At 36.1% G+C, this 72,089-nt stretch overlaps 3 protein-coding genes across 3 annotated transcripts; all 3 read right to left on the bottom strand.

Moving 5' to 3' along the window:
• Positions 1-18,227: 18,227 nt before the first annotated feature.
• LOC140776201 (uncharacterized) lies at positions 18,228-19,233 on the bottom strand. The gene has a single exon (XM_073119824.1). The coding sequence runs from the start codon at positions 19,137-19,139 to the stop codon at positions 18,483-18,485; it is 657 nt and encodes a 218-aa protein (XP_072975925.1). The 5' UTR covers positions 19,140-19,233; the 3' UTR covers positions 18,228-18,482.
• A 12,370-nt stretch (positions 19,234-31,603) lies between these two features.
• LOC140776792 (uncharacterized) lies at positions 31,604-34,473 on the bottom strand. The gene is made up of 6 exons (XM_073120648.1): positions 34,028-34,473; positions 33,803-33,909; positions 32,899-33,007; positions 32,663-32,824; positions 32,216-32,389; positions 31,604-31,828 (listed from the first exon to the last, which is right to left on the bottom strand). The coding sequence occupies exons 1-6, from the start codon at positions 34,340-34,342 to the stop codon at positions 31,799-31,801; spliced, it is 897 nt and encodes a 298-aa protein (XP_072976749.1). The 5' UTR covers positions 34,343-34,473; the 3' UTR covers positions 31,604-31,798.
• A 14,768-nt stretch (positions 34,474-49,241) lies between these two features.
• On the bottom strand, positions 49,242-51,897 carry LOC140776123 (two-component response regulator ORR3-like). Its single transcript, XM_073119706.1, has 5 exons — positions 51,493-51,897; positions 51,303-51,397; positions 51,127-51,204; positions 50,916-50,986; positions 49,242-49,868 (listed from the first exon to the last, which is right to left on the bottom strand). The coding sequence occupies exons 1-5, from the start codon at positions 51,593-51,595 to the stop codon at positions 49,547-49,549; spliced, it is 669 nt and encodes a 222-aa protein (XP_072975807.1). The 5' UTR covers positions 51,596-51,897; the 3' UTR covers positions 49,242-49,546.
• Between the last annotated feature and the right edge of the window lie 20,192 nt (positions 51,898-72,089).

Below are 72,089 nucleotides of genomic sequence, written 5' to 3'. Positions count from 1 at the left end.
AAGTTTAAAATTAATTAGATTCGTAGGATAAATCTAATTGTGATAATATTAATATGCTATTACCATAATTTATATCTATTTACTAAGAATCCTAATTTCCTAATTATAGAGTAAGTAATAAGTATATAGTAATTTATCTCTTTTTGTATATAACCAACAACGACCATATATATATATATGATTTAATAAAAAATATAATTATAAATATAATATTAATAATAATTATTTTGTGATACTTACTCTCATTTAATTAATCATAAATTATACGTAAAATAATCCTATTATACAAAAACAATATGCAAGCTTAGTAATCCATTTTATACAAAGTAGTAGACAATAAACTAGTTATATAAAATATAAATATAAACACAAGATTATTATCAATAAGACTATATGTATTAATCTAATAAATAATGACTAAACTATAGATAAATTTATAGGCAATATATATAATTATAATTAATAACTTTTTATACTAAAAATACTATATATATACATTCTTAAACTAATTAACTTTTTACTTACATTTAACGTAAATAAAATAAATAAATAACAAAACTTAAAAGAAAAATGAGGGAAACTCTCTCTAATACAATGTTGGGCTGAGCCCAACACTATAGCAGAGGAAGTGCTAGGCTCATCCTAGCACCGTAGATAGAAGCAGCAGAGAGAGAGAGAGGAGATCAAAGAGAAAAGGGAGGAAAGAAGAAGAGAAGAAGAACGAAGGAGAGGAGAAAAAGAAGGAGAAGAAGAAGGAGGATGCAAACTTAGGCCGGCGGGGAGGACACCGGCCACTGCTGGCCAGCTAGCGGTCGGCAACTCTGCTCCGACGAGCCCAAGTTTGTGAGTGAGAGAGAGAATAAGTGAGAGTGAGAGAGGGAGAGGAGCTCACCAACACTTGGTGAAGGTGGCGGCGGTGGGTTCCAAGGACAGCGGTGGCAAATCCATGAGAGATAGAGAGTAAGAGAGAAAGAATGAGAGAGAGAAGGCGGTGTGTTGGGGGGGAGGGGGGGGGGGGTATTTGTAGTGGCCAACGAGGCCCACCGTGCCAGCTGGCCCGGCTAGGTTGGCTGGGTGGCGGCTAGGGATGTGTGGCGCCCTCTAAGGATAGGTTGTTACATCTCCTTTCTCCCTCCGTATCTTCTCATCCTCCTCTTCTTCTTTCTTCTTCTTCTTCTTCTTCTTTTTTCTTCCTCTTCTTCTTTCCTTCATTCTCTCTTTGTTTGCCTCTCTCTTTCTATGCTGCTATCTACAGTGCTGGGCCAAGCCTAGCATATAGCAAAGATAGTGCTGGGCTTGGCCAAGCATTGTGACAAAAAGAGTGTCTTTCCTTTTCCTTTTAAATTATTATATAATTAGTAAAGTCTTTATTAAATGAATATAATTGATAGTGACAACATGTTAATGTTATAATATAAACCCAGATAATTAATAAAGTCTAATAAACTATCATATTTTACATGAACAAATTCTAATTGAATAAACGAGTAACTTCATGCTACTTAAACATTTTAGATCTCGAACCCTTTATTTGAGACCTCGTGGACTTTGCTAATAATGAGTTAACGCTTAGTCGATGGATGTGAAGGATACATGTGTTGTGATTATATGATATATTATACTTATATGTATACACATGCTACTTTGGCTTCTAGCATAATTATATGATCTTATATAAAGATAATTTCAGTCAAGCATATTTTGTCATTCATTTGATTAGACTGATCTTGGATATGAATATACTATTGATATATAGAGATGATTGGAGATGACTATACTATTATGATTTTATGTCAAGTTAATATTTAGCATGAGTATACATGTGATTAATATATAATTGGAGATTACACCGCATCTTATATTTCTTTTGATTTCCTTACCACTTAAATTCTGGATATGCATGAGTTATTATAGTACTTGATAAAATACATACGATCTACAATTTAAAATAAAAGCATGACTTCTCATGGATATGATAGTTGGTAGAAAGCATAAGGATACTTGAGTTGGCGTGAGAGTTAGGACATGCTTGGAGTTGATTGATTACTTGATATATTCACCATTCTATGACCTTACATCCAAGGTCAGTAGTCTATGTGCGCAATAAACATTCAAACACATATCGTTCGCCAGAGTATATATGGCGTATTATTCTCATGTGATTTCTATTAGCTAGTTGGGTACCCGAGTCTAGATGATGATGATACTCTTAACGGTTGGTGGGATATGATTATATAATTGAGATACCCTTAATGGTTTATAGGGTATGCTCTAAGTCTTTGAGCTAGATTATGAGACTGTGTACTGGATATTGATTATGTATAAGTGTCTAATATGATAATGTTATTCAGAGTCGATAGTAATGATTAAGATATTGAGAAATGAATATAATTTTATTATCATTTGATATATTTGATTATCAAGCAGGCATTATACATTATATGTGGTTAATATGTGATATTATAGCATGACCATAGTTAGCATGCATTATACGTATCATATTTGAGAGAGGTATAATGATGGTATGACTAAAGATTTATTTATATATTAACAAGAATTATATATCTAATCAGTTATGATATGAATCTACCATACATTTATATATTAGTGAGGATACATTTATATACTCATTCATGGCATGATACTTATTTCTGATTCATATTATTTAGTACATGATTTACTCTTTGTTTGGCATCACTAATTCGGGATAAGATCCATTCCAAAGCTTTTATCTCATGGCTCTTTATTTTTTTTCTAACTCCCTTAGATATGTGGTACGTGATAACAATTTGAGTTATCTTGAAAAGATATTTTAGAGCAAATGTGAGGTGAGTTATAGTGCTAGATTATATAGAAGATGTTTATATAGATATTGAGTTATACCAATATTGTATATTTTGTATTTCTTTATATTACTGTGTCTTGTATAATAGTAAATGTTGTACAGGTTGGATAGTATTATAGTAGTTGTATCTTGATGGTTTGTTGTAGTTGTGGGCCCTGTCATATTATGTAAGTAGTCTAGTGTATATTATTGTGGACTTGAATATTTATATATTAACATGTTTATTTAGTCGATAATATGATTTATCTCTAGGATGGATTATATTAAGTATATGTATATTTGTGTATGGTAGTCTCACCTATCTTATCGCATGTGTTGCGCGTGTCGTGTGGGCGTGTAGGCGAGCACGTGCCCATATCGGGCGGGGCGTAACACCGAAAGTATTGTTTTGTAAATTTGAACTTCTAGAGTGTGAATGAGCAACATAGAGATTTTGGGAAAACTTGCCAAGGCATTCGAATGCCCCTTTGTTTGCGTTTGAATGCCTAGGCCTTTTTTCTGATTTGTCTCCACTCCTAACAATCTCCCACTTGGAGACTAATTTGACTCCCATATGACTTGTGAACCTTGAGCTCTCAACATGTACCTAGGCTCAACCATTGGTGGGATCTCAATAACGTCCTCAACTAAAAAGACCAATAAAAGTTGAGTTCATCTTCAGCTTCTCTATGGTAATAATCTTTATTAAGTGTCAGCTGAATTATGATATATATGAATTATGATACATATCATCTCTTTGTTGGTTTCTGTAGCTGCAAAATATTATGCTTTTGTTGCTGGCAAAGCAACTAACTCCTATAATCTTGAAACCCAAAATATTATTGCACTATCTTGGGTAAACACATACCCACTGGTACTCTTCCTTTTGTCATGATATCCCGTAAAGTCCAAATTGACAAAACCTTCTAGCTTAATCTTGGATCCTCCAAAGCATAAAGAGACATATTTTGTGCCATTGAGATATCTAAGTACCCATTATACCACTTTCCAATGCTCTTTACCTAGATTTCCCATGTACTTGTAGATAACTCCCACTACGTGCGCAATGTCTCATCTTATACATACCATAGAATACATCAAGCTCTCAACCACTGAGACGTATGGAACATGCATAATTTTTGTCTTCTCTTCTTGTGTCTTTGTAGATTATTGATTTGAAAGTTTGAATGATCTGCAAGAGGTGTGCTAACTAATTTTGTGTTCTCCATATTGAACATTTTCAACACTTTTACAATGTACTCTTTCTAGGATAGCTTAGTAGTTGTCTTTTTCTATGGATTTCAATTCGCATTCTAAGGATTTCCTTAGGTGCACCCAAATCCTTCATAGAGAGAACTTGAGGCAATTGGTCCTTAAAATTCTTGATCTCATACATATTAGAACCTGCAATTAATATGTCAAAAAAGTTGCCCAACTTCTTGTACCTATGTTATATCACTAACATGATCTGAGTTGCAATGATCATACCAATGTTGTACCATGAAGTTGTCAAACTTCTTGAACCATTGCTTTGGAGCCTATTTCAGTCCAGATAAACTCTTCTTGAGTTTGTATGCAAGCCCCTCATATTCTGCTTTCATATTCTTCTAGTTGCTTTATGTAGATGTTCTCTTTTAAATCTCGAGAAATGAGATCTTCACATCATTGCTACAATGCCAAGCACAATCCTAATACTAGATAATTTTATAACAAATGAGATTTTTTTTTGTATAATCGATACGGGCCTTTCATGGGAATCCTTTCATCACCGGTCTAGCTTTGTATCTCTTAAAGTCATTAGGTTCATCTTTTAGTTTGTACACCCACTTATTCTATAGAGCCCTTTTTTCTTTTGGTAGTTGAACTAGATTTCATATTTGATTTGCCTTCAAAGAGTTCATCTCTTTGTCCATACTCCCACTCAACCTTGTGTCTACCTACAGTGCTTCATCAACACATTTTGGTTCCCCATTATCAGTCAATAACAAAATAAAAAAGAGATAGAGAAGAACGAGCTGGTGCTCTTGTAACCCCTGCTCGATCTTCTAATTAAAGAAGTGATGTTTCTGGTTTTATCATATTTTCGCTCCACTATCCTATAACATCTTTGACAGGTATTTCTTTAAGCTCAGCAAAATCTATCTTAGTGGATGTTTCCTCATGCTTCTTCCTTTCCTTATACATAACATTTTCATTCAATATTACATTCCTGCTCTTATTAACCTTATGACTGATGATCCCAAAGCAGGTATTCAAAGTCATTAGCACCATATTCAGTGAAAGTACGAATTTTTGACTTAGCATCAAGTTTGGATTTATTTCTAACATCAATACAAGCATAGGAAGTACAACCAAGAACTCTTAAGTTCGACAAGGTTACCTCCTTTTCCATTCAAACTTTTTCAGGTTGTTTGCATCTCAATGCAATTAATAGTCCTCTATTAATAAGGTAAGTCGATGTGCTTATTACATCTGTCGAGAACTATTTTGGTAACTCAGCATTCATCCTTGTGTGTCTAGCATGATCTGTAAGTATTCCGTTCATACGCTCTACAATACTATTTCGTACTCTATAGGACAATTATACTCGACTCAGCTTATGTTGAGCCAAGTGAAGTTTGAGCCGCTCCTTTATTTTAACAATCCTATCCTGTAGTATCAAAAAAGAAAGCTTTCCATATAATTTTATTTTAAAAAATTACATCCTAGTATTAAAAATTAGAATTCTTTTAGATACATTTTATCATTTTTACGTACATAGGATATTTTTACTATATATATATGTATATACACACACAAAGTAATTTTAGGTGTTTACAACGCCACTAACCAAAATTCCTGCCTCTGCCCCTTTTTATAGAGAAATAGTAATTAGTCGAGCTGCTTTACAACATTTAAAGGAGACACAAGTTTGCTGAGGATTAGGCTAGCTGATCAGCAATGCTTGGGCCTAAGTTTAATGATCCACTTGTCCAGTCGTAGCTGATCAGCAATGCATGGAGAGTGCTACGAATGATTCCTTTGAGTTAAGGCCAGAGTAATTGGAAGAACTCAGCATTCAACCTATTCGGGCCTGGTATTTTATCAAGGCGAAGGCTCTTGGGAGCATATCCAGCAGTATCCTCATATGCAGGAACCTCACAAAAAGAGTTGGTAAACTCCGTTAAGATTGTAGGCAGAGATGATTGGTTTAGCAGGCAATCTTTAATAAAAAAAAAATATGGCATGCTAAAAGAGAAAAACGAATAGATTAATTTAAAACAGGAGACAAAAGTTTCCCTGATCCTTTGAGGTTGCTGGGTCCATTTCTTCCACTCTTGCTCAAGCAAATTATGGTGTTGCGCCTTCTTCGTGTGGTAACAGTGAGGAATGGAAGAATTGATTGGTGCAATCTCTCCCAGCATGCCATTTCACCTTAGAGCGTTGGTGCCAATAGATCTCTTCTTCTAGCATTAGGTAACCATAGCAGCTTCTCAAAACTTTCTCTTGAATCCAGTCATGGTTGCCTTTAGGGATTGGTTTGGGTAGCAATAATATATTTCTCAAGAAGTCGATTCGCATGCCCAAGTTGCATGCTAGGAAAGGGAGCCAGGATATTAGCAGATGGGGAGTTGGGAGGGATGATATATAGCAGTCCTTCCATGCATATTTATAAAGGGGAAGATCGAAAAATCATTCTTGTATACCCTAATTCTCCCCTGAGAGAGGACTTCGGACGAGAGCAAAATTGAAGCTAGAGTTAGCGTCCAAAATCTCCAAACTAGTTTGGTTGCCCTAAAGTAGCCGTAGTCCACTGGCGAGGCTCAAAGAGTCCACAAAATGACAATATTGTATGTGATATTTCTCATCATGTTTTAATTTCCTATTGCTTATATATGATTTTGTAATCATGTTCTAGGTTGCAAGATATTTAGTAGTTTGCTTGACAGGCATTTGTTGTATTTCTGCATAGAGATCTACCATAGCAAATTGCATAACATTAGGGTTAAAATTTTGAATTGATATCAGAGCATGACACCCTACAATTGATTATTTAATTTGATTATAAATGGTGAGATATTTACTTTCGTTCTATTTGCAACTTGCTGGCATGCTATCTCATTTTCCTTGAGTTATTGTTTACCTTGTTGCTTGATTTTGATTACTAGATTCTTCTTTTACTAGCAAGCATCGGACGTGATGATATTTCTATTCATGTCTTGTGATGATTATGTAGCTACATTAGGTTGTATAAGTATGCATTCTTCTAGTTCTGTAGCTTTATCTTTGGTAGGTCTTATTTTTTATTGTTTTCTGACTAAATTTAGATATAAGTGGTGATGAACTAGATGATTCCTTGAAACCTCGTGGTTTTGTTACGATCTAACTACGTCGGTTAAGTTAGTTGAATTAGTTTAGTCAAATTGAGTCAAATTGAGTTAGTTAGATAGATTTATTTTATTGATATAAATTTTAAATAAAGCAGATAATTCGTATATGGATCCGCTATGACTTTACTCCCATAAATAAGAGTGGTCATGTGTTAATTATTACTGTTGAATGAATGTAAGTTTAGCTAAATTATTATTATTATCATCTTAATCTATTATTATAGGCGTTAGATTGCCTTTATCTTTGTAGGAGTAAATCTTAATCACAGAACTCTTTTGAACGTCCAACCCCTAGCCATTATAATTATAAGAAAAATTTGTATATAACACCCTACCTTTTAGCCAAATTTGCATTTACACCCTATATTTTCATTATTTGCAAATCGAGCCCTATGATTTAGGAATTATATACAAAAAACACCCTAAGTTAGATTTAGATTAACACCATGAGAATATTCCATTCATTAAAGATATTTTATTTCTAAAATACCTTAAATACCTAAAATGCCCATAGGTTGACATCAAGGTTGACCCGCGAAGAACGCGGCCACGACCCTCGCCCCTCGTCGGTGTCCTCGAGCCTCGCCGGCGTCCCCAAGGTTGACCCCGATCTCGACGGAGCTACCGCTAAGGGAGAGTGGTTGGTGGAGCCCTCGATCTTGGCGGCGTAGTTGAGGAGACCTTGCGCTCGATGGGGCATCCGGCGTCCTCGGTCCTCACCTCTCATCGGCGTCCTTGAGCCTCACTAGTGTATTCGAGTCTCGTCTGAGTTCTCAAGGTTGACCCCCGATCCCGACGGAGGGCTGCTCCCAACCATCATGGCGTAGACACGGGGTCCCGACAAGAGAGGTTGGGAGGAGGGAGATGGGAGGAGTGTTAGGTGGGGATGATGAGGGAGAAGGGTTGGGTTTAGTTGGTTTGGGTTGGGTTCGGTTGGGTTTAGTTGGTTAGTGGGTTGGGTTCGGTGTTAGTTGGTTAGTTGGTTTGGGTTGAGTTTAGTTGGTTAATGGGTTGGGTTGGGTTTAGTTGGTTAAGTTGGGTTGGGTTGAGAGTATTTTTTGTAATCTTCTTAGTATAGTTAACTTAACCCAAAGGTTGGGTTAAATTTAATTAACAGATTTAACGATAGGGTGTTTTCTGCACATATTATCCAAATTATAGGGCTCGATTTGCAAATAGTAAAAATGTAGGGTGTAAATGCAAATTTAGCTAAAAGGTAGGATGTTATATACAAATTTCCCTAATTATAATTCTCCCCATTTCGACCATCCTCCACTATATTATTATTAACTTTTCATCTTGATCTCCAATCCATGTGAAACTAGAGTTATTAGAATCCTAACTTATGAGGCCATCCTTATAAAAATATTATAATTTTGATACGTCTAGATCAATACATGTCTAGTTCACAATAGTGGTATCAGAGCCACCATTCCACAACTATTGATGAACACGCAATCCAAGACAAATTTGAGGGAGATTGCTGCCATGGAAGGCCAATAACTCATCGTCATACTAACACGGTCTTCTCTGATGCCATCACCACCAGCAGCCACCGCTAACGACGAACCACCGGTGTGGGCGGAGGCAATATTTAAAATTTATGGTCGAATTGAAGGAGAACTCGAAGGAGATCCAAACTATCCTCAATAACTTGATCAAGACCTTGATAGATGTCCTACTACCCACCCTCCACCGCCGGCCATGCTGGAACCAACCCCCACGGTGAGGCAAACCCAAGCCAATAAGGAGAGGATGAGCCAGCCCAACCCATAGCGTCTACCCCTCTTCCGACCTCGATGGAGCCGCCACCCCCCCTTCCAACAACTATAGACTATCCTAGCTGCTGCTGCCACATTGGAGTAGCTGCCGGCACAAGGGCCGATATCATCTTCTCCACTAGCGATGGAAGCTAGGGTTGAAAACTCTAGCTTTCTACTAGCGATGATCCAGCCTCCACTGGCCTCAACCTTGATGTCTAATCCCTTCCACGGGATCCCCTCACTTGAGCTAGGATGATAACAATCGATCAAAAAGTTATTGTCAATAGGCCTTCAAACTGTAGTGAAATCATGGGTCATGGCTACGAGTCTCTAGCCCTTCTATTACCATTGGTGGCCATTGCTGGACTCTCTAGCCCGACTTCCATTCGGTAGTGACCACTGAAGTCGCTGGAGATCACGGCATGGCTGAACCTAATGGCCACACTCGCGGTGATATCACTCGAGCCAAGCCACGTTGAATGGCTTTGTCAGGGGTCTTCGCCACCTTTGCTCGATTGCAATAGGGCCATGGCTACTAATCACAACCACTAGGGGTTGGGGGACTCGTCGACAATGCGGCATAGTTACCGCTATAGCAACCCGAGCTCGAGCTCAATTTTTAGCTTCGACCGCCACTTATCGCAAGGACTACCTAAAGATCAACTTCTGGCGGTCCACTACCTAACCCAGCCTCTGTCAGCATCCATACAACCCATAGCGGTGCCTTTAGGCTGAAAAGTATTTTTAGCCCTAGGGCTAGGGTTTTGGCTTTTTAGTAAGAGAGATAAAGTGTACATATCTTGAAGCATGCTAAATTTTTGCAATTCGGTTCGACCACCTCACGTGACTAGTTTGGGATTTATGTTCATGACCCCCGAGGGTGACTAATGGAACAACCCTGTGTACCTACGTTAGTTGATTAAGCCAGACCTACATATAGACCCATAGGCCCATGAGCACGACGTGAGTTAGAAGATCCAGCTCATGTATTAGTTATCTTGAGGACAAGGTGTTGGAAGCATAGCGGATTGTTATGATTCAATCACATGGTTGAGTTAGTCGAGTTAGTTAAGTCAAATCGAGTTAAATTGATTAGTTGGTTATTTATCTTATTGCTTTACATTCTAAATAAAGCAGATAATTTGCATACGTATCCGATCTGCTAGGACTTTACTTTTATAAGTATGAGTCGTCTCGTGTTGATTATTATTATTGATTGAATGAGTTTAGCAAATCACCTTTATTTTTAAAAGAGTAGATTTTAGCTTTGGAATCCTTTCGAGCATCCAAAATTTAGTTACTACCCTCAACCATGAGTCACCCTTGGCCGTCTACCACCCTTCGACCACCGTCACAATATCGAATAATTACAATTCTACCCCATTTCGACTATCCTCCACTATTTTATTCTTAACCTTTCATTGCAACCTCCGATTTATGTGAAACCAGAGGCATTAGAACTCTAGCTCATGAGGTTACTATTTATAAAAGTATAATAATTTTCTTACAGCCAGATCAATCCAGATCTAGTTTGTAACAGGTTTGGTCGGATTATCTTCCTTTTGGTTGTTGTGAAGAATGTTTAATTAGAAGTTTCCGTTATTCTAGAGAATGTTTGATTTGAAGAATAGCAGCTCACAACTTAATTTCTACACGATCTTTTAGTTGTTTTCTTCCACATGCTCTAGTATCCTCTATTTTTCTGCATTATCCTTTTTATATATATTCTTGTTAGGAAGCTATCGACAAGATTGGAGAAGATAATCTCTTATTTTAGAGGATGAGATTGGAGAGGATAATCCCTTATATTTAGAGGATGAGATCACAGAAGACAATCTCCTTGACTTAGAGGAAGAGATTTGAAAGCAATAATTGAAATTTGAAGACTCTACACGAAGAGCAATTATGTTTGCCATTTTTGTTTCCAAAAAAACTCATGGAATAACCTATACCCTCAAGACTATGGATAAGCACAACAATCAAGTGAGTGCAAAGCTTTCAACTTCAAGAGTGGAAAAGCCACAACATGTACTCTTGGTGTCCACTGGTCTAGAGGAGCACCATGAAGGAGTTTCACAAGAAGGTAAAAAGGTATATCTTCTCATTATTTAGCTTCCAAATTCTTAACATCTCTCTCTAATTGTAGGGAAATTAAGATGCTGACATTTGTAGAACGGCTGAGTGTTATTTTGCACTTAAACTTAGCTGCTAATGATACATCTCTCGGATGAGATTGATTCTTCATTGTAACCTTTTTCTAATTCCATATGTTAATGCAATTGCTACTCTTTCAAACTATTTGATTGTTGATAAGCATGGTTTCCTTAAGCTATCAAAAGAAAGGCTGTTAAAAAATTTAGGTTCCACTTAAAGACTTGAATGACAGTTTTGTTGGTCAAGTTCCTATAGCTACATAAAGGAGCTCATCCTCCCTTTTATCAATAAATTCTTACTTTGTGATAACCCGATAAGCTCACACATAGCTATAAGATTATACACTCACAATGCCATAAATCATATATCATCCTACTCACGTAGAGTTATAACAATACAGGCTGTACAGAACCAAATGCATATCGAAAAGGCAGCATACACATCTAGTAGTAATATTGCTCGTATATACCTGATGCCGCGGCCGCCACCGCATATTACTAATTATTTATGACTATTATTTTAAGAACCCTAGTTGTAAAACTCAAGCCGAGAGTAACCTTCTTAAGTTGCGCGGAGAAGTTGATAGGGATAGACAATGATTTGGCGACTCGCAGACTCAGTTGAACAATTTGAGAGATGGGAGTAGGAGCAAAGAAGAAAAGAAGGATGGTGAAAAATAGAATATAAGAGAGTGAGTGCAGGATGTCATGTTTTAAGAAAGAGAGGTGAAGACTAGCAATCAATCTGGGTGTGCCGATGATCTTGCCGAAATGATGCATGTTGTATCGAAGTCCTTAGGGTCGAAATGAAAAGGAGATGGACATGGGGTTAGGCTGGCGCATGCTCTGGGTGTTACACTATCCATCAAAGTTGAGAAGAGCCCGTAATCATACAAGCTTTCATGGCTCAAAAATGGAAATGAAGTAAAAATTACTATAAATATTTGGTTCGATTTTCTATTGATAAATACTACCAAGATGAAGTACAGTGTGATGTCATCTGGTCAAGAAAGAGTTTAAAAGTATATGTTCCTTTCGTAAAGATGGAGTTATGAATCTCAAGAGATGATACTCGTTTGCTCTCAAAATCTTATTTCTGAAAGAACTTCGAATTCGAAGAAGAGTTATCCTTTAGTTATGTTGGAAGCTAATGATAGAAAATATGAAGTTCCTATTAAAGTTACTTTGTAATTAATTTTTATTCGTATAAGTTTAAGAGTCAAATAAACAAAAGGTCTTGTAAACCCAAAGGTCATGTATGAAGTCAAAAGGAGAAAACTGAAAGAGTTATGAATCTCAAGAGTCACTAAGAACAATAAGAGTCATCTATATATCTATAAATAGGGTGGATAATAAGATATGTGAGATCAAGTCTTTGGTAGCATTTTCTACTTTTCTTAAACATCTTCTAAATAATTTCCTTCTTTTATCCCTTGTCTCTAACAAATATGGTATGAAAGCAAAAGCAATGTTTTTCTCAAATATTATGCATACTCAGATTCTATTTGTGAAGGGGAATATTATGACTATTGGAGTAGTCAAATGAAGACCATCTTTATTTTCCAAGATCTTGGGAGGTGGTTGAGAACACCTATCCTGAGCCACCTTAGGAAAGGGCTTCATCAAATTGGACAGATACATAACAACTTCAATATAAGGTTTCTATCAAAAGAGATGCAAGTGCACTTCGTTTCATCCTGCAAGGGGTAAGTAAATCTACCTACCTTTGGATATTTAGTGCCAATAAAGCAAAACAACCTTGGGATATCTTAAAAAATGAGTTTCAAGGAGATGAAATGGTGATATCCATATAACGTCAATCTTTTGGAGAGATTTTGATAATATCTCTATGAAGGATAATGAAAGTATTCAAGAGTTCTTAACAAAGGTAGCAAAACTTATAAATCAAATTTATTGCAGACAAAAATATAGTGCGAAAGGTACTTCGTAGTCTTCCTCCTAAATTTGATCATGTTGTTGCTGCTATTGAAGAATCAAAAGATCTTTCATTTTATACAATGCATGAACTAATGAGTTCTCTCTAAGCACATGAGCAAAGAATTAACAGGTCATCTGTTCAGCTAATTGAGCAAGCTTTTCAATCATATGCTTCTATATTAGATAAAGGGGCAACAAAATCGGAGCAAGGAAAAAAAGAAGGAAGATCTCAAAAGAAGGGAAAATTACAGCGTAATCAAACTGTTGGATCTTTAGAGCAAAAACCTGGCAAAAACTTGGTAACTCTAACTCTACATGTCATATATGCAGAAAGTCTAATCATGAAATAAAAGATTGGTACTTCAGATGCAAAAATAAAAAAATGAAAAAGAAAAATCTAAATCGTTCTTAAAGAGATTGATATTAATAAGATAAAAAGAAGGCTGAAGTAAACTTTACTAAGGGCAAACTTTACTAAAGAAGAAACTAACCAATTATATTCATGCATGAATGCTCAAGATGAATATGAAAATATATGGTATTTGGATAGTGGATGCACTAACCATATGATAGAAAATTGTGATATATTTGTGGAGCTAAACCCTAACATCACATTATAAGTGAAGCTTGGAGATAGAAAGGTGTAAAAAGCAACATGGAAGGGAATGATTGCTATCCAAACAAAGAGAGGTAAAATAAAGTTTATTAGTGATGTTCTTTATATTTCAAATTTGACATAAAATCTCTTAAATGTTAGGCAATTCTTGCACAAAGGTTATTCCGTAATTTTTATTTTTGAAGATGAAAAATGTAGAATTAATTATAAGAAAAATAATCAAACTACAGTAAATGAAATGAGCAGAAACAAGGTATTTCCTCTTACAATGCTATTAATTGAAAATGTTATATTCAGTATTGAAAATTTTAATAGAACAAATTTATGGCATTTAAGATATGGTCATTTAAATTACAAAGGACTACTTTTGCTAAAGCAAAAGAATATGGTGATTAAACTTCCTTCACTTAAAAGGAAAAATCAAGTATGCCAAGGTTGCATATATGGAAAGATGCATGGGCTTCTATTTTCTAAAACCTCTTGGAGAGCTAAATCCTCACTAGAGCTAGTATATGATGATGTTTGTGGTCCAACAAAGACTCTCTCTCTTAATCACAAAAGATATTTTATTATTCTTGTTGATGATTATACTAGGATGATATGGGCATATTTTCTTGAACAAAAGTCTAAAGCATTTTCAGCTTTTCTCCAATTCAAAGCTCTTGTAGGAAATCGAAGTGGCCATAAAATCAAGGCTTTATAGATTGATCGTGGAGGAGAGTTAATCTACACTTTCTTCATGGAGTATACCAAGGAAAATGGAATTGAAAGACAACTTACCGGAAGAAGTCTTCAACAAAATAGTGTGGTAGAACGAAAAAATTACGCTATTGTCGAGATGGCTCAAAGCATATTAAAAGGTAAAAGCTTGCCTAATAAATTTTGGGTAGAAGCTGTTAACATAGCAATATATATACTTAATCATTCTTCTACCAAAGTAGTACTAAATATAACACCATTTGAAGTATGGAAGCAAAAAAAGCTCGTAGTTGATCACTTAAAAAATTTTGGATGTATTGCTTATGCTTTAAATTCTTTACCAAGCAAAAATAAATTTGATGAAAAAAGTGAAAAGAATATCTTTCTTAGCTATAGTAATGAGTCAAAATGATATCGATTATACGATTTTAAAATTAACTAGTTGCTTATGAGTTCTTGAACCGAGCTAGTCAAGAAGAACATCAAGAAATTGCAACTACAAGTCCAAGCTCTACTACAACAAGATTACAAACATCAAGTTTTTTAAACCAAGAAGATTATGAAATACTACCAAGAAAGGTGCGTTCTTTAATAGATAATTATGAATCTTGTGATGTTGCTTTCTTTTCTAGTGAACTAGAGAATTTCAATAAAATAGCAAAAGAAGAATTATGGACAAATGCAATGAATAAAGAAATATTCTACAATAGAAAAGAACAAGACATGAGAACTTGTAGACTTGCCAAAAGGAAAAAAAGTGATCAGGTTAAAGTGGATATACAAGACAAAGTTTACAGAAGATGGATCTATTTAAAAATATAAAGCAAGAATGGTAGCAAAGGGTTATTCTCAACAATCTAGAGTAGACTTCACTGAAACTTTTGCCCCAGTTGCCCTAATGGAGACAATTTAAATAATTCTTGCCTTAGTAGCTCAATAGGAGTTGAATGCTTATCAATTTGATGTAAAATCCGTATTTTTCAATGGAGAACTATTACTAACCAGATTTGGAATGTTCTAGATAGATTTGAAATGTTCTAGATGTAAAAAAATTGTGAAAATTTATATGGAGGTAGCCTCGGAAGTTAGAGTTCTAATGGATCTAGTTTCACAATAATTCAACATCTGGATGAATAGTAATAAATGAAACAGTGAAGAAAGGTTGAAATAGGGTGGTGGTGGACAGCCGTAAGGTAGGGTGGCTACTGGTGGAGGCAGATGGCTAGGGTTTGAAAGATCGAAATGTTTCTATGGCTATGATATACTCTTAGAAAAATAAGGACAATCTAACGACTATGGTAAAGATAAAAACGAGATAATGAAATAACTTAACTTAATCTTCATTCCACGACTCGCCTAATCAATAGATGACTACTATTTATAGGAGTAGAGTCCTAGCAGATCGAATCCATATGCGGATTATATGATTTATTTGAAATTCAAAATAATAAGATAACACTAGCTAACTTGACTTGACTCAATTTGACTCGACTTAATTCATGTGGTCGGATCATAATAAGAACTTGATGAAGTATACATTGAGCAACCATGAGATTACAAGGTGAAAGATCAAGAAGATAAAGTATACCAACTTTGAAAGGCTCTTTATGGCTTGAAACAAGCACCAAGAGAATGGAATAGCAAAATTGATAGATACTTCTATCAAAATGGATTCCAAAGAAGCCCAAGTGAACCATCACTATTGTGAAGAAGATAGGTATGAAAGATCTTCTCATAATATGTTTACATGTTGATTTGATATATTTGGGCACTAATATGAAATTGATTGAAGATTTAAAAATGAAAATGATGATGAAATTTGAGATGACTGACTTAGGTCTTATGAAATATTTTCTTGGAATCCAAGTGAAACAAACAAAAGGAGAGATTTTTATCTCTCAAGAAAAATATATTGAAGATTTATTGCAGAAATTTTAGATGTACAAATGCAAACCAATGGCAACTCCGATGGCCTTAAATAAAAAGTTGCAACAAAATGATAGTGCAAAAAAGATAGATTTAAAGGTTTTTAGGAGCTTTGTTGGTTTATTAATATATCTTAGTAGCACTCGACCTAATATTATGCAATCTCTTAGTCTTATTTCTAGATTTATGAATGGGCCAAGTAAGCTTCATTATGCAGCAGCTAAATGAGTGTTAAAATATTTTCAAGGAACGAAGAAGCATGGAATCTTATACTTGAAATAAAATAATAAGCTAGTTGGATTTGCAGATAGTGATTAGATTTATAGAAAATGATAACAAGCTATTTGGAATTACAGAAAATGATAACAAGCTACCTTACTAACACTCGATCTGATATTATGCAATGTGTTAGTCTTATTTCCAGATTTATGAACGAGCCAAGAAAGCTTTATTATGCAGCAACTAAACGAGTGTTGAAATATCTTCAAGAAATAAAGAAGCATGGAATCTTATACTTAAAAGAAAATGATAACAAGCTATTTGGATTTATAGATAGTGACTGGGCTGGTTCATTAGATGATTGAAAAAGCACATCAGGCTATTTATTTTGTCTTGGCACAAAAGTAATATCTCAGAGCTCAAAGAAGCAGAAGACTGTTGCGTTATCTTTAGCAGAAGCAAAGTATATTTTTGCAATAGAAGCAGCATGTGAAGCTAATCTGGCTAAGAAGAATACTTTCATATTAAAAGGAACTACAACAGCAGCCACCTACAATTCATTGTGACAATACGTCTGCGATTGATATGACAAAAAATCCAGTATATCATACTAGAACAAAGCATATAGAACTTCAACATAATTTTATTAGAGATTTGGTGAATGAAGGAGAAATTGTATTGAAGTTTATCAATACAAATGACCAACCAATAGATTTTCTCACAAAGGCCGTAATCATAGAGAAATTTGAGAAGTTCACGAAGTTGCTGAAAATTAGAAATTTGGAGAGGGTGTTGAAGTTAATTTGTAATTACTTTCTATTTATATAAGTCGAAGGGGCAAGTAAACAAAAGGTTTTGTAAGCCCAAAGGTCAGGCATAAAGTCATGAAAAAAATTTGAAAAAGTTACGAATCTTAAGAGTCACTAGGAACTTTAAATGTTATCTATATATCTAGAAATAGCATTTTCTACTTTTCCTAAAGATCTCCTGAATATTTTTCTTCTTTTATCCCTTGTCTCTTAACAGTTGCTTCTATTGTATTTTTCTTTTCTTTTAGAATCTTATCATTATCTCTACCAATGTATACCTCTCGAATTCTCTAATGCTCCTAATACTTTTATACAACTTAAGAATCAAAATTTTCAAACCTTACATTGGTCACTTTTTCCTTATCCATTTTCTATTTTGATATATGGCACTAATATTAAAGTTCATATGGAGAATCTAGATCATCTACTAGAGTGTGTTTCCCAACTCTTATGCCCCATGCACGAAGCTATAAATGTATCACTCTCTCATGAATGAAAAGCATCATAGCTTCAGTAAGTAGACAATTATCCTTGAGAAGAATGAGTTCTTATTTTACTCGATCCTATTTCCTTGGTGGATTCTAAGTGAAGAATAGGTGCTCGTTTTATTTATCTGATCTCATATCTATTCTCTTTCTCTAGTCTCTAAGGAGTACATAGCATATTCTGGTGAAAAGGAGAACTCTTCAGATTTTATTTTGTTGAGCCATGATGAGCTTTTCCCTGTATACTAAAATGCAGTAAGGATTATATCATAAATGAAATTCCTCTTTGATGATTCATATAAATGTAGATGCCAAAGATGACACATATCATTTAAAAAAGAAAACCAAAAAGACCCTAATTTTCTCACTGTCAAAAAAGATGCACGTATTCGAAATTCACTGAATGCTGCGTTACTTGTGCGAGATTTAAGAAGAATACAAATTCTTTAAAGAAACAATATACATAATATTTCTTTCCTTCGATATTGTGGGAGACTCCAATGTTCTCTGTACATGCCTGCAATTGTATATAGTTTCTCATAAAAGTTATACGAGCAACTAATGATGCTGAAGTAACCATGAGGATCGTAATTATGATCCAAGAATACATCATCTGTAACAAATTAATTTGTGAACAATTACTATGAAGTTAGTAACCCATAATTTCCTTTCTGCCACTCTTACGTCCTCTCCAACCCTAACAACCTCACAGGCGACAACCTTCCATGGATGCTCGTATAGTTCCTTCTCTTACTCTCCTCGATCGTCTCCAACCTCGGCGACCACGCTCTCTCTCGATACCCCACCAACTGCTCATACTGCTTCCTCAACTCCGGCGTACTACAAAGATTATTATTATTATTATTATTATTACTACTACTACTACTACTACTACTCCCCCGACCTCCTCCTGTTATCACCTCGGCTATGAACTGGGGCGAAACCCGAATCCGCATCCGGCCGTCCTCTCCCTTCAGGTACTCGAACGGGCTCTGCCCGAACCCGACAAGCGACGGGGGTGACTTCGCGGGGGACAGCAACGCGAGGGAGGCGGCCGTGAGGGCCACGTGGCAGGGGAACCGGTCGACCGGGAGGAGGAAGTAGGTGGCGCCCTTGAGGAGCGGCTCGTCCATGGACATGACCGGGACAGGGAGGCCGATGTAGAAGGCGTCGGCGCGGCACAGGACTCGGTCCGGGTGCTCGAACATGACCTCGCCGGCGAGTCGCGGCTCGTGGAGGAGCTCGGTGGCGCCGCCCCAGAAGACCAGCTTGATCGCTCTGCCGTGCGGCGTCGTGCGGAGGCACGGAATTGGAGGGAGACCAACAGTATTGCCCATGGATCGAATTGCTTATTGCTTAGTGCTTAGAAGAGGAAGAAGGAGAAGAATACTATCTCAGAAGTAAAAGATAAAAAATTGAAAAAAAAAAACAAAGAAGGGGTTGTTGATCCGGGCTTCTTTCGATCAATTGGGTTATATAGATAGATAGAAGGAGGGTGTTTGACTTTGATGTGATTGGATCAGGTCGGTGGTCAGAACCGTCGGCGTTGGTTGGGAGCTCGTCAGCTTTCTTGAAAAGTCTACGACAATACTATATGTACGTATATATGTATATATAAAACGTGACGGTGGAGTGTATAGGATACGTCGAAAATTAAAATTGGAAACTTTCTAAAGCGTAACGTATCATTTAGAAATCAATTTCCCTAGAAAGGGGTTTGCCGCACAAATGAAATCTTGGTCAACTTGTATTTTAAAATCCAAGTGGGCCTGAACTTGAGGGAGCCACGTCGATCTGTGAGACTAAGTAGTACATGGAGTACGTATAATGGAATATTTATGGAACATTTCTAGCAGATTAAATTAATAAATATATTTAGATCACTAAAATACTTTTTATTTGAAGTTTAGATTGTAAAATATTTAAAACCAAATTTCTTTCTTACAAAAGTTATATTTTTTTTCTTTTCTTGTGTGATGTTATAACGTAATATTTGGTAGTTTTAGAATCATTTTAAGCAATTTATATAAGATTAAAATTACCATTTTTTTTTCCTAATTTAAGTCCAGTTTTAATATTACTACTAGATATACTTCTGACAGGTACTACTAGATGATACAAAAGGCCTTTTTTGCAAGGTTTAGATGATAGCGAGAGCAAGTCGGCCATTTTAGATGGTCTAAGAAGACAAGGTCAGATGTGAAAAGATGCAAACAATCCCTTGAATAAGAACACCATAAGTTAAGTAAATAAAAGGTCAATAATTTGCCACCAAGCTATGAACTTTGAGTGGCCATGGTGGAATTTCCATTCCAAAGGTGGCGGCATATATGGCCATATATGAGATTAATTTTAGCATTCTTGACATGTAGAGTCGTTACCGACACCAACAATTTATACATCCATTTTACTTCCAGACATATATAGCTTAATTGTTACCGACACTAACAAGTACATAAATATTCAGTAAGAAAGAACTGTGACATGATGACCATCTTTAAAATGATAAGAAACATCATATTAAATAGAGAAGTTTATATTTATAAGATGTAATCTTAATCGTATAGATGATATGCAATAATTTGATATATATATATATATATATATATACCAATTAATCGTTAAAATCAGATTGTACCCCTATCTAAATCTATTAACGGATAAATTTGATATTTTAAATATAGACCGGTTAATTTAACCTTAATCGGCTATTTTATTCAATATCCCTTAAAAAAATCTCCAAACATGTTGAGTGATAGGAAGAGGATGATTAATATCGATTGAGAAATTCATATGAGATTTCCATCCGTTTGCTTGCTTAAGAGCACGTGCTTGATAACTTTTGACTGTTTCCTCGTACGATAGTAAGGGTTTTTTTCTTATAATAAAAACAAATTAGTGGTTGTAAGGCGGCAGCCGTCCAATGCATTAGAATAAAATAAAACAAAAAGAAAACTACAATTTTGTAATGTAAAATTATTTTAATGATACAAAATTAAAGTTTTGCATCTAGTGATGATAAAAATAATAATAATTTGAATAATCACTTGGTAAGATTTTATTTTCTGAAATATTGTGTAGCAGTTTGGTACCGATTCAGGCTGTTGTTGTGCCAGAGGAAGGATAGTTATACTGATTCGGTATACTTGAAATACACCTTTGGTACAAAATTAAATTGCTGCATTATTACCTCATTTTTTTTTCTCTAAATATCTTTCTCAATATATTTTACTTTTTAAGTGTAATAAATTATAATGGTATATTCTTTTACTAACTAAGTGTAAATTATAATGGTAAATTCGTTGACACAAAATTAACGTTCCGGTGGAATTGGTTTGAACTGATAAGGACCGAACCGTGACACTAATTCTACGGAGGAAACAAAATGAAAGTTTGATGCGAACCAGCATCAATTCGATTTGAACCAATAACGTAGAATAGCTTGTAGGAAAAGTTAGAAACCTATTCAAATTTGGTGTTTTCTTTGGTGATTCTCTTAGTATGAATTGCAGATATTATAAAAGACATATAGAGGTAGAACAAAGGCATCCATCCTTTCCAAAGATCCATCACTTAAAACTTTCTTCTTCCTATCATTGTGAGAAATATTTGAGTTTGGATGCTAGTCAATTATTATCTATAACTTGTAGCATATCTGAGAGGCTTAACTAAATATTAGAGGGAGGATTTATAGATGGAGAACACGAGGAACTTCAAGTTCATCATTTGTGTTTCTAATTCCTTCATGGAGATACTACACATATCCATGTGCTAGACTACATCACAAATTCATCATCAAGCACCGGAGGAGTTGAATCGAGTCATCTACATAAACAACCTATCACCTATCAACGACATGAAGAGTTTGAGAGTTTGATCTAAGAACAACCAAATGACGATTCAATCTATGTCCACTTAGTTCATTAAAGCGAGAAGGCTTCTAATAGTGACAATAGCTACAGTTGAAAGAGCATTCTCTGTTATGAAAGTCGTAAAAAATTCAATTGCGTAATCAGATGGAAGATTAATAGATGCATGATAATTTAGTTTAAAATTTTGGAGGAGATAATAAAATCTTAACCAATTAGATGAAAGAGATTACAAAATCTAACCCCAATCAAAGTTAAAGTAAACCTATCAAATTTGAATCAAACTAGAAAGCCTAATCTTACTAGGTTAAGATAACTAATTATGAATCGTATTTAGAAAATTGAAACCAAGTAGGAAAGAAAACTCAAAATCCTAGCAAAAAAAATTAAGTAATCTATTACGAACCAAATTTGGACCGATATGAAAGTAAGAAAATTATGATATTTTTATGGGTGATAGTCTCACGAGTTAGAGTTCTAATGGCTTTCGTTTCACTTGAATCCGAGTCGGGATGAAAAGGTAAAAATAAAATAGTGGAGAAAGGTCAAAATTGGATAGATTGGTAATTATCCAATATTGCGGCGATCATTAGAGAGTGGTGGATGGCCAAAGGTGGTGAAAGATGGTAGCTAGGATTTGGATACTTTGGATGGATCTAGAGCTACTACAATAAACGATAAAGCGATAATAAATTTCTCAATGCTTGAAATGCTTTCACAAAGAAGGCCAACCCCTCATATATATAGAGGTCGGGTACAATGAGTCCTGCTAAAATTAGTCCTAAAGGCTTGCACAATTCAAACTAAGATTTATCTTAATGGTTTACATGACATAATTAGACTTACTTGACTTAACTACACTTGTTTTAACAGCTTATATAATATAATTAGACTTGTCCTAAGGGCTTACATAATATAACTAGACTTTTCTTAAGGGCTTATATAAAAGATAAGCATAAATCAATTAAAAGATAAATAGAATCGATCCATCGAGCCTAATATCCTTACGATGTGATCCGACTTGACCTCATTTTACATCAATCTACCACGCTTCCGATCAGCTTATTCTCAAGGTGTACATGGTGGTTTCCATACTTTATGTCGCTCTTGAGCTGTATGTCCTTGATCTCCATGTGGGTCTCGTCTGCCATATGGAGGAGGTCTCACTTGTTCAAGCCATAGTCTACCCTAATAGCCGGTGGCTCGTGTCAAATTCTAGCCATGGGTTATTCAAGCTAGGGTCTTAATGTATGCGATTTAGGTTATGGCTCAGGTGCGAATAATCCAAGGAAGGTATTGGCGGTGGTGGCTTGCACCGAGGAGGCCTAGATCACCGCCGGTGGAAAACTAGTGTTTTAGCCATTGTTTCCACCATGGCTAAGGAAGATGGCTTGGGAACCATTCTCTTCTAGTTGCTCTAGCATCGCTACGGTGACAGCCTAGGTCTGTAGTGATATGGGGTTCTCCTCTATGGCCGAAGGAGGGTTTTCGGTGTGAGTTGGGTCTCCTCCCCACCTCCCTCACGATTTGAAGATAGTGAGTTTGTGGATAGCGGATCTATCATGCTGATGGCACTAGCAGCGCGAGATGGTCATGCTAGGCTAGGAGAACTGCAGTTAAGGCTTAGATCACCTTCTCGATCCTCTCGGAGCTCTCTATTGATGACTCTATTAATGCCTTCACTAACATTGGTAGTTTGTCGCCAGTAGTTGCTGGTAGTGGTAGTGGTAGTGGTAGTGGTGGCATCGGAGAAACTCCCATAAGAATAAAGATGAGTTTCTGATCTTTATTGTTTGTCTTCCTCAATCTCGTGTAAACGATTGGTCAAGGAACGTGGCTTTGATACCATTGTTATGAGCCAAATTTATACCGATATACACATAAGAAATTATGTTATTTTTATAGGTGGCAAAGTCATGAGTTAGAGTTCTAATGGATTTTATTTTATATAAATTCGAGGTCGAGATGAAAAGTTAAAATTAAAATAGTGGAAGAATGTTAAAACATGATAAATTTGTAAATATCCGACGTTGTGGCTATTGTCGGAGGGTGGTAGACAACCAAAGGTGATGGTGTTGATGCGAACTAAGTCAGATTGGATCATATCATAAGAACATTAGTCTCAATGGATCGAACTTATTTATCTTTTAGTTGATTCATGCTTATGTAAATCCTTAAAGCAAATCTAGTTAATTTATGCAAGCCACTAAGGCAAATTCAATTAAGTTATGTAAGTCTCTAAGGCAAGTCCTAGTTCGAGTCGTATAAGCCTTTAGGACTAAGTCCGAGTATAACTCATTATATTCAAGCTTTATATATTATTACGATCCAACCACATAGGTTAAGTCAAGTCACGTTGAGTTGGGTCAAGTTAGTTATTTAGCTTTATTTTATTGTTTTGAATTCCAAATAAATCAAATAATCCGCATATAGATTCGATCCGCTAGGGGTTTTACTCCTAGAAATAGGGGTGGACATGTGTTGATTATGGATCATTGGAAGAAATCTAAATTTATTTAGTTATTATTTTTACCTTATCTTTTATCTTAGTCGTTAGATTGTATTTATCTTCATAGGAGTAGATCATAATTGTAGATCTCTTTTAAACATCCAAACTCTAGCCATCTCCTACCTCCAGTAGCCACCCTACAATACGGTCGTCCACCACTACCTTTGGCCATCCGCCACCCTCCGACGACCGCCACAATATTGGATATTTATATTTTACCCTCTTTGATCTATCTCCACCATTTTATTTTAACATTTCATCCTGATCTCCGATTTAGATGAAACCAGAGCCATTAAACCCTAACTCATGAGGCTACCTCCACCTAATTATAATTTTCTTACATCCGGATCGGTCCAAATTTGGTTCGTAACATATATAGAGGGGGTGAGCTTCTTAGTTTAATTATCCAAGCATTGAGAATTAATTGAGTTTAATTATTTTCTTATCATCATATTTATCAATTTTTTCATAGCCAATAGATTATCTTTATCTTCATAGAAGTAGATTGTAATCGTAACCCTTCCAAGCACCCAAACACTAGCCACCACTTTCCTCCAGCAACCACCGTACTATTTAGTCGTCCACCACCAACCATGGCCGTCCATCACCCTCTAACGACTACTGCAACGTCGGATATTTACTATTTTACCTCATTCTGACATTTCTCTACTTTTTTAATTATATCTTTTCATCTAAACTTTCGAGATATGTGAAACTAGAGCTATTAGAATCCTATCTCGTGAGGCTATCACCATCTAAATATTCATAATTTTCTTACATCTGGATCGTTCCAGATTTGGTTCGTAATAGGTGGACGGCTGTATAATAGGGTGGCTCATGGTAGAGAATGGTGGCTATAGTTTGAATGCTTGAAAGGATCTATGGATATGATCTACTCCTATGAAGATAAGGACAATCTAATAGTTTGAATACTCGAAAGGATCTAGGGATATGATCCACTCCTATGAAGATAAGGACAATCTAATGGCTATAGTAAAAGATAAAGATAAGAAAATAAAATAACTAAACAACTCCATGATGAAAAGTTTACCAATGACCACTCCTATTTATAGGAGTAAAGTCCTAGCAAATCGAATTCACATGCAGATTATCAATTTTATTTAAAATTCAAAATAATAAATAAATTTAACTAACATGATTTGACTGACTTAACTGACTTAACCCACATGGTCAGATCATAACAATCCGTTACACTTCCGACACCTTATCCTCAATTTTTGGCTTAGTTAGTTGAATTGGGTCCACGGGGTTGTTCCACTGGTCGTTCTTGATCTCATACTCGAAGCCTATGTCACGCTCATGGGCTCTTAACTAGTTCACGCAAGGTGATCAAGTTGAATTGTGGAAATTTAGCATGCCTCAAGATACATGCACTTCATCTCTTCCACTCAATTGCCAAAACCTAACCCTAGGGCTGAAAATATTTTTTTGACTTAGGGGCACCACTATGGGTGGCATGGTGGTCGTGGCTGGGCAAGGTTGCTAGCCAATGGCAATCCTCGTTTGGTGGGTCCTCATGACGGCAGAGCTATGGTGAAAGCTAAAAATTGAGCTCAAGCTCGAGTTGCTGTAGTGGTGGCCATGACGCGTCATTGGTAGGTCCACTAGCCCTCAATGGCTATGGTTGGTGGCTATGGCCCCACTAAGTGAAGCGATGGTGGTGAAAGGCGAAGCCACCCCAACGTATTGCAGCCACCACTAGCTGGCAATTGTTGGGTTATAGAAGCGTTGGACATGCGACCACCAATCGCTGGTTTGCTACAGCCATAATTGAGATCGCTAGCAATCTTTCGACCAATGCTGGCATGAACGACGATCGTGTTTTGGGTGCGAGTGGTCTGAGGAAGTGAGTGGACATACCAATTTGGGCCAAGATTGCTTGGAATGCCATTGGTGGAAAGCTAGGGTTTTCGGCCCTAGCTACCACTGCGGGTTGGGAAGATGACTTAAGCCACTACTACAAGTGGCTCTGGCATGGTTGCGGTGGCTGGGAGGGTCTATAGGGGTGGAGGGGTCTCCACTACAGCTAGAGGAGGGATTGTGGTGACGATTTGGGCTAGCTCATCCCTTCCCTCATGGTTTTGATTGTCCTCACTATGAGCGGCCATTTCGGCCATGGCTGGAGGTGCTGGCAATGCTGGGTAGTGATGGCGGCTAGTAGGACCTCTACCAAGGTCTAGATCAAGTGCTTGAGGGAGGTTTATATCTCCTTCAAGTTTCTTTCAAGTTCTCCTTCAATTCAGTCAAACTTTCTTAAATGTCGCCATTGCCCATGCAAGTGGCGACTCATCAATGGTGGCTGCTGATGGTGCTAGAGAAAGTCCCACAGGAACATATATGAGTTCTTGATCCTCTATGGTTGCTTTTTCCTCATTCGTCTTCCTCGATCTCGTATTAATCATCATCCGAAGAACGTCGGCTCCGATACTAATGTTACGAACTATATTTGAACTGATCTAGACATACGAAAATTATGAGAATTTTTATGCTGGTAGCATCACGAGTTACAAGTTAACAATCTATTTCACGTAAATCGAATATTGAGATAAAGTGTTAAAATTAAAATAATGAAACAAGATTTGAACGAGATAGATCTATAAATATCTAATGTTGTAGCAGTTGTTAGAGGGTGACGAACGACTGTATAGTAGGGTGGCTCGTGGTGGAGGATGGTGGCTAGGATTTGGATGCTTGAAGGAATCTAGGGCTACGATCTACTCCTATAAAGATTAGGACGATTTAATGGCTACGGTAAAAGACAAAGACAAGATAATAAAATAACTAAACTAAATGATTAATGCCATGATAGTAAATTTACTAATGACAATTACTATTTATAGGAGTAAAGTCCTAGAGGATCAAATCCATATGCGGATTATCCACTTTATTTGAATAATAAAAAAAATCTAGCTAACTTAACTCAACTCAACTTGACTCGACTAACTTAACCCATGTGATCGGCACATAACAGAATCCCTACTATCTCCGAAATGTGGATAAAGTTTGCTCTCAAGGTAAATCCATTCAAATGAATTTCGATAGATTTATCTTGTTCCACGACATCAAATCTCATTCGAATGAATTTCAAATAGAATTCCTGCAACGCTATTCTTCAAATTGAAATAGCTCAATTTTGATTGCCAAATTAGAAAATGTTGTGCCACTGATCTATATAATAATTCTAAAAAAATTATATTATAAAATACTTTGCTTTGTCACAAATTTACCGATTAGAAAAACTAACAATTATAGAAATTTCAAGTCTTGAAAAGTCAGATTCTAATGGAGGAAAATGTTGTGCTATTGATCTTTATAATAAATCTATAAAATTTATATCATGAAAGACTTGACTTTCACAGTTTTTAGATATCAAAATATCATATTTTACATAAAATGATGTAATATCCTTTACAAGATTATCCAACCATTATCTCTCTTTTCTTGCAATCGTTGCTTTGGTACATCTATTAGTTTTATTGTATCTTTCTCTTTATACTCTAGTGCTTGAAATACTTAATAGCAATTCTTAAAATTGATTTCAGTTAATGAAAACTAAACAAAAAATAAAAGAATTTGCATTCATTCTAGTAGATGAAATTGATTTCATTTCTCTCTGTTTTGGATTTGAGTTATCTTCCATTACTGTTTTGAGAACATGAATCACAAAAAAAAATGCCAATCAAGTTGATTTGAAGTATAATCCCCTGCAAGTATCGTCTAATCGCTTTAGATTAACTTCCTAATTTAATCTCTTTACCACTTGAATGCTTTGACAATTTCAAATGCTTATTTTTCATAAAGAAGATTACGAGGTCTACATGATGCTCCTACAACATTAAATATATTGTTGACTAAATTGAAGAAAATAACAACTTGTAGATGGTTTTTATACAATTGGAGTCAATTGCAATTGATATGTGAAACGTTGAACATAATATGCTGATTTATTATTTGACAAAATATGTGCTTCTACCCATATTGATTATACTATTCTTTTTAAGTGTTAAAAGTTGAGGTATTATAATTATGCAATTACCTCAAGTTCACTTCTTGAGCCCATAAATATATCTTAGTCACAAAGTAATCATGTTGTTATGCCTAAAATTAAATAACCCTCCTAAATTTGTATCACTTTGCTCTCCTATGGTTTATACTAATATAAAACTATTAAATTTTATATATAAATTATATAGAGAAAGTACAAATTATCAAAATATCACTATAATATTAATAATCACATTGTTTAAAGAAAATGACTAAAATACCCATAGTATATGTTGGGTAAGTATAATTTAGTTAAGGGTATTTTCGTAATTTTCTCAGTATAGTTAACTCACATTTTACGGTATATATATTCGCTAAATCATAAGGCTCAATTTGCAAATAGTGAAAATATATGGTGTAAATTACAATTTCGTTAAAATATAGGATGTCTCATGCAAATTTCCCAAAATATTTATACGTGGGTCCTTGAATTAAGAAAAAAATAATAATCATACAGTGTATGTGGTAAAAATAAATAATTCACAAAGTACGTATAAATAATAATAATAATTTAGGAGGTCTAAGTAAAATTATGGCTTAATTTATTGCATAACATCCAACTGCTAACCCTAGTTGAGAAAATTCAGCTAATAAACATCTCTTTATCCAACTGCTACATCTTAACCTCAGCTTTGTGTGGCTCAACTAACATTGACTTAGTAAAACGTTTGAGCCAAAAGGGAAGAGGATGAAAGCAATCTTTGTGCGGCTGAGTGTAATGCATGACGTTAATGTTTACTTTAGGAAGTGGTTGTGGGCTTCCACGTTTTGATCATGATACACATCGTTTGAGGATCAGAACAGTAGACCATTCAAACGTTTGAGAAAGAGTTGGTTTACTACCAGTGCACCACTAACTTATTTGCATGCTGTTATTATTTTATTCAATTCAACGATCAAAATGAATTGTTTTTGTGACTAAATAATCGATAGTATAGCGACGATAAAATATTTAAATTTACTTCATCTCTGCATCTTTCTCCACTGTGATGTGAAACATTGGAATAAATAGAGTTTTTATGCATGTTGAATGAGGAGGTGAAAGTCTATCTGTGTCACTTCAATCTCTATCTCTCTACTGCGTAAGAAGAGAAGAGCTCTTCTTCCTTACTTTGTCCAACCTATTTAATATTTATCGCTTGTTTGGCCATTACTTAATGCATAAGGATATAATGGGAACATCTTAGGCCTAGAACCAGTTGACCCTTACTTCTTTCCTATCTTATAATTCAAATTTCAAGTAAATGAATATCCTGCATCGATCTTGTCAAGTTGAATGGAGCATTAGGTTTGATTTTTTTTTTCTATTTTCTTTTAATGAAAGGTCTCATTAGGCAAATATTACGATATAGTAAATAAATAAATGAGAGGAGAAATTGGATGATGATGATTTTTTCACATAAGCACCGCACCGCGAAGAAAAGTAAAGTATCAAAGTCTAAGAACATTTAAGTCTTTCTACGGCTCTTATCGTGACCGAATAGTTAAAGATACACAACCCCTTTATAGGTGGGAGAAGGAAAAACACAAATTAGAGCGGATAAAAACTTTCTTCTTTTAATCAACAACCTACAACGGTACAAGAAAAATTGGAAAACTAATCTAAAATAGCATTCGGATTAGACTTTATCTAGTTTAACAAACTAACCTCCATCCTCACATTGCTTGCAAAAACAATAACTGCTGTGGCGACGATGGTGACACATCGATCTTGTCAATCTATTATCTTTATTGTTTAGTTGAAGAATAAGAGACCCTATTCATGAATTAGGGATCATTTATTCATGATTTTATATTTTATAACTAAATGCCTAAATCTAAGAGATGTTACATAAAAGGAATAAAAGGAAGGAATACTTAACCGTATTTAAAATTAACATAAATATTTATCAAAATAGCTCAAAAATAAAAGAAGACCACTCTTCTAAAAGCATCATGGATAAATATTTTATATTTTAACAACCAAATACTTCCTCAGCTATTACACCATCTATCCTAGTTATTCAACTAAACACAAAAATTATGAATAGAAAAATAAGTATAACACAATTTCTTCTTCCCGTTAGAAATTTCAATGGTAACTTAGAAAAGCCGGAAAAGGGGAATTGTGGTAATTGTAATCACTCATCAAATTGAATATAAAGCTTTTAATTGGTCCTATGTCCCTATTGAAATCAATAGCAAAAATAGGTGCTGGATATCTGATATTGAAGAGAAATTGGGTATTGTTATAGTCAATTATGATTTAAATCTTGAAGACAGCATTGACATATTTGGGATATAAGAGATGTTACATAACCCCATGGAGGCTGGTCGAGATAAAATAAAATTAGAATCGGGCTTGGATGAGGTCAATCCCATTCATTCCCGAACTAGTATTGTAACTAATTCGGGTTTAAGCCGGGTTCAAGTTTTCTGACCTAGTACAGTCCATGCCAATATTAGTGGGTGGGCCAATTGCGAGCGGACAGAGGGAATCTAAATGTTTGGAAGAAAAACCTATTTTTATATAATTAGTTTTTTTTAAATGCTTGGAAAGAATATTCTTATATGATTATAAATTTTCTAAATATTATCACTTCCTAATTATTTCAATTTAGACTAAGTCACAAATCAAAATTTTCGACCGGTTGCTAATGTTGTAATTAATAATAGAAACAAAGATTTAATTGTTTAAGTAACATAAGTGATTTAAGTAATTAAATGAGATTTAAGAAATTTAAATTTAATAGACATGGGTTGGACTAATTATAGACCGACTGGATAGAGCTCAATGAGCGGATCCAAATTGAGCTTTGCCCTAATTTTATTAGGTTGATGGGCTTCATGCCCATGGGGTTTTTGAACATCCCTAATTTAGGCACATGAAGAAACTCCTTGATTTATTCATATGTCATATACAATTAAGGGTCAAAACGGGATGGATTAACACCAACCCAATCTACTACTCGACCCGAACCAAATCCGGGTAAAAAAAATTCATACTTTTAGACACAATTTGGATATGACTAGGAATTTTGAAAGAAAAAGATTTTCTAATAAAACCTGAATACAAATAGAGATACGAGTCGAATATAATTTTTCGAATACGAATACAAATATTAGATTTCTATTATGGACATATTTTTTAAAATAATTTATAATTTTTAGTTTGCTTATTTGATAGTAAATAATAAAATTGCTACTAATACCAGATTACCTCAGAATGTATTGAATAATGACATTGGTACACACAAGAAGGTAGTGAATGTAAGTAAAATATAATGGATGCTAGTGTGAGTTAGTTATACGACATTGGTAGGTATAGTTCGTATGAAGTCCTACCGCATTATCCAACATTCCCAAGTACTCATTGTAATTTAGCTTAAAAGTGCTGCAAATTAGTTAAGATCACAATGTCTTGATACACCTCTCTTCTTCCCTATTAATACTGCAACTTTTGCACCAGATATCTACACAAGTAACTCAGACATGATACTTGAGAAGAAGATGGACCTCTATATACACACCCAAAACGCCTCCAGTTAGCTCGTTGGTGACAGCAGCAAGACCATTAAACCTGGACACCAATCCTTTCAGCAACCTGAATAAGTAATACAACAAATAGTCAGATAACGAGGCAGTCAAGACTATAAGAAACACTAACACCCCCAGACTAATGCAGTAAGCCAAATCTGTATATCTGTTCTCCACCATTATCAGTCTTATTTTACTTATTCAACCCAACCATAAGCTACTATGTAATTTTCAAAGAACATTTGCGCGCGCGAGCAAGTTGCTAAACTGCATAAATCTGCAACCAGCTTTCGTTAAAAGACAAATGGATTAGGGCTAGTACTTCTCTTTTAGAACAACCCTCAACTGAATATGTGGTTTTGTATGCAGGTCTCAGTCCCTTCTATTTTAGTTAATAAGTTAGCAAATAGTAAGTTGGAACACTTTATGTTTGCTTAAAATTAATGTGTGGTACCTCCTTGAAAGAGTATACATCACTGCCCCAAAGCCATGCATCACAACCTGCATCTCTAGCTCCCCACAAATCATTCCTTCGATCATCACCTACATGCACGGCTTCTTCAGGTTTAACACCCAAAAGTTCACATGCCTTGAGAAATATCGTTGGGTTTGGTTTTTCTGCTGCCACCTGCCAAAACGTAACTCCTATTTAGCAAGATCATTGCATCAAAAGTCTAATGATGAAATCTAACCGGGTCGATCATGATTGAAATTTATAACAAAGAACAGAAAAAAATATTCAAACACCAGTAATATAGACCATTTATGTTCACTTCCATCTGTAGATCTCATCTCTTCGTTGTAATAGTAATCCACTGCATATTGAACTAGTATACTTTGGACAAAAATTAACAGAAAGAAAAAGAAGAAAATATAGAATGCGTTATTGTAAGTCACACACCTCAGCTGACACTGCAACTGCATCAAACCAGTGGTTACATTTTAGGGCCTGTAGAACAGGCCGTAAGCGGGTATCAAAGTTAGAGACTACAGCTGTTTTGACACCAGACTTTCTCAAAGCTCTGAAAACATTTTCAGCATCAGGATCACAGAGGAGCCAAGCCTAGCAAATATAAATATTACCATCAGGTCTCAACTGACAAGATACAGGGTCCCAAGTAATAACTTTCACCTCACCTTCTCAGTCATATAGTATTGATATAGCTCTTCAAAGTATTGTGAATCCGAGCAGCCTGTAGATGAACTAACTATATATTGCCAAAAGGGTCTTCCATCTGCTACATACCTGGAGACAGTCACATACATATGAAGAAAGATAAATTAATGCCAAAGTAAGGTTAAAAGTACACCCCAAGGAATACAAATTGTGATATGGACAAACTTGTAACCAGAAAATGTTCGCAATAATTTTTGTTTGGATTTCTTAACATAATTGTGTTCTATTATTTTCTTGATAAATCTGTTATTGCATAGGCATACTGTAGAAGTTTTCATATTTTGATTCTCATCCTTCATATTTAGTTCCTTTTTAGGAGATCATCAATAGAGAATAGGTCCTATTGATAAGTTTTTTAAAGTGTATTCAGATTCCGAGCTGTCCAATGTTAACCTCATTGATTGCATGCTATTGTATCTTTTATACTCATCCAAAAAAAAGAGAAAGAAGACTATTTATCAAAATCAATCTGAAACCCACATAGGAAACTAATATCAAAAACCAACTGAAATGTTTTGTTTTTTAACAGTAGCCGAAACTGAAACCAACTTCGAATCATGGTTTTAGCTCTACTACAACAAGGCACCATAAAGGTTATCTTCCAATCTCATATAACTATGCCTTTTGTTATTTAAACAAAGGCACCAAATAACAGACCCAACAAAGAGATTCCACTAAAATCCACACTGCTCATGCCATTGAGTTCTACACATCCTTTTATAATTTGTCCACAACTTTTCAAAATAACACAATATGAACTCTTGAAAATAAGATCCCCAAAGTTAAAAAAAAATCGTTGGAGCTCTCAAATGCAGAGTAAAACCACTCATCTAAAATAAGGAAAAAAGGAGTGGAAGAACAGACCTCAGGCGCGATCTTCCCCAGGGCTGCTCGTAGGCCCAGCGATACCGATTCAAAATCTCATCTTCCGAGTACTCCACCCCGTACTTCTCCCCAATCTGCCTATAGATCTGAACCAAAAAAGAAAGAAAGAAAGAAAGAAATAGCAGCAAACACAACAAATCAATACCAGATCGAGAAACGTCACAACAAATGTAATTAATAGTTACAGAAACCAAGAAAGGAAACCTGAGCCATCGGCTGCGCCGGCACGAGCAGCGTTCCAACGGCATCAACGAGGAGAGCCTTGTGGGTGATATCTCCGTAAATGGACCTCCGGTACTCCTCGTACTCCCTCGCCGCCGTCAATTCCCACCGGGCTCCGCCGCCGGGCCCACTGGTCGGGATCCGCCGTAGACCACCCCCAACGTCCGCCGTCGCCGCTGACGTGGACGACCACCGCCGGGAGCACCTAGAAGGAGAAGAGAGAAGCGGCGCGGTGAGCGGACCCTCCCGGAGGAGCGTGTTTGCCACCGCAAGAGCGCCCCGTGGGATTCTCGACATCGCGCTTCTCACCGCCACCGCTGCCACGTGTCCCGATCGCCGTGTAACGCCGCTTCTGTCTCATGAGAGATCGGTCTCCGCTCCAAGCTTTGTGTGTCGCACAGCAGAGAGTGTGTGCATTCTCTGCCCTCTGGGTGTTTATATATAGTATTATATATTAATATATATAATATGAGATGATATGTTCTTTTCTTTATAAATCGGTGAATATATATAAATAAATAAATAAATAAAACCGTGCTAGATGATCCCAAGATCGACCGATCCCGAGTCAGATTGAGCATAATCAATCCCGATCAGAACAATTTCAGTTTAGTTTTGACCAGTTTTGGCTAGTATTAAGTCGATCTATCTCAATCTTATCGGTTGAAAACAACAATATCGATTGAAATTAAATTTTCTTAAGATTTAGGTTTAATATGAAATTTATCTAACCTAGAAGGCATTAATAATTGATGTCATCCTCTGCTTTTTTTTACTCTCTATCTCTCACACATACTCTATTCTTACCCTCACGTTTCACCGTGTTTATTTGGCGGTCATTCTGATGAGCTCCCTTTAGTTAGTCCATACATTGGTTAACTCTGATAAATTTCTTTTCACATTTTTTTTCCCTTCTTTATAACTTTTTAACTTCTCTTTTCGTACTGCTATAGAACTATAATGATGTCTCTTTATATTATTTTACAGTAATAAATTTGACTAATTCAAGCTAAAATTCATTAGAGTTTTAAGTAATAATTTTCTTTTAAGTTTTAAAGTTTATATGTAACTATTTTTTATTTCATCTTTTTTAGTTATTTTTTTATATAAATTTTTAGAAATTTTTTATATTTTAAATAATATTTAAATTTTGATAAAATTAAAAATAGTTTGATCTGATATAAGCAATTAATACAATCGATACGTATCATTTATTCTAACGGCCGATCTCAATTCCCTTACAGAATTTTATAACTTGGATTGGTTGTTAACTTACCCAGATTTAACCACCAATTAATTTCACTCTCTATATCCCCAAATTCAAAGGAGTCTCTCGTCACACTCAATTTAAATAATATTTAAATTTTGATAAAATTAAAAATAATTTGATCTGATAAAAGTAATCGATATAATTGCTTCATAACAACGACCGATCTCAATTCCAATACCGAATTTTATAACCTTAGACTGGTTGTTAACTTACCGGGATTTAACCACCAATTAATTTCACTCTCCATATCCCCAAATTCAAAGTAGTCTCTCGCTACACTCAATTTATTATAGTGAGAAATTGGGAGTTTGACTTAATTTCCTCTGTGGAAGTCTAAGACTACATAAATTCCCAATAAATCCCTACTATCTGTGGAGGTGTTACCACTTTGATCTGTATGTCACCAGTTAGGCACTGCTCTTTTGTGGTAGTTGAGAGTCTTATTACTTTTGACTACTCTGTTGCATAAACAAATTAGCACATAATGTACTAAAACTTTATTTTGTATTCTTAATTCTATAAATAAAAAATCCATTCATATAGTTGTCTAATCTACTTGATACATAAGTTGAATAAATGAGCAAATTCTCCTAAGAGATGAGCCACAACAATTCTCACATATAATAAATCACTCCTATGCCTAGGGTGAGATTTGAACTCTTTCGTAGTGAGATAAAAGGCATTAATTAGTTATTCATAATGACTCTTTGAATCGTAAAAAATACCTCGTTTGATTCTTTCGATTAAAGAGTCATTATGTATCAAAAAAAAAATTGAAGTGTTATTTTGTATCCAAAAAAAGGTTCAGGGGTTTATTATAGAAAATGATGATAGTTCAGCATCAAACATTTGGATTAAATTGGTCTTATCATATTCATTTTCTATGTTCACACATCTTGTATTAATAGAAAGTTAGGAGAATGAATTAGAAAAGTTATGTTCTAAAAAGTATTATGACTTTCTAGTGTTTGGTATAATTGGAATATTGTGATAAGATGAGTTATGGAGTGTTATCATTGTCATAATGTGTGACTTTATCCACTTAAGGGAATGAATAGAAGAATATATATATTATTCTATTAGCTTAAGGGCATGCACATTCTAAAATGTTCTCTACATAAATAGATCATAACAAAATACCTTGGCATTAAGCCCTACATGGGTTTTGGATTTGGTCCATTGCAGTTGGAAAGGTAATCTCCTACAAGTATTTATATACATAATTCACTTATTTGTTTAAAGTTGAACTTGTTTTTCTCTATAAAGAGAGGAGATATATATCTAAATTAGTTCAAAGATGGTGTTAGAGTAAGCAATGTAGTAGTTTTAGCAAATTAAATTGCATCATAAATCACTATAATTTATGAAAAAAATGAAAAAAATATCATGATTAATAAAAATAAACAACGTGCCGATTAGATAAATAGTGAATATATATATATACAAAGCGAAAGATTGAATTCTTTGGAGAGGTGTAACCTTCAACTACACTGCAGCTATATCCATAACGTTACTATCCGATTCAAATGGAGAATATATATAATTGAACTTGTGTTAAATAGCTCAGCCACGTAAGAGGCAATTTAGAAGCACAAAAATTCCACTAATAAGCCGAACTCGTGGAGCAGTGGGGCCTAAGTTCATTGATATCCACTCATATACAAGGCCAAAAACAAACTAGTAGCAAAGGAGGAGAGATTAAACTAGTGGCCTCAAAGCATAGTAGAAGAAGAAAGAGAGAAGAAAGAAAGAAGAAGATGTGCATGGGGTTCCATGAGCTCCTTCGTTTTCTCCTTTGTGGATTATTCTATGGCTATGGATGTGTCTTGAATTGGGCCCAGTACTTATCCCTTGGATACCTTGTGATATACTACAACTCAAGCGTCACAATACTGCAAAGAATCAAAGGACTTGAGATGGTGATGTTGGATAGTGAGCCATATGCTGTTGGACGTTTGGGATATATATATGCATATATATGCAAAGCATCAACTTTATTCATGTGTGAATCTTGTGGTGGTTGAGATCTCTGTTGGTGTCTGTCCTTTTAACAAAGTTTCTCCTATCCATGTAGTGTTGTGCTTTAATTGGATGCTGGAGTGAAGTTTTCTCACTATCATTTAGGGTGACTGTTTTAACCTTTGAATGGCTAGCTGATTAATTAGGGTGGCAATTATTGACATGTAAAGGTTTGGATTTAGGATATATAATCGGATTCGGGTGATAACTAACCCGATATATCTAACCCGATTATTAAACAGATTTACTTACAACTTTAATAACTTATTGTTGACTTGAATAATTTGTTTATGATCGAAATACCTCGTGCACATATTTCTGATTAAACAGTTTATTAGATAATAAGTGATTTATGTTCATATTTAATATTCCCGCTATTTATATCTGATAAATAGGTCGTAATCATTTTGGCAATTTAGTATGAGTGATGAATTATTAGTTCGCAGATTTTCTACCGGAACACTATCGTATGATTTGAGCTAATTATTTCTTGAAATGGTTCGCGGGCAAGGTCATCTATAATGTTTATCTAGTCTATAATTAGCCATCGGACATGTAATTTAGTAAAAACTAGATAAAAATTTACTTAAAGAACTAAATTTAATAACTAATCTTAAAATTTTTATACAAAAAAAAAATCATCTTAGGGTTTCTGATCTGGAAAAGAAAAAAGAAAAAAAAGACTATAAGAGAGGTACTAAGACCAAATATAATCAGGCCCAAGGCCCAGATATAATATCCAAGGGCTGCTACCTAAGAATGAGAAATGGGGAGAAAGAAAAACTGAAATTAAAGGAAATTCTCAAAGAACAGCCTTCATTTTCTAACATTCCCTCCTGAGGATTTTATAAGTCAATCTTTATATATATATATATATATATATATGATTTTCATATGATATCTTGAATTAGCTAACTCCAATCATTTTTAAATGAAAAGATATCAACCAAGTAATATTCTATTAAAATATTAAAAAATAAATTTTAATATTTTTAAAAGAACTTTCGCGGGATCAAATAGGGTCGAGGAGATTTTTAATTTTTAATTTGGTAAGCTAAGCTAATGTTGGATATGGCTAAAGAAAAAAGGGGCGAGTCAGATTATAAAATTTGTAAGCATATTTTAGTAATTTAATCAATAAAATTAAATAAAATACTAAGGTGAATAGCAGTTAGCCAAAATAATGCAATACACATACTATAGGGAAGAACAAAATTTCTAAAATCATACTGAATTGAAAAAGGCCGTCGAAAAAATCTAGCTGGCGCAGCTCTCGATCAAGCTCGACACAAAAATAAGTCGAGCTAAGCTTGATTTTGAAGTTTAGGCTTAAAATTAAATTCGAGCCGTGTTGGATCTCGAGCCAGATCAAGAGATATATATATATATATATATAAAGTTTGATTTTAACCTAATTTAATTTAAATTTGTTTAGCTTGAAAATAACTTAAATTAATAAGATTTGAAATTGCTATTTGAGTAGGTTTTTTAAGCTCAAGCTCAGTTTGAATTCAAAATAGACTCAAATTAAAATAATTTAAATTTAAATTTGATTATAAATCTAAGCTCAAAATTAATTTTAATTCAAACTTGATTAGACCCACTCGATCAAACTCGGTCCTTTACATCCCTAGAATTGAATTGGTCCCATTATTATGTTTAGACTGATGTTGGATTCGCTTTCATTTAGAACTTTTTATTGATGTATTCAAAAGTAGGGACATCCTGGAGGTCAAAGTAGTCTTCTTGACTTAGCCTACAGGTCCCCTTTAATTTTGTGTCAGCTTTTGCAAGGGCAAAGGTGCCAAAGGGCCTTGAACTGAAATCAATTTGCGTTAGTAAAAGAGGACGTCGCAGCAATGGGGAGTCCTACGGAGGGCCATGAACAAAATATATTGGAGATGATGTCTTCTGCAATTAAGGTCTCGCAGCATTGGTGGATGGATTTGGGACAAACTTAACATGGATAAACTTATCCACCAAAATTATCTTGTTGAATAAACCTGGATTTTTTTTGTTCGTTTTTAAATGAGAAGTCCCTACATTGATAGTTCAGTAAAAATAGTAATATGGTACAATTTGATATGCGGAATGTAAATGGGAATAGTGTGTCAGTCCTTAAACAAATCCTACTGTTGGTGTATAGACCAACCAATAGATAACCAAGAAGGTATTAAGAGCAGTACAAATCTCAAACATTTGAGCACCGGAATAAAGGAAGTGGGACAATAGCTCTGGTGACAAACCTCTTGCTTGGCCAACTATGGCCGCTACAAATGGAAGCATCAAGGAGCCGGAGGAACATAGACAAAGACAAATTAGCGTCCTATGGCTCGGTCAACACCACAGTAGAACTGATGAATACAAACCTGCAACACATAAACTACAAAACCTAAAGGAAATAAAAGTTAAGAGAGTAGGATAGGATATAGCCAAGATCAAAGCAACTCAACTTACAACATCTCAAAGAATCACAAAATCCTAACCAACAAACTAAGGAAGGTTTTGAAAAAAAAATAAAGGCATCCACAATACCCTAAAGCAACGCCAAGTAATTGGTTGGGTGGCTACGAGGGAAACTAGGTTGCTATAGGGTCATGGCAAAGGTGGCGGAACCAAAACTGAGGAGAAGGGAGGGGGCTTGTGTATTAAAAGTCAGGCAACTACTGCGTTGGAATGAGGGAGCCTCATAGGGCAGGGACAAGGAACAGAGAGGAGAGATTAGTGCTATGGTCGACAGCCAAGCGACGAGAGGGAAGAGATAGTAGTGGGAGACCATGACAAAGATCGATGGAGGAGAAATAGGAATGCAATTAGGGAGAGTGAGATAGAATAGGCAGTGGGGAAGGCATAATAGGAGAGGGGATGGCAACGTCTGTGATGATTGAGAATAGCTCCATTGGAAAGAAGAAAAGAAAGGGAAGGAGTGAAACGAAGGGAGGGAGAAGACCTCTTGATATACTTAGTTAAGATCTTTTCTTATTGCGTTAGTTGTTTATTTTTATTAAAATAAAATTTCTGTAGGTCGCGTTAGAATGCAGGAGGAGTCGCGTTCGAATGCCTGCATCGTGTTCGCACATACAGAGATGGAGCTTTTGGTGCGTTCGAACGCGATTAGCGAGAATCCTTTAGAATTAGGGTTACATATTGTTATAAGACTTATTGACTAGCCTTTATAAATATGTGGATAGTAGCCAACTTCATAATGCTATTGGATTATTAATTTCTTTCCTTTTATCTTCTCTCTAGACTCTCTCCCTCCTCCCTCTTCACCATCCTTTCACCTCTATCGTTGGCAAGGTTTCTTCTAACTTTTAATCTCCCTTGACTATTGAGCCACCCCTCTTCTTTGGAATCTCGACCACTTCGTTCCCTTCATCTATATTCCTTAATCACATCCACCATCCACCTTCATCTCCATACCTATCCATAACCCTAACATCCACTCCACCCATCACCACCACCATCACCCACGTTATTCCATATTTTTATACCTACTACAGTGTGAATCTATGAAGGGCGTAAATACAAAAGTTGTAGATCAAGAAGTTACAAATCTAACCCAATTAATTTCATAATTTTCTAACTACCGGAGAATATCTAACAAATATTTTTCTACTATTGTGCAGACTGATTCCTATAATACATTCAGATCTTGAAAGAATTATTGCGTAATCTATCTTTGGTACAAGAACCCATCAATTTGGTATCAGAGCAAGCGAACCTCAGACCTCAATTAATAGTTAAAACAAGAAAGATGATATCAACGAGGAGACCTATGGAGAGCACACCGATAAGGGAAGACTCAATCCACGATGACCCTAACCGTGAGACCGATTCCTTTAGAGTGACCACAGTAAGACTGAGTCAACCAACGTCCATGAGTGCGAATATGGATGAACTTAAGGGCATGTTCCAAATATTGTTGCATAGAGTTGATACAATGCAAAAGAATCACAATGAATTCAAGGAATATGTCGTGAACCGATTGAGTTTGTCATCTCCTCAACGACAATCGGAGTTTCAAGGACTTGCGGTGGGACCTCATCGAACCAATACCCCACAAATCCAGGTGCGTCATATGAGTGTCAACGATCCCCTCTTACTTATGCCTACACATCATCCCCCACCACTGTTATAAAACTCAAGACCGGCGGTTGTGGAACCCGAGAAGCATGCGGCACCGGTGCGCTTCATCGATGAGGAGGATTGGCACTTTGAGATAAGGTTGATCTCTATAGAGATGGTGATGGACGTGCTCGAGGATTTAGAGAAGGTGATCAACATGCCCAAAGGTTTAGACCTGCACCACAGATCTTTTGCAAACCCGACAATGCTATTCAGGAGAGAACCGCATGCTTGAACTTTTCTAAATTCCAAGGCGGTGATCCAATGGATTGGGTGTTTCAAGTTGAATAATATTTTGATTGTCAAGGTACATCGAAAGATGCAAATGTCCAGATGGCAATCTTTCACCTCCAAGGAATGACAATGCATTAGTATAGATCGGTTATTCGTGGTGGTGGATTTACCGGATGGGCTGATTTTTGTAGGAGGATTATACGCAGATTTGGGACAATGACATATAAAAATTTTTCTACCACATTAAGCAAGATGGTTCAGAGGATGACCGTATTGGAGTACCAAGTTGAGTTTGAACGAGTTAATAGTCATTGTGAGCCACCTTGGCCCAAACAGATATTGATGAGCATATTTATTTCAAGGCTGCGGGATGAGATACAGGCGAATGTGATATAGTTAGTTAGGATCTTTTCTTATTGCATGAGATGTTTATTTTTATTAAAATAAAATTCCTGTAGGTCGCATTCGATCGCAGAAGGGGTCACGTTCGAACGCCCTTACGAACGCCTGCATCAAGTTCGCAAATACAGAGAACGCATATTATGTGTTTGAACGCGGTCGGGCGAGTTCGAACGCTCGTGTTTGAACGCTTGCATCACATTCGCACATACAAAGATGGAGTTTTTGGGTGCGTCCAAACGCGATCGACGAGAATCCTCTAGAATTAGGGTTTCATATTATTTTAGGACTTGTTGGCTAGCCTCTATAAATATGTGGATGGCAGCCAACTTCATTATGCAATTGGATTATTGATTTCTTGCCTTCTATCTTCTCTCTAGACTCTCTTCCTTCTCCCTCCTCCCTCTTCACCATCGTTCCACCTCTACCATTGGCAAGGTTTCTTCTAACTTCTAATCTCCCTCGACTATCGAGTCACCCCTCTTCTTTAGGATCTCGACCACTTCGTTCCCTTCGTCTATATCCCTTAATCATATCCACCATCCACCTTCACTTCCATACCCATCCATAACCCCAACATCCACTCCATCCGTCAGCACCACCATCACCCATGTTATTCCATATTTTTGTCCCTGCTACAGTTCGAATCTGTGAAGGGCATAAATACAAAAGTTGTAGATCAAGAAGTTGTAGATCAAAACCAATTAGTTTCATAATTTTCTAAGTACCGACGAATATTTTCCCACGGTTGCGTGGACTGATTTATATAATATATTCAGATCTTGAAGAAATCATTGTGTATCCTATCTTTGGTACAAAAACTTATCAAGTGATATTAGAGCTTATCATTGGTATCAGAGCTTATCAGGATATTCGTGCTCTTTGTCCTACTACTCTTAAGGAGGCTTTTGAGAAGGCCATAAGGATGGAGCAAAAATATAAGGCTCTAAAGATGGCAGCGAAAACCAATTAGGGCAATCGAGATGGACAGTTTGCACCTAGAACGCCGACTAAAAATTCTACGGTTTGAAAAACAGCGGTTGCGAGCACTAGACCACGACCACCTTTGAGACCTTCTTCCGATGTCAAATGAAGCACAAGACCCCCCGTTCGAACTCTCACACCTGCCCAAGTGGAGGAGCGAAGAGCAAAGGGTCTTTGCTTTCAATGTGATGAGTGTTTTCACCCCTAGTCATCGGTGTTCTAAACCGATCGGGAGTGTGATGCTTATCGACGGTTTTGAGGAGGATGATGAGGTTGTTGATGATGGAGAGTGTCCAGAGGAGGTCCATGAGAAGGTCGTTGTGGAGGATGTAGAGGAAGATATCCAAGCTGAAATATCGATACATGCATATTCGGGTACTTCTGCGTTGAGGACATTACGAGTAGATAGACTCGTTAGAAAGCATTGTGTGCACATCTTCATCAATTCGGGGACTACACACAACTTTCTAGACAAAAGGTTAGTGAAAATATTGGGTTTGGATGCCGAACCGACCACGAGATTTGACGTTGCTATTGGAGACGACACGAAGCTTAAGGTGGAGAGCTTGTGTCGCCAGGTCAGTATACGGGTGCAAAGACACGACATCATTGTGGACTTGTATTAGTTGACACTGCGAGGAGCCAATATTGTCCTTGGTGCTCAGTGATTACAGAGTTTGGGACATGTCACGTTTGATTTCCGGAGCATATGGATGAAATTTAAACAAGGAAACAAAGATGTGCGACTTGATGGCGTTCGGTCTTCGCTGATTCCTGCGATACAGCCTATGGTGGGGCTGCCTTGTACGTATGATTTGGCCTATTTTTTGGACTGTTTGAGGAACCGCAAGAGTTGCCACCAACGAGAGCGGTAGACTATTGCATAGAGATTGTACTAGGGGTTGCACTGGTGAATGTGAGACCATATTGGTATCCACATGTGCAAAAAGAAGTTATCTCAAAGATGGTAGCTGAGATGTTGGAGCAATGTCTCATTCAACTAAGTCATAGCTCATACTCATCTCCTATGCTATTGGTGCGAAAAAAGGACGGGACATGATGTTTTTGTGTCGACTATCTGGCATTAAACGTTATTATCGTCAAGGACCGATATCCTATTCCGGTTATCGACAAGTTTGCAGGGGTGACTATATTTAGTAAACTTGACTTGAGAGCCGAGTTTCATCAAATTAGAGTTCACCCGGCGGATGTGCACAAAACTGCATTTCGGACTCCAGACGGGCATTACGAGTTTCGGGTGATGCCTTTTGGTCTCACTAATGCTCCAGCTACCTTTCAAGGCCTCATGAATGATATATTTCGGCCTCTCTTGCGAAGGTATGTCGTGATATTTTTAGACGACATTTTGGTGTATAACAGGACTGAATTGGAGCATTGGCGGCATTTGGAGGATGTGCTGAATTTATTAAAACAAAACCAATTGAAGATTAAGAAGTCCAAGTGCCTATGGGGAGTATCACAAGTGGAGTATTTAGGCCACATCATTTTAACGGATGATGTAGCGGCGGATCCTCAAAAGGTTGCATGTATGACCACTTGGCCTATTCCTACTACTACCATCGGATTGAGAGGATTTTTGGGGCTGACCGGATATTATTGCCGATTCATCACCAGATATGGCAAGATCGCTACTCCTCTCACTTCTTTGTTGAAGAAAGACTCTTTTAGATGGACGGATGGAGCCACTTCAGCCTTTGAAAAACTGAAAACAGCAATAACGACGACACCTATTCTATCTCTACCGGACTTCACCAAAGAGTTTATTATAGAATGTGATGCGTCGGGTGTTGGTATAGGAGCTGTACTAATGCAAAGAGGACGTCCCATAGCCTTTCTTAGTAAGGCTTTGTCATAAAAATCTCAGCAATTATTGATTTAGGAGAGAGAGATGTTGACAATTTTGTATGCGGTGATAAAGTGGATGCCTTATTTGATTGGCAGACGATTCATTATCCGAATCGATCAAAGGAGCTTTCCATATTTTATGGGATAGAGTATACACACTCCGGCATACCAGAGATGGGTCACAAAATTGCTGGGATATAATTATGAAATCTAATACAAGAAGAGAACTAAAATAGAGCAGCGGATGCACTATCGCACCAACCCGATACCGAGCTTGCAACCTATTCTTCTCTTACCTTTCCCTTCCTTGATGAGCTAAAGTATGCATGTACATTTGACCCAGATATTTTGAGATTGTTGTAGAAGGTGGTGGATGATCCGGAGCGCCATATAGAGTTGGAGAATCGAGGTGGTTTGCTGCTGGACCGCGGATGCATTCGTGTGCCCGCAAATGAAGAATTACAGCAGAAATTGTTGGAGCACTTCCACTAAACTTCAGAAACTGGTCATGAGGGTGTCTTGAGGACTTATAGGAGGATATCTCAGTGTTGCACGTGGCCAGGATTGAGACGGGATGTGAGGAGTTTTGTCTGTGCTTGCGAAGTTTGTCAAAGGGCTAAGGCAACCATATTGAAACCAGTCGGATTACTACAGCCTTTACATATATCGAACTTTGTTTGGGAAGACATTTCTATGGACTTCATAGAGGGTCTTCCACTGGTACATGGTTATTCCGTTATCTTTGTGGAGGTTGACAGATTGAGTAAGTATACGTACTTTTCGGTATTGTCACATTCGTTTTTAGCCAAGTTGGTGGCGGAAATTTTTGTTAGAGATGTTGTTCAATTACATGGCATGCCACGCACGATTGTCTCGGATTGTGATCGTGTATTTATGAGCGACTTTTGGACAAAATTTTTCAGATTGTAGGGAACTCGATTGAACTTCAGTTCGGCCTACCATCCACAGACGGACGGCCAAACCGAGGTGGTCAATCGAGGCACTGAGCAGTACTTAAGGTGCTTTATTAGAGATATGCCGAGACGATGGTTGGAGGTTCTTACTGTGGGTGGAGTGGTCTTATAATACTACCTACTATAGCAGCATTGGCATGACCCCATTTAAGGTGGTGTATGGACACACGGCTCCGACGTTATGCGCTTATGATCTAGTGGCATCTGTAAATCGGACGGAGGTGAACTTAGCGTTAATGGATAGAGACGCCATATTGAGGAGATTGCGTGCTCATCTTAAACTTGCTCAAAACCGCATGAAGTAAGTTTATGATCGTAGCCATAGGGAGCAGGAGTTTGACATCGGCAATTTGGTGTTTATGAGGGTGTAACCGTATCGATAGGTGACCTTACATCCGATGCGAAATCGAAAGTTAGTATATCGCTACTTTGGTCTGTTTCGGGTGTTGGAGCGTATTAGTCCGGTTGCATATCATTTGGAGCTGCCGGAGAGGTCAAGAGTGCATCCTGTCTTCCATGTTTCACTGTTGAGAGAGCACATTTGAGATAATGAGATTGTTGGATTAGTTCTATCGGAGCCATTGGAGGAGATAGAGATCATAGAGCCAGTTCGTGTACTTGCTAGGCACCGACAATAACATGGTACCAGATTATATATGGAGATTCTAGTTGAGTGGCTTGGCAAGCCATCTGATAAGGCGACATGGGAGTTAGAGACCGATATTTTGGAGCGTTTCCCCGACTTTTCACCTTGAGGGCAAGGTGGGGGAAGGGTGGTAGGCTAATATACTTAGTTAGGATCTTTTCTTATTGCATTAGTTATTTATTTTCATTAAAATAAAATTCTTGAAGATCGCATTCGAATGTAGGAGGGATCGTGTTCGAACGCCCTTGCGAACGCTTGCATTAGGTTCGCAAATATAGAGAACGCATATTGTGCGTTCAAACGCGGTTGGGCGAGTTCGAATGCCCGCATTCAAATACCTGCATCACGTTCGCACAAATAGAGATGGAGCTTTTGGTGAGTTCGAACGCGATCGGTGGAAATCCTCTAGAATTAAGGTTACATATTGTTATAGGACTTGTTGGCTAGCCTCTATAAATATGTGGATGGCAGCCAACTTCATAATGCTATTGGATTGTTGATTTTGTCTCTTATCTTCTCTCTAGACTCTCTCTCTCCTCCCTCTTCACCATCCTTTCACCTTTATCATTGGCAAGGTTTCTTCTAACTTCTAATCTCCCTCGACTATCGAGCCACCCCTCTTCTTTGGAATCTCGACCATTTCAATCTCTTCGTCTATATCCCTTAATCACATCCACCATCCACCTTCATCTCCATACCCATCCATAACCCTAACATTCACTCCACCCGTCACCACCACCATCACCCACGTTATTTCATATTTTTGTCTCTTCTATAGTGTGAATCTGTGAAGGGTATAAATACAAAAGTTGTAGATCAGGAAGTTACAGATCTAACCCAATTAGTTTCATAATTTTCTGATTACCGAAGAATATATGACGAATATTTTCCCACAGTTATGCAGACTGATTCCTATAATATATTCAGATCTTGAAGGAATCGTTGCGTAGCCTATCTTCTATGTGTGAGTTTATTGATAAAATTATGCATTCCTTCCTTGTATCTTGCAATTGCATGAAAACTTGTTACAAATTATTTTATATACGCTTAATTTATTCCTCGGTAAGTATAAGTATGCATTGAAATGTTCATTATACATTTACATTGTTTATAGACTATTTATATAATACTCGTAGGATGTTTGCTGACCACCTCTCACTGGAAACCTATAGAGTTAGAGGAGCCAAATGTGGGTGGTGAAGAGTAGCTAATTTTACTTCCTGTCAGAGTTTATCTACTTTATTGTCTTGTTAGACTTATCACTTACAAGAATTTTTTGTTTTGAGTTTTATATTTTGGACATATATTTTTGTGGAAATATTTTACTAACATGTCATATGAAGAATCATATGAAGAACCACGTTGGATGTTTACCACGTGTATTTGGAGGTGAGTGTTTCATAGAACTTGTGTTCCGACTTTTGAACACCATCTAAAAACATTTGTATGCTCATCAAACACTCTCCTAATAGTGGTTGCATCCTTGAAGAGTTTGCAAGATTTTGTTCCTTCTTTCACAAGTCATTTAAACATTAATATAGACTGTTTGAATGCTGATACAGGTTGAACCCATTTAAAAACTACCTCAAAAATGACAAATTCTAATTTGTTGACTTAATTTTCTTCACTCCAACATCTAAATTATTGCATTTCTTTATCATATAGAAATGTATTGAATGTGTTTTGTATCAACGGATTTATCATCTAGTACAAAATCACCAATAAAAAGCGTAAATGAGTGTCTATTGTGTAGACCTAATTACCTAAAGCCTGATTGTTTTAGATGTCAAATAAGCCCAACTTTATTATAGTATAGTGAGGTCTATACTAGTTTATTATCTAAACAATAGTTTGTCTCAATATTTATATTTAGCAATAAAAATTTAAGTATTATTTATACCCTTAAAAAAAAGACAATACTTCAATTAACTATTCGTTTAATTCTTTTCTCCCACTCTTTTTTTTCTCTCCTTTTATTATCCATCCGCCGTAAAGGATATATACTTTGGTTATTATCAATATATATTCTAAGTTTATTACTTCTTTATGTCTCATCAAATATAATTGTTATTACTATGCTATGCTGGCTTATAATCAAACACTATAGTAGCCTAAACCTATTTAAAATTTCCTATTCAAATATACGAAATGAGCATAGCTATACTAGTTTAGGAGTTATTCCATGTCCAAATGCTACCTTAGAATTTGACCATTTGTTTCTGCCAAAACATGGAAGGCAAATTATAAATTTAAGTGCAATGGTTTGCAAATAGAAAGATTCTGATCATCCCTGGAATATTGAGGACAAGATAAGATTGTACATAGATTCTTGGAGCAATTCTGATAGGATATCTATCAGAAATGTTTATAAGGAATATTATATAGCAGTCAGATGCAATGGATTTTTCCATATCTTTGAATTTTGACATATCAAGCACATAGTCACTTTCAATTTCATAGGAAAAGAAGAAGATATTTTTACATAATTACCAGTAAAAATATTTAAAGTGTCAATATTGCCAATATTTTCTTTAGTCATTTAATGTCACATGTTTGGAATATTCTATAAATATTCCTCAAAAAATTAACCAAATATTTGGATGACAATTACAATATTTTAAATATTGTTAGCAGCAATTGTGTAAGCATCCCCCCCTCCAGAAATTAATAAAAAGAAGAAGAAGAAGAAGAAGTCCAAATCTATTGTATTTAATATCTCAAAATCATCCCACTAATATAAACTTCTCTTTCCCTTCTCCATTATATTCCCACAATATTGATGTATATCTCCTGCCATCAGATAACAAAATCCAATACCCTAAATTAAATGCCAAAAATGTTTATAAGGTAAAAGAAAAGAAAAGAAAAGAAAAGAAAGAACGAAAAGAGAAGTGTGAATTTCTCATTTCCCTTCTCTCTTTCTCTCTCTCTCTCTCTCTCTCTCTCAAACACAGGACAAACAACACTCTGTTTTCTTTCTGTCATGCTACTGTCAAGCTGCTGCTGCTGCTACTGGAGAGTCTTGGTCTTGTCCTCTCAGGTGAAGGCCTCTCATCCATGGCTTTCCTTTTATTGCTGCCTCCACTGTTTTTCCTATCATTGTTCTTCTCCTGCTCCTGCTCCTGCTCCTGCTCCTCCTCCTCCTCCTCCTTCTCCTCTGGCTTTTGCTCCTCATCCTCATCCGCATCCTCATCCTCATCCTCCTCTTTGCTTTTACCTTTAAGCAGGTGGTGTCTGAGCCTCTTCATGTCTGCGAGCTGCACTGGTTTGTGAAAGAACTCCTCTGCTCCTCCCTCCAAGCATCTGTCATCATCAGTACACATCATGATCTGCTCCTTGTTTATAAGGAAGAGGAATAAAGGAGATCTACTAATGTGCACAAGTGGGAAAGATTTTGAGATGTTTGACCAACATATACAGAAAGGACTAGTCCTTTTCTTATTTTCTTTTTTCCTTCTCTTCCCCCAGATTCCTTTCCAGGTTTGACTACTGAAAGATATTACCTACAAGAATATTTTTCATTGCAAGAGTTTGTGCAAGATGTGAATTATCCATGCAAACATAACAACAAAATCCTAAAGTTGGTAGCCGCCAACATTCTCACTTATTCTTAGGCTCTAGATATTTTTAATATGCCTAAGAAGTGGACTTCACCTAACTAGAAGGACAAATTATTTTTTTCTCCTTTTTCCCAAGGTAGATCCAAGGACTTTTAAACAAAAGATTTGCACCAATTACTCTAGAAGCTTAAACTAGTAGAGAACTGTAATATTATTCTAATAGACTCAGACACCACTACTTTGTGAATTTATATTAGGTGTTATGGTTTTCTAGAATTATTCCCTACTTTGTGGTTTGGCATTATTGAATTTCTTTTGCATGTCACTTTAGGCATTATGTTGCAAATATCATAGCATTATGGAGATAATTGGAGTAATTAAAGGGTATAGTGTGAGGGTCCATATAAAGTAGAAGAACAAATAAACTATACACAGAATTTTCAAAAGGTTTTGGAAGGAAGTTATTCTCAGGGTTAATCACATTTGGAATCCAAAACTATTCTAATTTATCTCTCACATTCTTAATAGTAGAAATATTAGATGTCTGTTTTAGCCCTCAACAGTTTCTCTCATTTTCTCTAAAATAGGGGTAAATGATCCTAACATTATAACAAATATAGAGGAACATTTAGGAGTTTTATATATATAACTTTTAAGCGTTGTTAAGCTAACAGGAAAAGTAAAGAAATTTGAAATAATATATAATATAGCATTCGTCCTATCTTCTTTTCTTCTCTATGAATCACAACAAAGTAAATTCTATTTCAGTATCTCAGATGCAATCTCTCACCTGTTGATCATAGAGGGAGCATTCTCAGAAGACATGACCACAACTGGGATATCCTTCAGAGATGATGATTCCTGAAAGCAATAAGAAAAGATTAATCCTATTAAGTAACCACCATGATCCTAAGATCTTTACGACAGAAAGTAGAATTAGTTAATTAATCAATGCAAACATACATTAAATTTTTATTTTTATTTTTAAAGAAAAAACCCACCTTGATCTTCTTCAGCAGATCATATCCTGTCATCCCTGGCATGTAATAGTCTGTGATGATCAAATTCACCTCAATCTCCTGAGACCAGACAAAATCCATCATCTCGCAAAGCTTCCAACAGATACAAAGCTTAAAGAAAAAGAAAAGAATATATGTCTAAAATTTCGTCAAATCACCTGGTGATCAGTGGATGCAGAAGAAGGTGGGTCAGTTTGCACATCCATCAAGCCCAGCAACTCCAAAGCCTTGCTCCCAGAATCCACTGTGGTTACTGAAACAAACAAATATAAGCTGAAAGGAAATCAAACAAATGAGTTGAGTTGAGTTGAGTTGTTCTTGCAGCAGTACACCAAGGAGACTGGCTACCTTGGTAGGAGGAGGTCTTGAGGAGCCTCTCAATGAGCTTTCTATCAATGAGGCTATCATCCACAGCCAGGACGTGGAATTGGGTCTCTGCATCAACTGCCATTCTTATCTTTCTTTCAAGAGGTTGAATGAAGAGAGAGGATCAAACACTTGGTGGGTTTGATTGTATGTCTTCTTCTTTCTTTCTTTTTTTTTCTTTTCTTTTCTTTTTTTTGGGTTTTGGTTTTTCTCTTCCCTTTGCAATTGGATATAAAAACCAATCGGAAACCCAAATCCCAACTCCTCTTGGAAAGCAAGATCCGACCGGATTTTGTACCAAATCTCCTAAAAAAGATCACGATTTTTGAATTGGAGACCAAGCAAGTCCCCACAAACAAACTCGATCTCCCTCTCCCTCTCTCTCCCTCTCTCTCTCTTTCTCTTGGTGGGGTTATGAATTATATTCCTCAGACCACCCACTTACCATGATCCAATGCCAGGCGGGTCTTTGAGATTGGGGGAGGGACACGATCAAGGGTGTCTGATGGTGGTGGCCCACCCAATCCATCCCCCTAGATCCGCTGACGTCACCCGTGCTTCTACGGTATCTTTCCTCTACAGCAACTGAGGTGTGGGTAGGGGGGAGCAATTCCATGTGATCATCTTCAGATTTGCCTCCCATTCTTATCACCACTCTATCTCTCTCTAACATCTCTATCCCTTCTAGATATACCCATCAATGTCTTTCTTTTCTTTTCTTTTCTTTCTTTTTTTCCCCTTTCTTGATTTGGAGGCTATTAGGGGCCAAAAGAATCCGGAATAGATCGTATGGGCAGCAACTTGCTGTAACTTCCATGCTTAACACTTGGGGAGGCCCAAAAGGTGCAATGTACCGCGTGCTGCCATGGGGGAGAGAAAGACACGACCTTACTGGATGTTCTTAAACTTGGTCAAAGTTTAGTTTATGAAGGAAGATTTGGGCTGAAAGGAAGAGGAGTTTTAAGAGCCTTTTTTTTCTTAAATTTTTTTTACCAAAAAAAAAAAAAAAAGTAAGATCTTATAGATTAATGGTTAATTTGCGGACCAATATTTGTACAAGTTCACAACGGTAACATAAGTCGCTTCAATATTTGCCGAACAATCAGCAGTCTTATTAGTTTCGCTATAAATATGGTTAACTTTGTGATTTTAATAATTGCTAATTAAGTGTTCAATGTCTTCAATAACTGATTCAATAGCCCACAGAGGACTTTATTCAACCCTACGAATTTTAATCAATCGGAGTGAGTAAGATTCTAGCCAAATACTAGAAAAGCCACGATCCTGATTACTTAAAAGAGCCTCCTCCCTACTGCTTTTGCCAATAAAGCACATTTGTAGGGGGCCACACTCGTATGAGTGTAATCGAGCTGGCTTAAATTGAAAATAATTTCAAATAAATTTGTGATTAAGTTTGAATTGAAATTATTTTAATTCGAGCATATTTTAAGCTAATTTTAAGCTCGAGTTAAATGAGCAGATCAATAATTAATTTCAAGTCTTAATCAATTCAAAAAAATTTCGAGCTTGATCAAGCTTAAAATAAGACCTAGTTCAAAATATATACTAATAGAAATATCCATGTATTTTAAAAAGAAATGATATTGGCAGAATTTAGAAATTAACTCTACAAGATTGGAGTACACAATAATCCACTTAAATAAATTTTAGAATATAAGTATAGTATAGTATAGAAAGTATTACTCATATTATATATATATATATATATATATATATATATATATATATATATATATATATATAATTATTTCGAGCATTATCGAGCCTACTTAATTGAGGCTCAGCTCATTCTCAAGCTGAGCTTTGTCTAGCCTTATTGAGCCAAGCTCAAGCTGACTTGATTATTTTGACAGCCCTCATGCCTGGTACCTATAAGGAAGTATTAGCATTAGACTATCACACAATAAAGCCCACTCCCCCTTCTTATGACTATCCATAAAGGATCCATCGATATTTGTCTTGATCTAACCAAATAGTAGAGGTTGGAGGTTCCCAGCAGATTGTCACAGAGGTGGGTGTGGGCTTAAGATGGCCGACAGAAGTTGTTCAAGATATTCATTTGCTAATGCTAAATTTGGAGTCCAAACCTTATCATCTTCTCGAAAGTTGTCAAAATGTATCTGATTCCTAAATTTCCAAATATGCCAAAGTAAGCCAAACAAGTCCTCAGCCAGGCTTTGTCTTTTGCTATCAGCTCCTCACCCTCCACTAGCCACAGACCATACAACCATCTATCACCAAAACTAAGGTTGATCGCCAAGAGGTCCCTTAAAAAAATTCAAAAGATTGGTAGCAACTCTACGATGGGCAAATAAATGGTAAATGGCTTTTCGCTCAAAAGAGTAGACTGGGCGATGAACGTTAGAAGAAAGATCCATAGACAAAAGGTGAGCTTTGGTAGGAAGCCTACCTCAACATAGTTTCCAAATGAAAGTTTTAGTTTTAGATAAGACTTCAAGGGACCATACCCTCCTCCACTCTTCTCAGATGACTTGAGAACCATTAGGATTATAGACAAAATAATAAGTGAATTTAGATGAGATGATACCAGAAGGGTGAAGCTCCAAAATCTAGTCATCCTTTTGATGCTTAATGGGAAGGATGATAGAAAGGATGGAGTAACCCAAGCTAGGCCAGAAAATTTTTATTCTCTCGTGATAATATCATAATCCCATTGACCATAAGATTCGAGACTTTAGCAAAATCATTCTTATAGGCCATATTGACATAAATCGGCCAACGGTCCAACTAAGTAGTGACCGAGGGGTTATTCCAAATATTAGTAGTTTTACCATTTTTAATATGCTTGGTCAACCCTCCCCCGACTCCTAAATTGCAGATAGAATGAGCCTTCAATAACAATATGACTTCTTCTTTTTTTCTAAAAACCAAGAATGTGGGATCCCATACCAAGCAATCATGATTCTAGTCTACATATTATTACTTCCATTGAGGATAGGCTGGAATTTTTTTTTTTTTTTTTTTGCAATTAGGGAGATACACGCAGTACGCAAGTCTTTATAGCTAAGCCATCTTCTATCTTCAGTTTATAAATTTGGTCCCATCCCACTAAATGCGAACATTTCCTAGTGGAATTCTTCTCTCAAAGAAAATTGCAAGAACTTTAGCAATATGATCAATGGTTGCCAAGTGGGTCATGGAGGACTTTAAGCATACTCGTATAGAATTAAGGACCAAATTAATAAGAATAATTCTTCTTGCCTATGTAAGAGAGGCTTTTTTCCATCTTACTATTTTAGTTAAGTTTTGCTAAAAAATCTTCATGATCGTTAATAAGCAGACAAGATGGGGAAATTTTAGATCCTAAATATTTAAATAAAAATAAATATGCAATGAGCCAATAACTGAATTGTGTAGACTATTAGAAACTTTGTCCAATAAATACATATCAAATTTTGACTTGTTAATTTTAAGATTTGTGATCTGCTCACACTTTTGAAAAACAAAGAATTCAACGTTTTGCAAGAATTAGGACAAACACTGATAACCAAGAGAAAGTCATCAGCGCACATCAGGTGATTAATGACCTCCTCAATCCCAAAATATAAGGGGGTAATCTTCTTTTCATCATAGCCTTACACATAAATTGAGTGAAAATTCCAGCAACAAAATAAATAAATATGGAAATAGTGGGTACCCTGCTCTAACCTAAACCAATTAGTCAAAAAGCCATTTATAAAAGCTACAAAAATAGGGGATGAAATACAAGAAACTATGCAACTAACAAAATTAGTTGGAAAATTCATACCAGTCATGATATTAGAGCAACCTCTCCATTTAAGCGATCAAAGGCCTTCTCTAGATCAATTTTAATCATCATATAATTATCACTACAGGCAAAAGAATTTATAAAATGAGCAATCTCATGAGTGAAATTAATGTTATCACTAATTTATAATCATCACTATAGGCTTAAAGTCCACAACTCTAGACGAGTGATCTATCTTGGGACAATAGTAAGGTAAGTATGGGTCCATTGCAAGGGTAGAAGAGTTTTAAAAGTCAACAAACGTCTTAAGAAAATTATTAGAAATAATGTTCTAATAAGTTTAATAGAATTTTACTTGAAAACCATTAGGACTCGGACTTCCTAGCCAACATGGATGAAAGAACCTTTCTAACCTCCACATAAATGAACTGCCTTAGTAGTTCATCATTACAAGAAGAGTTAATATGAGGGAGCTTTGTCTAAGATAGAGTTTGCCTCAACATCCATACGCCAAAGCTTCTTATAGAAACCAACAAAGATATCCTAAATCTCAGAAAAAGACGAAACCGCATTATCATCATTCACATAGATTTTATCAATAAAAATTTTATACCTCCTAATTTTGGTAAACAATTGAAAATTATTATATTTCCATCACCATGGGTGACCCACTTAGTTCTAGATTTACCTTGCCATTTTATGTTAATTTTCTTAGAAAGTAGTAGATTTGTGATTAAGGATAGCTAGATTAATATTGTCGATCGTAGAAAGTCTCAAGTCCTCCACTTCAAGCTTCTTAATCTTTTGTCTGACATTATCAAGGTTCACCTCTAGGCGGCCTAAATTTTATTTATTCTTCATAGATACAGCTCGCTTATAGAGTTCAGTTTAGAGATTAGGAGTTGAGAAGAGTGAATACTTTGGTTTCTCTCTCGACCCAAAATGTTAGCCTTAAAATCTCCAACTTCATTATATTTAAACCAGAATTATTCAAATCGAAAATGTTACTTTCCAATTTTTTTAAGCTGGCCCAAAGTAAGTAAAACAAGTGCATAATCAGCAACAATCCTTATGTTCAACAAAAATGCAAGAAAACCGAGTAATAAGAATAGAGTTAACAGGCACCTAATCTAATCTAACTAAGATCCTCATAAATGTGTCTATTATTACACCATGTATGAGGAGACCCAGTAAAGCTAGTGTTGATCAAATTTGAACTGTTAACCATATTTCTAAAAATCGCTGAATAAGTCATCCAAAAGGGTCTCCCCTCAAGTTTATCCTCAGGATTCAAGAAATAGTTAAAATCCCAATCATAACTCTCGAGATGTTGATAGAGATTAAGCTAATTAAGTTCATGCCAAAGCCAATTAAGGGGATTGGTACGAGCATAAATTACTAAAATATGGTAGGTGGGTGTACCTTGACCAAATACAAGTCCATGTATTAGTTGAGTCGAAGATTGAATGATCGAGATCTTGTACAAGAAAGTTTGTTGGCAAAGAAGAATACCTCCCGCCACACTTGTTCCTAGAATAAAAGCTTCTGTCCACTCTAGACTAATTCTTCACAAATTTTTTTTTTGTATTGTTAGTATATGAATATGTCTCTAAAAGAGCAAAATGTTAGGAGAATACAAGTTCAATTGTTTAAATAAGTAAATTTTTTTACCCCTAATATTCTTTGATAGCAAACACATTAGGAAACCATAAGGGAAGCTTCATCCAAGTTTGATGAATCTAGAGAAGCAAGAACAATGGATTTGGGGCCCTAAGTTTCCTTATTATTCTTCTTTGTCTTATCATTTTTAGTTTTCAACAAAGATGCTTTTTTCACCATAAAGGACTTACACTACAGTTTTCTTTGCCAAAAAGACTTCAACGCCAAAATAGTCTTTCCTAAGTCATCTCTATAGCTTTGGTAGCTAGAGCAACCATCTCATCATGATCCAACCCCCCATTAGAGTCTAGGTGACCTGTGAGGAGGACATAGGAATGAGGGGGAAAGTTAAACCCCATCAACAATACTTCCCTAATGAGCATCAAAAGAGCTTGCTAGGAACTGACATCACCTTTAAGATTGAGCTCAGAAGGAAGATGATGTAGTAATTGGGATAGAGTACAGGGTTGAGGTCTCCAATGAATGAAAAATGAGAGATGGAGAGGTGTGGAGGCATTCATTCTAGGTTTAGTGTGATAGAATGGGAGAAGAAGAAACATGGGAGGAATCAAGTTGCGGTTAATAGGATGGGGGGTCGATATTATTAATTGCAATAAATTTCATATTACATTGAGATTGAGAGGTATTATCACCCCTTAGACCAATGGAATAACTACTACTGGGGCAATTAACTTGACAATCCATAGCCATGTCAACATTAAGGACGATTGAGATGTCTCAAGACATACCTATCATTTCACCTATTTCAGCGATCATCTTACCTTTGCTAGAGTGATTTACACTATTAGAATTTTTTTAGTGTTAGATTTCATCAAGCCTTTTAGATTAATTGCACTGTTGGCAGAGATGTAGTGCTCAAGACAATGGATGTAGTGGTTAGGTTATGCAGATTGCCCAAGGCAGTTGAAGCAACATTTTGGGGGTCCAACTACCGAGGCAATTGAATTAAAGCTTTTGGCAAGCGGTAGGGAGGGGTTCACTGCTCTTGATGGTGTAATCCCCTTACCTTTAGCTCCATGTCAATTTTTTTATGTGACTAGGTATCACATGCCTTGTTGGGTGTGGTATGTTTTTTCGTACTCGGTGAGATTACCTGCATAATCTAAACATTTAGAAGAAACCTTACCTACCTCTATGGTAAGCTTACCACATCTATCAACTATTGAGTCAACATGTTGATCAGCCAATCATCTCCAACTACATTGGCTCCAACACCTCTTGGAAGACAACCTCGTAGGCCCTTCTCTTGCACACATCCACAAATTGAAGGCTCAAAGGATTAGATAAGTCCATTAGGGCATGTTGCTTCGCTTGACCTTAGACTAGGTCCTTGGCTATTGCCATGATTGAGTTTTGCTGAGATCCATCACTGATAACCCTAAAATTAGTGGAATCAGGATAACCAATTAGTCGACGATCAATTCGTTCATGTTTGAAATAGATTGTCACTAAATTTTCATAAGCCGTTGTTTGAGGCACTTGTTCACTCAGTGGGCCAACAATGGTAGACTGCTTTAGGGGTTTAAGTAAGTCAATCTCAACACACACCTAGGCATATCTGCTCCTTGTCTATGATAAAGTATAGCCATCAATCTTTAGAGGTATCCCAAAGTCAAAGGCAATCTCGACAAGAAGGTCTTGTCTCTAGTATTCCTCCGGGATATCAATAAGTTGCGCCTAGACAGGGGCAGAAACAATTTCCTCCATAATGAGGCAAAATTTTGGTATTAGGTTTAAGACCAAACCTCGAAAAGTCTAAAGCCCTCTTTTGAGAAAATTCACCATGGCTCCTTTAAAGAAAACTTAAAGGTAAAGAAATCACCAATTATATCTTAACTCAAAGGTTACTTGTAGGCTTCCATCGTCTTGTCATCTCTTTTGAGAGGTAAGATAATGGGGGTGGACAACCTAAGAATTTACCTATTAAACTAAGCCTCCACTACGCCCTACTTTCTTTGATCATCTCTGAGGGCCATCTTAGAAGAAATGGCACGTACCTTAAAGTGGGAGGCTCTTGCAGAGCACCCCCAAGATTAATCTCCTTTACACTGGGAGGAGCATTAACTTAACTTTAGGGAATGGAAGGATCTAGGGGGTTAGGAGGTTTTAGTGTTGGGGTCGAGTTCGAAGGAACCAAAGTGGGAGAGGGTTTGTCGCTCATATTATCTCTCGTTTATTATATGAACTTTACCTCCTCTTGACAGTAGGTGGAGGATAGCCTTTTTGAGATTCAGAGTTTTAAGAGTCATGATCAACATCAGTATATTACTCTTATATATATTTTGATGAAAGGCCTCTTTATATATATATATATATATATATATATATATATATATATATATATATATTGAAGCCTACCTCTTTAGTACATTTATTTTGATCGTTCAAAAACTCAAGGGCTAGATACGGGCTAAACAAAATACTAACCTTTCCTAAATATAAATGCATTTAGGACCCATCAACCTTTAGCTAATATATTAAGCTGCCTAGTCTAGACTTTAAGTAATATGCGTATCAAATTATTGCTCTAAACTAAATGTTATTAGGACATTGCTTCAAGCTGTCGCACTACTGAGTTGCTTTTCCAAGCTAACTGTACTGCTGAGCTATCAGTCAGGCCGATTCATTAAGCCAAGTCACCAAACAACCAAATAATTTTTCTCCATAATAATTATTTATGGTTGGAGTCGATCCTAGACCTCCTTGGTTGTAGAAAATGGTATTTACCAATTCTACAAGAGTTGATTGGTACTTCTTTAGTATATTTTTTTTATCATTCAAGAGCCCGAAAGTTAGATATAGGCTAGACAAAAATCCTTCTTAGATACAAAGGCACTCGAGTCTAATAGTTTTAGGTAATATACTAAGCCGCATAGTCTAAGTTCCAAGCCGTGCTGAAACATTGCTCTGACCTATCGCACTATCGAGTTGCTCCTTCAAGTCAACCACATCGTGGAGCCATCAACTGAGTCATTGAACCAAGCCACCAAGATATAAACCACCAAACAATTTTTTTATAATAATTATTTGGGGTTGGATTTGATCTTGCAACTTTCTTAGTCATAAAAAATAGTACCTACCAACTTTAGATAGTATATTATTGTTGAGTGTAGGGAGCTACACTATGGCTGGAAAGTTGGATGTTTATAAGGTCAATTGAGCCAAAATGGTGGATTTGAATGATTGCAACGGTTTGCTTGAAAGATGCTTCTCTATCTTGGCTGACATATTAGAAAAAATAAAAGACTTTTCCATGTCTACCACTCAAAAGTCCCTTTCTTTTATAAAAGTAAATTCATTAAACAAAGACAAGAAGTTCAAAAAATTACAATTTGATTCTATGCCTATGCAAGGTGCCACTGGCATCTTTACACAGAATTGAAGTGAACTCAAAGTGATCTGAGCCCCTCCATAAAAAATTAGTCTCGTTCACCCTCGTATTGCTGGGAATCCAGTCAGCTACCAAATTAGTTTTTCTCTAGTTGTGTTTGATGATTAAATTAGCAAAGCTCGAAAGTAAGATTCAGATGTCAGTAATCAAGTTCCGCAAGGTCTAAGAGTTTGTGTTGTTCTTTATAGAGCTGATGAGGGATTGAGAATCTATTTCAATATACAGATTTTGAATGCTTAAATTCTTAGCTTGGGTCAATGCCTCTCTCAAAGCCCATACTTCAGCCATGATCGCAATGTTGCACTTTATCAATGCTCCACCTGCTAATAAAATATCACTGTCAGAATCTCTGAATATCCACCCACCTCCTTCTTTGTTGGTTAGATGGTCCACAAAACCATCACAGTTGAACAAGATCCAACCATGATTAGGTGTCCATCTAATGATAGGAGGAGAAAGGTGGTTTACTTGGTCTATACTATTGCTGTTAGCCTTTAAATAATCCATAGTCATTATGATCATTTTTCTCCAAAGACTATAGGTGTTGGTATGAGTAGGATTGAACTTGTAGTCATTCCTATACTTTCAGATCTGCCAAAAGGAGTTAGCAATGATAGCCAATAGGAGGTTATGGTTATCTCTAGAAAGATTATTACCTTCCTTCATCCAGTCACCCCTGGTCCAGTCTCTGTTAAAGGAGATGTGAAAGCTGAAGGTGGACATAGTAAGATCCCACATGTGTTTAGCCATTTCACATTTCATAAAGAGTTGCTAAGTGGTTTCTATGTCCTTTTTGCAAATGTCACATAAAGGGCTATTAGTTATGCCACATTTGAGCAGCCTATCTTTGGTAGGCAATCGATTCCAAGTCAGTTTCCATATGAAGGTTTGAATTCTTGGTGCCACTAGCAATGACCAGATGGTTTCCTATTTGTTCTTGTGGTTGATAGGGTCACCTTTAGGTTTGGCTAGGAAATAATAAGCTGATTTCACTAAAGCTTTGCCTTTAGGGCAAGCCAAATCCACGAATCATTTTGCGGCAATCCGGGAAGCAAAATTTCCTTGATGGACATGCTCAGATTTGGGCCAAGCTAAAGCATTAGCCTCTCCGCATTCCAATTACCTTTGTGTATTAATCTAGCCACGGTCTTTTTGCCAAAACTTACATTCATGTTAAGGTAAGTTGGCTTTAAAGCCATAGAGGTATCTTTGCCACTACTAATGTTTTTGGTATACCCTTCTCTTAGTATATTGCTGGCTTCAATCAAATGTCTTAGATGCCCTTCTTTTTGTGTTTCTTAGCCCATGAGTTTAGATAACCATATTTGTGCCTCATTAAATTGACCCATAGATGGTTACTGTCACTTAACAAATTGTTAATTTTATGGTCCATTAACGCATGACAAGCAACCCTGAGGTCTCTAATATTAAGACCACTATAACTTTTTGGGAGTTTGACAGTGCTCCAATTGATAAGGTGCATGCCATTTCTCTACCCCGTTCCCCATATAAAGGAATTAGCCTTTTTTGAAATATGATCAAGAATGTCATCAGGAACCACTGAATTACTAATCATGTAATTAGGAAGAGCATTTATGGTTGAATTAATCAACGAGATTCTGCCCGCTTGGGAAAAGGAGTTCTTTCTCCAACCAATTAGCTTGGTGGAGACTTTGTCATTGACAGTTTGACAATTCTTGGGTCTAATTTTATAAGGTGAAAGCTCAACGCTAAGATAGCAGAAGGGGTAGGTACCATGATTGATACCTAAACCATTTTTAATGTCTCTATTTATCATAGGGTCAATCCAGCTAGGAACATAAAAAGCAGCTTTATCAAAGTTAACTTTCTAATTAGTGATCTTACTATATTCTTCGAGAACCTCTTTGATTACCTTACAATTGCTGGTCGAGGAAGCTTTTGTGACCAGGAGCAGATCATTCGCATATATAAGGTGTTTACGTGTCACTAATGGGGAATCCCACCAATCTACCACTATTCATATAATTATTGAGTGTAATGGATAAAATCTGAGAAACTATTATAAACGAATAAGGGGATAAGGGATCTCCTTGTCTTATTCCACAGTGACCTTTCATCCATTTGGTATTAGTGCAATTAACTAAGGAGTAATTAACAATAGTAATGCAAGCTTTAATCCACATAATCCATTTTGCTGAAAAATTCATTGTAGTGAAAGTAACAATAATAGCATTCCAATTCAAACGATCATACACTTTTTCCATATCAAGTTTGATAGACATGAAAGGTTTAGACTTTTTGTTATGTTCAATGGAATGAGCAATATCATTGGTAAGCATTTTATTGTCTCCTATATGCCTTCCTGCTACAAAGGCAGGCTGTTCAGGGTTGATAATCTCCGTAAGCAAGGGTTTCATTATGTTTACAAGCAATTTGGACAATATTTTGTAAGCCACATTGCAGAAAGCAAGGGGTCTGAAGTCAATCACTCTAGTGGGGTTGGTTCTTTCAGGGATAAATGCAATAAAGTATGGTTCCATGTGGGAGACAATTTGCCATTGGATAGAGGGTACACGGGTGCACTATTCTACTATCCACGGCAAAATAGTTCCTAACAATTTCAGCTACCTCAGGGTATTCAAACCAAAAGTGCCCGAACGGAAATGTTTTTTTAATAAACTTAGGAGCTGGGTTAGGCTTGATAAGAACAGAAGCATGGTTAGAGCTAGTTCTAGAGAGAGGGGACACAATAGGCGATCGAAAAAGACTCAACTATCTAGGATTAGCAAAAGCTCTATCCAATCTGCACCAAATCCTACCCTCCTTAGGATGGTTATTGGACCAGGTGAAAGGGGGACCTGAAAAATCCAAATCTACAAGTGTAGAATAGTTAATATAGCTGGCGAACTCCTTAGTTCCTATACCCAAGCTAAAAGGTTTCCTCCTTTTTTATCATTAGCGTTAAGTATAATGTTAAAATCACCAGCACATAGCCATGGAAGATAAATGGAACCAAACAATTTCAAGTCTTCCCAAAGACTTTTTCTAACAATGTAAGAGGTGTTGGTGTAGATACCTAAGTTGAGGCAAGATTGGTTAGAGGATTTTGAGGTTATTACTCCATGCAGAGCTTGCATGGAGGCCTTGATCATCGATACCATCACCTCCTCAGCATTCCAAAACATCATGATTCCACCAGATAATCTCCTGCTAGAAACGGCATGGAAGTTCTAGTGGTGACCTAGCCGGCGAGAAATGATGCTCGCTTGAGAGCTACTTACCCTAGTTTCCAACAAAAAAATGGCATTAGACTTGTTAATATGGACAAACTCCAAATATCTACTACTGGTAACTCTTTTTAGAACCCCTCTACAGTTCTAGAATATTAGATTCATGAGAAAACAAGATCAAGGTAGGAAACTTCCCTCATGCAGTTGCAGGGCATGTACTTCCGTGCGCCTTAGCTACAGCTTCTTAGGGTTTGCCTTTGACTTTGATGGTAGACCCTTCGTCTTTTGTAAGAACTCCTTAGAAGCTTGTAGCGCCCTTTGAAAATTCATCTGCTTTCAAAACTTCCAAGCTTTCTTTGGGATGTGGTTGGCCCAGTATCTTCTATTATCCTCTTCTTCATGAGAGGAGGTATTCCCCTCGAATGATGTTGGCATGTTGGCAATGGTGTTGGTAGCCCTCCTTACGGCTTTATTATGACACCAGGATAGGAGGTCCTTTCGCCCCAAAGGGGCCTTGTCAAGATCCATTCCTCCTTCCTACCCATCCAGATCCTCCATGATTGGTTGCAGGGAGGGGGTTGACATTAAGTTGCAGTAGGCGACCTAAAACCCACCCATCGAAAGAAATTTCATGGGTTTCTTCTTCGCATTCTGGACTCCCAACTGAGGTAGAGGAGCCTTGGGAAGGGACCCATCCTTAGGAACCAAACAAATCCCTCTCCCATCACGAGATCTCTCCCTTTTAGTCGTTGGACTCGAGAAAGACTTGGCAGTATTAGGGTAGATATTAATCTTTGTCCTTTTGGACAGAAGGCGTGTGGCTCAAGAAAACCCTTATGATGTTAGGGTTTTCCACCGCCAGATATGCCTCGTTGTGATCTTTCGAGTCCTGGGCCTGTTGACATGGTTTGGTCCTGACCACTTCAGCAATGACCTGTTGACCAGAATCCTAATCACAACCGTTGGTTCTCCTCCCCGCCGAATCGAGACCACGGTCGTGTCAGCCACCTCTACCACCTTTGGCCAAGCGTTTATTGACCAGTATCCATGGCCCGTAGGCCCGGTCCTTGTCAGAGACACTCGTGACCGGTAGTAGAGGTGCATCCGTTATGATCATGGAAAAGGGATTTCCCTCAACATCTGTTTCCTTCTCCATCGCGAGATTTGGAGAGGCTGAGGTCTCCATGGAAGTATCTTGCGAAGGGGACTATCCATAATTCTATGGTCAACAATGCCACACATGAAGCACATAGAAGGGATGTTCTCATAAACTACAGGTTGATACACCTGCTTGGGACCTAAGAGAAATCCTCTCTTACCTCTCTTACTAGGTTTAGTGAGGTGTAATCTCTAGTGTAAATTATAGTATTCTATAATAATATATCTTACACCATATTAGATATGATAGTATTCTATAATAATATAAAATATTATTTTTTCTTTCTTCCCGTTTTGAGGAAACAACTGATTGGACAATGTAAATACTATATATCAAATTTAAATTATTTTTTCTTTCGCTAGCCAAAGAAGAAAATACAGTAACTATATAATACATTAGACATTATTGCAATTATAGTTCGCAAATATTAATCATTTTAGTTCGCAGTTATGACTCTTTATAATTCATGTTTTTTACTCTTTTATAGTTCAAAGTTAAATGAATTATATTTGCTTTATGTATTATATAAATATATGTGAGAGAGAACATTTATTAGAGCTTATATCTTCTAGGGTAAAAGTGACATAATATAATTTACAAAAAGTTAAACCATATTAAATCCATATCAGTATTCTCTCTTTTTATCTCAATAGAGGACAATACAGTTAGCTTTTCAATCAGCACTCAATAAAAAATTAAATTTAAGCGTATTTTTAGTGCAAATCATATATATATTCAAATTGTGTTTATTCAAACAGGTAATCATTTGGCCGAGCATTTTAGATCGAACAGGCTGAGCCTCTATTTGCCACCTAGCCCACAAATCACTCGAGTTAGGTCGAGTTCAGACTAAGCTAAAATATTCCAACAAGTTATATAAAATATTTTAGCAATATTACTATGCCATGGAAATTTTTGATTTCTTTCGATAGGGAAATACTAACATATACTAACACAATAATATTAATGTGAGACTAAATAAGCGTACAAAATAGATAGACGGGCTATGAACAAACTTGATCAATCGAGCTATGAGTAAGCTAGTCAAGTTACGCTGAGTGGCTAAAGTCTCAGCCATTACTAAGCTGGGCCAAGGCTCAAGTCAAGCTCAGGCTTAGCTCAATTCATTTTGAGGGCAGGTGGTGGCTCGGTGGATCCTCTACTTATTTGATATATATCTTTTAGGTTACATTTTGACAATTAAATGCTAAAATCTAAATCATTTAATCAATAAAAAAAATCTAAATGATGGTACTAAGATGAAAGTATGCTTGGCAATTATAGGCCCCTTTCAAAATTTACATTAAAATAAGATCCTAATTTATCTCCCTAATAGTTATTTTCCTTATATTGACCTAATAGCAAAAGAGGAATACAAGTACATAAAGAAGTAGTGGTTCTATCAATGGAGAAAAAAATTGGCCCTATCTAAATTATATATCTATGTATAAAAGTTGACACCTATGTATATGATAATAAGATATACATATGCAAAATATGAGACGTACTTGGTTCAATTGGTGGACAAACAAATGCAAGCTATTTGTTCTCAACGAGGTCTCTAAAACTAAAGCACTTGTCGACTTAGGCTGAGTCCTTAGGCGACCGCATAAGTCGACTAGGTTTTGAGCCTCATCTTCAGTTGAGCCTTTCAAAATGTTAAAAATAAAAACTATAAAAGACATCCATGAAAAAGAAAAGATTTTAAAAGTATCCATGCAAAAGAAATAGCAAATGTTCAATATTGTTATTTTTGAAAGAAAAAAAAATTATAATTTTGGTTTGTAAATTTAAGCTAAGATAAATAGTTCCAAGGAAAAAAAAAAGAAAGAGTTGAGACCGAGCTACTTATTATTACTTACACATGCAGAAGGACTTAGCCTCTATAGAGTCAAAATGAAGTATATAAGCCAATTCAGGGGGTATAATAGAGAGAGTTATTCCACCCTAAATACAAACTATGCTTACTCCTAACCAATCAGGTGACCCAGTCAGTCAGCAGTGCCGATTACATTCTCGATAACAACAGCTAACTAAAACGATGGAAGATGACAAGCTCAAGAGTCAACTTCAAGAATGAGTTTCATAAATACTTTGATAAAGAGTTACTATTGCGTAGTTGTACCGATCTCCATGAGAAGATGGGTCACCTAGCTATCATGTGATTGATTGAGATATTCTTGGATATGGGATCACGAGAAAGGCATCCAACTCCCAATTAATTGTATCTAATCTTGATGTGTCTCTCAAGATTCGAATGGAGTAGTAGATCAAGAATAAGATAAAGAATATATATATGTATACAGAAAGATATAGAAAGAGTACGACGGGATTGCAATCTTCTCTTTTGACTTCTTCTTCTGCCTGCACGAGTGCAATTTAATTGGGACTTCATCGTTAATGGTGCTTATCTACATATTAAAGAATTAACTATCTGTTACTTACTTTTATTCATTTTCTTTTCTCAGAGAAGTGCCGAGTTGTCCAACTCTCTCTCTCTCTCTCTCTCTCTCTCTCTCTCTCTCTCTCTCTCTCTATATATATATATATATATAAATTACTTTTACTACCAACGAATGCATCAAGTATTTTTCCAACATTAATAATATTGATAAAAAAATTAACTTATTTCAAGGGAAAAAATATTTAATAGCAATATCATGTTTATTTGGATAATATTCTATTAGTTTATAAATTTTAACCTTCAGTTTTAGCAGGGAAGAATTATTTTGATACGTAAAAGATGAGTACTCCACCTTTGTAACATAAGAATACTTATTTTCATCTAATCTTATAGCACTTTCTATGTGAAAATGACTATAACGTTTTTTCTGTGTGGTATAGAAATAAAGCTTTTTGGTGAAGTTTTCATTGAGAGGTAAAAGAGAAAGCGAGAGTTTTATGAATAACTTTTTATTACAATTGAAATAAATAAAAGTATGGTTATATTGTTGTAGGAGAAGAATATATAAGTAATATACATTCTCTTTTTCCACACTTGTCATCGTCTTTTCTAAATTAAATATTTTGTTTTCTGACTAATAGAAAATTAGGAAAGACAAAAGCAATATTTATTGGGTAAGGTGATGGTAACTTTCTCAGCTAAATTATTTCAAAAGTATTTTAGTCATTTTATAATAAAATAAGTGACGGTAAAATAAAGTAGAATGGATAAGGGTGCGAAAACCTAAACTATATTAGTTTACGGTGCAAATTGCTTTCTCTCTCTCTATATATATATATAATTTCCTTATCATTCTTATTCACTTGTTTTATACTTCAATAAAGTCTCTGCTCTATACCTTTACGTGGATATATTGTATCTATTTTTTTTACTACTTCAAGAGCATCTCCTCAACTTTGTATTCCTTCAACCCCTTCTCGTACCTCTACCAGCCTGTTTATCAACCTAGAGCTGCCACTACTAAACTGGATAAAGTTCAACATTGATGGATCTTTTACTAGGTTAATCGAGCGGGTGAGCCTAGGATTTGCAACCTGACACCTTATCTTTGTAAATCTAAATCTATCAAAACCTACTTCGTGATAGTTGTGGAGACAACCGCAATCAGGAAGGACTCTCAAAATTGAGGGATTACTACTACTAAAATATATGGGTGGAGATAGATTCTATGGTGCTCATGGAGTACACCGTCTACCCTGGTCGCTCGACATTTTTGTTTTTTTCTATAAATTATTAAAACTATATAGTTTCTCATGTATATAAGGAAGGCTTGCTAACATAAGTAGGACTTCTAGGTACAAGTGTACATGAGTTTGGCTTGATCCAATCCCACTTCTAGGGCTAAAATTATTTTTCAACCCTAGGATTAGAGTTTTAGCTATTTAGAGAAGAGATGAAGTGCACGTATTTTAAGGCCTATTGAATTTTCATGATTTAGCTCGATCACCTTGCAAGAACCAGTTGAAAACTAATGAGTGTGACTTGGGGCCCGAATACAAGCTCAAGGACGACCGGTGGAACGACTCAATGGGCCTGCATCAATTGATTGAGCCAAACCTGCATATAGACTCGTGAACCTACAAGCATGATATAAGCCAAAAGATTCAGGTCGTGTACTAGTCATCATGAGGATAAGGTGCTGGAAGTGTGGTAGATTGTTAAAATCCAGCTCGCGTACTAATCAAGCACCTAAATCCTAGCCACCCTATTTAACCACAAACCACCTTACTATACGATCGTCTACCACCACCCTTGGCAGTTCGCCACCCTTCAATGATCGTTGTAATGTCAGATATTTATAGATCTGTCCCATTCTGACCTACTTTCATTATTTACTTTTTAACTTTTCATCTCGATCTCTGATTCACATGAAATCAAAACCCTAACTCATGATGCTATTATTAAAAAAAATTTAATTTTTATGTTTAAATCAATCCAGATCTAGTTCAGCACATAGAATCCAAATGTATCAAAGCCCACTTTATGATAGTTGCGGAGACTATTGCAATACTAACAAAATATGTGGGTGGAGACATATTGTATGGTGCACATGGAGTACACCATCCGCAATGGTCACTTGACATATTTAATTTTCTTCTAAAAATTATTAAAACTACATAGTTTCTCATGTATATAAGGAAGGCTTGCTTACATGGGTTGGACTTCTGGGTACAAGTGTACATGAGTTGAGACTAATCAGCTTCTATGATTTTTGTGCTCCGATCTTAATGATGTTTTTTGTAATCCCGTCATTAATCAATAATATTATTCCTTTTCATAAAGAAAACACGTCGTATGGTAGCTCATACGATAAGATAATATTGCATCACTGAATGGAGGAACGAGGACTAGCTCGTGGGCACCTTAAGTTTACGCTTATTATTTACATATATTTCATTAAAGCTACAGGTGAAAATATACTCAACTTACATCCGTATCTAAAATTTTAGTTTGGATACGAATTTGGATATGGATATTAGACGGATAGCAAAATCTAAAATTATATCCTAACTAAATGGATACGAATAATTTTGGATACAGATCGGATAATTTTTAGATAGAAGATCATATCTTAAACGGTTGTGGATCATCTTTTAGACAAATTATTAAGAGTTTCAAGAAAAGAATTTATATCTCAAATATATATAGCAAAATCAATCTCTGCAAAATATATTGAACACATCATTAGTAACAATATTAATATTCACCATTTAATAAGCAAACTAAAAATTGTAAAATCTTTAAAAAAAATGCAAGTAAATGGATATCAGCACTCGAATCTTAAAAATTATATCCGACCTATATTCGTATCCATATTTGTTTCTGAATGTTTTATCTGTATCCGAATTCATATTCAAGTCAGATAAAATTTTTTTTTATCTCAATCAGAGGGAACAGTGGATCGGGTGAAAGTTAGTCCAACCCATTTTCACCCCTAACAGAAGCACATGCCCTCAGGTAGCATTAAGGGAGCAACGTCACGGTCCAAGTTATAGAGAGGGTCCCCTAAGAGCTCAATGCATGATTGCTTCACTGTCCAAAGGAATATTTCCATTGTTTTGCTGTTGCACCAGTGATTCATATATGATCTGCTAGCTATTGGTGAACAAAACGGGAAGATGTGGCTTGTTTTTGGATGATAGCACAGTGAGATAGAATGATACTGCTGATGCGTCATCAGATGGGTACAAGAGGATCATGGGTTTGTCTGCTCTTTCTACATAAATTCTTTTCATTAATTCGTAGAGATGCTCTTTTTGTTGGTTGTTTGAAATTGATCGACCATGGAAATGAGATGTAGTATTGACAGTTAGTTTATATGTCTAGGAGTAGGCATAAGATATCTAAGTTTTTGACCGTGTAAGTTAAAAATACTGAACTAATCAACGATTTACTCTTTCGACAAACCCTTGAAATATTTTCGACCACCTTTCTTCATCTTTATCTTCATCTACCTCAGCTTCATCACTTCCACTAAGTTTGATACCACTGGGTAGCTTGACCCAGCGTAGCTCTGATTTTCGGAGAAGAGATAGGAATCTGAATTTGACTAGGTTTAGAAGATTCGAAATAAAAGTTAAAAATTGAATCCGGTTTAAATCTCACTCCTAATATTTTGTAGGATTATATATTCAATTTTAATTCTATCCAATTGATGTGATAAAAAAAGACAATGAATAGGTGAAATCTATAGTCTATTGATGCCTGTGACAAAACATGCGCATCTAGGAGTTTGACGTGATTGTCATTATTGGCATCAAACCTTTAGAAAAGGATGATGAATTATATGTGATATCAATAGTCAAGCATTGTTATGCCAGTGGCACTAACTGTGCTAATCCTTGTTAGCTCCTTTGGATTTTAATGGTCTTTATACATATTTTAAATTTTAATATATGTATTAAAATTTATATTAGAGTTGTTTATCGCTACATAGTATTGTAAAAAATCTACATATAACAATAGTCGAATAGAAATAACATAAAAATATGATTCGATACATAATATCAAATAATTTCCCTTGTTCTTTTAGTTCCTATGTTTTGTGCTAGATCTACATAGGATGACTCTTATAAGTGATAGGTTTAGCTTCATAAATCTTCGATGATTAATTTTATATTTATTTTCTAAATAAAAATAAATAGAAAAATATATATATTTTTTGATGTCATCCGAAGTTCCATATTTGTATCACTTATTCTTCTCTTGTTCTTCTCTTTTAGTTTGGAAAATAAGTCTACATGCAAAGAAACCTCAAAATGTTGTCTCTATAAGTAAGCTAAATAGGTATCAGAGGGCACTCAGTACTTGACGCTTAATACTTAAATTTACACGTATATACTTATCTCCACTAGCTTCATTGTTGCATTGTACTAGGTGATTTGTTGGGTTATATCTCACTAGATTAGTGTTATATTTTTAGCTGGTCGAGGTGGATTATAACTGATTTGGAATTATTACTTGCCTATACCTAAACCTGGCCCATTAGTTCCCCAGAATCAATTGTGTCTCTCAGGATAATACCTATTACCAATCTTACCTACCATGCAGTGCTTCTTTCTTGGTTGTGTTCCTAACAAACTATCGTTAACAAAGGATCCAGGAATTTCAACTAGTTGTGGACTCTCACTCTTTTCTCAGGGAAACAAAACACCCTTTAACTTCTACAAGTTAACATTTAAGAAGAAAGTCGAAAGATACAAGTAAACCTTAAGCAATTTTGTCCAGTCTCCCAGCTAGTGCTTGTAATAGGGGGTGGTTTTTCCATATCCTGGAGGTCAGTCATCCTGCAGATCTGTGACAACTATGAGTCAAAACACTCTTCATGTAAACATAATAACAACATAATATTGCTTATTTGTTTGCTTTTCTGAATAAGAATAACATAGCTTTTGTCTCAGAGAACTTTACATAATAAGTCC

The sequence above is a fragment of the Typha angustifolia genome, chromosome 14 (assembly GCF_048772165.1).
Source record: "Typha angustifolia cultivar Huaian chromosome 14, ASM4877216v1, whole genome shotgun sequence".
Classification (NCBI taxonomy): domain Eukaryota; kingdom Viridiplantae; phylum Streptophyta; class Magnoliopsida; order Poales; family Typhaceae; genus Typha; species Typha angustifolia.
Note: the sequence above shows the minus strand (reverse complement) of the source record. Positions and strands in the feature narration are given on the sequence as shown.

Coding starts and splice junctions, on each gene's coding strand:
- LOC140776201 (XM_073119824.1), bottom strand. CDS start 19,139: ATGGGCAATACTGTTGGTCTCCCTCCAATTCCGTGCCTCCGCACGACG.
- LOC140776792 (XM_073120648.1), bottom strand. CDS start 34,342: ATGTCGAGAATCCCACGGGGCGCTCTTGCGGTGGCAAACACGCTCCTC. Junction 33,008..33,802: donor TGGGGAAGATCGCGCCTGAG/GTCTGTTCTTCC, acceptor GACTGTCTCCAG/GTATGTAGCAGATGGAAGAC. Junction 32,825..32,898: donor AATACTATATGACTGAGAAG/GTGAGGTGAAAG, acceptor TATATTTGCTAG/GCTTGGCTCCTCTGTGATCC.
- LOC140776123 (XM_073119706.1), bottom strand. CDS start 51,595: ATGGCAGTTGATGCAGAGACCCAATTCCACGTCCTGGCTGTGGATGAT. Junction 51,205..51,302: donor CTGCATCCACTGATCACCAG/GTGATTTGACGA, acceptor GTCTGGTCTCAG/GAGATTGAGGTGAATTTGAT. Junction 49,869..50,915: donor GCTCCCTCTATGATCAACAG/GTGAGAGATTGC, acceptor TGATGATGACAG/ATGCTTGGAGGGAGGAGCAG.